This window comes from Canis lupus, chromosome 30, assembly GCF_003254725.2.
Source record: "Canis lupus dingo isolate Sandy chromosome 30, ASM325472v2, whole genome shotgun sequence".
Taxonomy (NCBI): Eukaryota; Metazoa; Chordata; class Mammalia; order Carnivora; family Canidae; genus Canis; species Canis lupus.
This window is the reverse complement of record NC_064272.1, coordinates 13,693,362-13,765,450: the sequence shown is the minus strand read 5'-3', so window position 1 is coordinate 13,765,450 and position 72,089 is coordinate 13,693,362.

Below are 72,089 nucleotides of genomic sequence, written 5' to 3'. Positions count from 1 at the left end.
TATATCTAGTCACTGACCTCAGACATATTAATGAACCTTTACTTATTAGATACTCAGTTAGTAGATCTTTGTTAACACCAGAAAAACCTTACTAAAAGCTGAAAACAACTCAATTAAAAGACATTTATATAATTAAAAAAATAGAAGTAGGATAAAAAAGTAAAAATAAAATCTTCATTAATGTATAGTAAGTTTAAACAATTTAACATATTATATATTAATAAATGAATTTAATCTGTAATAGGATTTACTGTGTTTGTAAGAAACAGTAAAGGTATTTTAGCTTTTTTATCATAAATTGAGCTCTATTTTTAACTGTTAATTTTATTTCAATAATGAGCCACATTGTTATTTAAGTTGTAAATCAAATTTATTTATGCTTGGATAGATCTCATCTGGTGCACTGACAACAGCATTAATATGATCACTCCTGAATATGCAGGTACCCCTTTTTTAAAGACAGATTATTTTTACATATGTGCTATAGTGTATATACACAAACACATAATATTTATAATTATAAGATTAAGTAATAGGCCTGTATTGCCTGAATAAACTAACAATGATTTTTTTAAATCAAGCCATAAATAATAAAAGCATAGCATAGAAAGTTCTTAAAATCAAATATTATATGACTGATATTTAAAGAAATTCTGACTGGAATATAGAGTGCACAGCCTAATGTATGACAAAAATGCCAAATAATGTTGCTTAAAATGCAAACACAAATTTAGTTTGTATGAATAGCCACATAGCATCTAGATTAATGGCAAAATTACACAGTGACTTTCTAATCAACTCTTTAATGAAATGAAGGGAAAAATGAGTAAAAATTTGCCACCAGTAAAAGGACAGAGTGGTAGAAAACCTTGAGCCATAAATATTTTTAAATGAAACTGAAAATTCTGTTATGAAATGGCTTAACATAACTCCTAACCTCACCATCAATCCACAAAAGTAGTAGTAAAAAAGTTAAAACTAAACCTAAGAATTGTTCACCAATTTCCTGCAACATAAGAAGCTGTTCTGTCCAGAAGATGCATAAGTGGTCCTGAGAGGAGTAATGACCCTTAAGAGTGAAAGCTCCCAGCATTCCAATGGAATGGGTCTAACTTCTTACCATTTTCAAATATGACATCCACAAGAACTGGGATGCATCCTTGGCTAGTGAAGTTAGACATTCAATGGATATCAAAAAGAAGGATCTAAATTCAGTTCCACCATCCATAACTGAACTGCCTCTCATCTTCTTCCCCTCCCCATTTCCCTTAATAGTCCCTCTCAGATCACAGACTAAATAGAAGGCAATACCTAGTCTGCTGGTTTTGTTCAGAGGGGAGAATGGAAGGAATAAATGACAAATTAAATAAACTGGAAAAAATGGCAAAAAAGAAGTGACCCACACAATATCAGAAATAAATAGAACATTTGGGTCTCAGACTTTGCTGCATTTTGGAATAACTCTCATGCCTAGGCCATATGCCATACTGATCAAATTAGAACCTCAAGCATTAGCATTCTTTAAAGCTCCCCAGTTTACTTCAGTGTGCAGTGAAGTTTGAGCAGAGCCTCTCAAACATTAATGTACATAATGATCACCTGGGGATCTTGTTAAAATGCAGTTTCTGTTTCAGTAGATCCTGGGTGGAATCTTTGATTCTGCATTTCTAATAAGCCTCTAGACAATACCAATGTCTCTGGTGTGAAGACCATACTGTGGGTAACAAGAATCTAAACAGAGCTGATGATGTAAAGTTAAGAAAAAATTAAAGGAGAAAGGCATGGAAGTCATGCAAATATTAAAAAAAAAAGAAAAAAAGAATAAAAGCAAAGAAAGATAAGGAAAATCAAAGGCAGTTAAAAAAAATCTAGTTGGAAAAAGATACAAAGAAAAAGTAGCAAATTCTGAAAAGTTGTTATGTACTCCAGGACTTAATAAGAATTTGACAGGAGTAAAATCAACTCAAAATTAAGATGCTAGGACAAAAGATTTAAAAAATAGAAAGGGAGAATACCAAGCTAAGTAGAAAACATGGAGAACCAAATTGCTATCAGATTATTGGAAAACTGAGAAAAAATAAGATTATAGTTGTGAAATAACCAGAGTGAACCACAAAAAAAAAAAAAAAGTCAAAAGGTTAAAACAAATATTGAGAAAATGATGGATCTAAGGAATATAGATAATTCAATATGGATAATTGGTATTTTATAATTATAGAATAAAATAAGTAGATTTATTCAGTATTCAATATTCAGAAACATATGGGAAACATTCTCTTAAATAAGGAGGGGGGAATGAATCTGTAGCTTGAATGGATACAGCACATATCTTTCTATAAAATAGTCAAATTTAAAACATAACTTCAGTAAGTTATTTAATTTTAGGAATTAAGAAAAAAAAGTTTGCAGGAAAAAAATGAAGTTACTTCCAAGTACAAAGAGAAAAAAGCAGAGCCCAGACTATTCCATAACATCCTTTGATGTCAAATGACAATGGAAGAGTGTCTACAAAGTTCTAAGGTAAACAAAAGGTCACACCAAGAATATTTTAAGTGGCTAATATTACTCAAGTATAAATGCAACAGGATATTTTTTTGACATGGAAAAATTCAGAGAATACACATGAATTCTCTTGAAAAAAAAAAAAAAACAAATGATTTAGTGATGATATGGAGCCAACCAAGGCATAAAGCAAAATGAGGACGTCAGAAATGGAGAAAGCCATATTAAAATTACTGGAGCTGGTTCTGCTTCTGACATGATACAGAGAAGTGCTTTGTGGACCTGCTTCCCAGTGAAACTGGTGAAAATTATTTTAAAACAATAGTTAAAGTCTCTGGAAATGGTCTTAAGAGCATGCAAAAAATGAGGAAGTTTTTATTAAAGAAAATCTACTAAAACATGATTAGGATAGCAAGAGTCTGGGTATTTAAACCATGACCTGTTCCCTTTCTTTTCTCTTCCAGTGCAACATGACAGAAACTCTAGTCTAGACTTGGGTATAGCCAAGAACACAAGCTCCCAGCTAGTGGGTTATCTTTCTGGGAGTTGGGAACATCTAGAAAGAAGCAAACCATTGCTCCCCCTACCTGCAGATCAAGAGCTGTGGCTTAAGAGATTTTGCCCAGGAGAGAAACAGCCCTGAAACATATCCTAATCTCATCCTAAAACACCAAAGCAAAACAAAGAACAAACAAACAAAAAACCTAACTTCATATGCAACAGAGTATGAAGTTTAAGTTTCAGGTGGCTCTGGAAAAAAAATAATAATGTTATGATGAAAGGTAATTGGAAGGAAATTAGATTCATTGGAGAGAGAAGCTAAACAGGCTGGATGGTTTGCCAGAAAGAATGGGGCAAAAAGACAGCTGAGAGGAACCCCTTAGGGGTCAGTCCGCATATGGACTTCAGAAATTAACCAATCAAAGGAGCACAAATTTGATTGTGTTCATTTGTAGAACAATTTATCCCATATGGCATTAATGAAAACATTAGAAAAAACAGCCAGCACCTGGTGAAGCTTCACAACTGGATATATTCAGGGACTGGGACAATGATGCGAAGCCTTACCAAAACCACTGTTACCTCAGGGTGACCGTGATCATACCCATGGCTGCGCTCCCTGAAGAGTAATACCGGGGGGATATAGACTCCACTAAAATACTCCAACAAGTCACTAAATGAATAAACAAGCAAGTGACAATAGCAACAGTTACTAATTAATAGTTAATTGGTTAATTTTTTTAAAGAATTAAGAAAAATGAGCAGAGACTCAGAGAAATATGGAACTGAATTAAGAACATAAAAATACATGTAACCAGAATGCCAGAAGGAGAGAGAGAAAAGAGCAAAGTATTCCAAGAAATAATGGTTGAAAATTTTGCAAATGTAATAATAGTTAACCAGTTAATAGTTCCCCCATAGTAGGAGACCAGTACCCAGAGTGGCTGCAATATATTATCTAAAATGTCCAGCCTCCAACAAAAAATTAGAGGACATACAAAGCAATAAGAAAGTTTGATGCAGGGGCACCTGGGTGGTTCAGTGGTTGAGCATCTGCCTTTGGCTCAGGTCACGATCCCAGGATCCTGGGATCAAGTCCTGTATCAGGCTCCCCGCAGGGAGCCTGCTTCTCCCCCTGCCTATGTGTCTGCCCTTCTCTCTATGTGTCTCTCATGAATAAATAAATAAAATATTTTTTAAAAATGAAAGTATGATGCACAGATCAAATAAAACAGACACTAGAATCAACCTGTAAGAGTAATCAGATGCCATATTTAACATATAAGGTTTAAAAAGCCATAATAAATATGTTCAAAGAACTAAAAGAAACTATGATTAAAGTAAAAGAAGGTATATGAAGAAGATAAGTTCACACCAAGTAGAAAATATCAATAAAGAAACAGAAGTCATTTTTTTGAAAATACTATAAACTACAATAACTGAAATGAAAATGTCACTGCAGCAGTTTCACAGTGGATTTGAAATGGCAGAAGAGCTGGTAAACTTGAGGATAGGACCGTAGAGATTATATAATCCAAAGAAGTGAAAGAGAAAAAAGAAAAGGAATTAAGAAAAATGAACAGAGACTCAGAAAAATGTGGGACTCAATTAAGAACATAAATATACATGTAATAGGAATGCCAGAAGGAGAGGAGAAAGAAAAAAAAAGCAGACAAGATATCCAAAGAAATAATGACTGAAATTTCCCCCCAAATTTTTAGAAACCACTAATCTATACAACTAGGAAGGTCAATAAATTCCAAGTAGGATAAATGAAGGAGATCCACAAATGGACCCATCATAGTAAAAATGTTGAAATACAAAACAAGGGGAGGGTGAGTCTTGAAAACAGCAAGAGAAAAAGGACTCACAAACTGCATAAAAACCCCCAAAGATTAACAACTAATTTTTCATCAGAACAATGGAGTCCAGAAGGCCATGGCATAACATATTCTAAATTCTCAAAGAAAATATTGTCAGGGATCCCTGGGTGGCGCAGCGGTTTGGCGCCTGCCTTTGGCCCAGGGCGCGATCCTGGAGACCCGGGATCGAGTCCCACATCAGGCTCCCGGTGCATGGAGCCTGCTTCTCCCTCTGCCTGTGTCTCTGTCTCTCTCTCTCTCTCTCTGTGACTATCATAAATAAATAAAAAATTAAAAAAAAAAAGAAAATATCGTCAGCCAAAAATCTTATATAGGGAAAATATTTATTTTACAAAAAGAAAAATGAAATAAATGCATTCTCAGATTAAAAAATAACAACTGAAAAAAATTTCTTGCTAGCCAACAACATACAAAATATAGTTGTTCCTGTAACTTGAAAAAACTTTCTTTAGGCTGAAATCAAGATCCCAGACAGTACTTGAATCCAAATGAAAACGCAAAGAGACTGGTAAGAGTGATTATATAATTACAGAAGATAGTATAAGTACATATTTTTCTCATTTCTTCTCAATTTAGAAAGCAGCTGTATAAAACAATATGAATATAATGTATCACTGGGTCCATAACATATAGAAATATATTTGCCAATAATAGACAAAAAATATGGTAATAAAACTGTATTGGACCAAGGAAATAACTCCAGATGGTAACTTCATTCTTCAGGAATAAATAAGGAGAACCGGAATGCTAAATAAGGTTAATACGACAAAAGCTAAAAATATATACCTGTTCTCTATTCTTTAAGCTTATTTAAAAGACATAAAATTATATGGAAATAATTATAGCAATGACTTCTTGGGTTTATAACATTTAGAGAATATATATACATATACATATATATATACATATATATATGTGTATATATATATATATAAAATATGCCACAAACGGTGAGAAAAGGAATAGATCCATATAGGAGCAACATTTCTATAGCTCTCTAGTATTAAGGTAGTGTAAATCTAAAGCTGTTTCTGAAAAGCTAAGATGTATATAATAAAGCACTAAAATAATCACTAAGGAATTAACGAAAAAAAGACCCCTGGAAAAGATCATTATTAAAATGCTACAATAGAAAATACTCACTTAATGCAAAGGGCAATAAAAAAGGAGGAAGAGAAGCATGAAAAAAGATATGACATATAGAATATAAAAGAAAACTGGCAGATATAAATCCAACTATATCAATAATAACATTAAATGTGAATGGATTAAACAATCTGTACAAAAGGCAGAAATTGTCACACAGGATTTAGGGAAAACACAAATAAGTCCCAACTATAAGCTGTCTACAGAAGAGATAATTTAGATTCAAAATACAGATTAAAAATAGGAGGATGGGGGACGCCTGGGTGGCTTAGGGATGTCTGGGTGGTTCAGCAGGTTGGCGTCTGCCTTCCACCCAGGGTGTGATCCTGGAGACCCGGGATCAAGACCAACGTCAGGCTCCCTGCATGGAGCTTGCCTCTCCTCTCTGCCTCTCTCTCTGCCTGTGTCTCTCCCTCTCTCTCTGTATCTCTCATGAATAAATAAATAAAATCATTAAAAAAATAGGAGGATGGAAAATTATAATATCATGCAAACAGCAACCATAAGAAAGAGGGAATGGCTACAATTATATTATAAAAAGCACATTTAAAAAAAGGCTAAGAAAAACAAAGGACATTTTATAGTAATAAAAGGGTCAAAAAATTAGAAAGGTGTAGGAATTACAAACATTCATGCACCTAAGAGCAAAGCACCAAACTATCTGAAGCAAAACTGACAGAAATGAAAGGAGAAATAGACAATTCAATATAATAATTAGAGATTCAATATCACAGTCTCAATAACAACAAATAGGTATAAGATCAATAAACAGAGGACCTGAATAACACAATAAACCAAGTAGGCCTATCAAACATCTATAGAACACTCCACTTAAAAAAAGCAGAATATCTTTCTCAAGTGCACATGAAACATTCTCCAGGATAAGATCATGTGCTAGCCCATAAAACAAACCTTAATATATTTAAAAGGATAGACATATCTTTGAGATAAGTGAAAGCAAAGACACAACATACCAAACTTACTGGATGCCGCCAAAGCATGGCCTACAGAGAAATTTTTATCTGTAATTGCATATATTAAAAAGGAAGGGACACCTGGGTGGCTCAGTGGTTGAGTGTTTGCCTTTGGCTCAGGGTGTGATCCTGGAATCCAGAATCAAGTCCCACATTGAGCTTTCTTTGTGGGGCCTGCTTCTCCCTCTTCCTATGTCTGTTCCTGTGTCTCTTTGTCTCTCATGAATAAATAAAATCTTTAAAGAAGAAGAAGAAGAAGAAAGATCTCAAATTAATAACATAGCCTTTTACCTTCAGAGATTGGGGAAAAAAAAACAGAAAACTAAACCTAAAGCAAACACACACACACACACAAAATAATAAAGATTTGATCAGAAACTTATCATATAGAGATTAGATCAATACATAAAATCAATGAAATCAATAGCCCTCTGAAAGATCAACGAAAGTGTCAAATTTAAGACATTAACTGAAAAATCACCCCATCCCCACTGCCAATTGATATCCATGTTAATCTCTAGAACTTAAATACTTTACATGGTAGAAAGTGTGGTTACATTGAAGACCTAGAGAAAAGCTTATGCTGGATTATCCAAGATGTGGCTAAAATGCCATCACAGGTGTCCTTAGAAGAGGCAGGAAGAGATCTGGCACAGCCACAAAGAGAGGAGAACAGAGAGGAGAAGGTAATATGACTAAGGAGGCAACAAGGAATGCCAGGATTGCTGCAGTCACCAGAATCTAGGAGAGAGGCATGGAATGGATTCTTCCCTAGAGAATCTAGGGAGAGTCTGGCCCTATGTACATCTTGATTTCAGACTCTTGACTTCTGCAACTGTGAGAGAATGAATTTCTATTGTTTTAGGCCACCCAATTTGACAATATAGAAGAAATGGACAATTTTCTCAAAAACCACAAACCACCAATATGCAACCAAGATGAAACAGATAACCTGAAAAATACTATAGCCATTTGAAAAAATAGAATTCATAATTAAAATCTCTACAAAAGGAAATCTCCATACTCAGTTTCAATGAACACTTTTAGAAGACATTTAGTGGAGATTTAACACCAATTCTACACAATCTCTTCCATAAAATAGAAGAGTAAATATTTTCCAACTCATTTTATGAGGCTAATATTACTCTGATATTAAAACAAACCAAAGACAGTACATAGGAAGAAAACTACAGACCAATATAACGCAAGAACCTAGATACAATATCCTCAACAAAATTTGGCAAACCAAATTCAACAATGTTTAAAAATAATCATATGCCATTATCAAGTGGAATATATTCTAGATATGCAAACCTAGTTCAATAGAAAATTAATTACTGTGATCCACTCTATCAAAAGGATAAGAACAAAAAATCAAATGATCACATCAATTAACATTGAAAAAAAATTGACAAGATCCAACACCCATTTATGATATAAGTTGGCAATAGTGAGAATTGCCTCCACTTGTTTAAAAAATATGTAAAAACAACCTATTGCTCACATTACAGTTAATGATGAAGAACAGAATGCTTTCCTCTAAGATCATGAAAAAAAGAATTTCTGCTCTTGCCATTATTATTTAACATAATACTTTTTTAACACAATAATAAAGTCCTAGACAGCACAATAAAGCAAAATCAATCAACAAAATCCATGCAGATTGGAAAGAAATAAAGCTGTTCTGATTTGCAGATGACATGATTATGTGCCTAGAAAATGCAAAGGAATGTATAAGAGAATCTAGATTTATTAAGTGCTTCCAGCAATATCACAGGATACAAAATCAATACACAAATATCACTAACGTTTCTATATACTAACATTGTCCATGTGGAAACATAATTTCTGTAAGAATTATAATCGCTCCTAAGAAAATGCAATACTTAAGTAATATACTTAAAACTGTTGTAGGAAAGACAACATGCATGCTGAAAATTGCAAAATGATGATGAAAGAAATCAAAGGTAACCTAAATAAATGCAAAGACATATTATATTCATGGAATGGAAGACACACCTGATACTAAGGACATCCATTCTTCTCAAGTTGATCCACAGATTTAATGCAATTCCTATCAAAATTCCAGCAAGACTTTTTTTCTTGAGAGACAAGGTGATTTTAAAATTTGTGTGATAAGACATATGCCCTAAAAATGCTAAAACTATCCTGACAAAGAAAAATAAGTTCAGTACTCTGGCATTAAGGTTTCTTATACAGCATTAATGAAGCTATCTGGAATTCATAGAGGAACAGAAACATCCATGAAACAGAATACAGAACTCAAAAACAAACCTAAACAAAAATGCTCAACTGATTTTGGAAAATGAATAAAAGCAATTCTATGAAGCAATTCCATTTCAACAAACAGTTGCTGGAGCAAGTAGATATCTACAGGCAATAAAAATGAACCTCAATTTAAATCTCACACCTTATACAAAAATTAACTCAAAATGGATCACAATTAAATGTAAAACACAAAATTATAAAACTTTTAGAAATAACCACAGAAGACTATTTTTTAAATTTAGGGGTAGACTTGATGCCTCAGGATATCCTATAAAAGAAATACTGGAAAAATTAAAAACTTAAATTAACAAATTTTAAACTTTAGCTCTGTGAAAGATCTTGTGAAAAAAGATGGAGAGATAAGCCATGGACTGGGAAAAATATTTACATGTCACATAAACAAAAAAGACTAACATCTAGAATATATAAAGAAATCCCAAACTCAGTAGTAATTTTTTAATCCAATTAGAAAATGGATAAAATATATTAACAGATATTTCTGAAGAGGATATACATTAAAGGAGGATATACAAATGGCAAACAAACACATGATAAGAGATTCATCATCCTTAACCATTAGGGAATGCAAATTTAAACCAAATGAGGTATAACTACACACTTATTAGAATTGCTCTAATAAAAAATAGATTAAAAAAGTAGACATATTTAATACATAATTTGTAGGTAAAGCCAAGTGTATATATGCATTTGATCACCAAATGTAAAAACTAGCTGTTTCTGAGTAGAAGACATTTGGTTGAGGTATGGCTATTTTCTTTGTATTTATCTGCATTGTTTGAACTTTTATAATGTAATCTTTAAAAGATCATGAAGTCATTAATTTGGAAATAAAAATAAAGTGTAAAATAAGCAATAATTCTACCCTAATAACAAAGACATATTTGAGTCCCTAATACATAATCTAGGAAGTAAATTGGAAATGGTTGCACATCCAGAAGAGAATAAGCAGGATGACATGTTTAAAGAAATCTGAACTAAAGTAATTTGAAGGGAAGAACCATAGTCATCTTTAGTTGAAGGCTGTCATATAGAAGGGAAAGTAGATATTATGTATTATGTTCTAGAAACCAGAGCTATGAGTAGAGCTTCCATGGCAACAGATTTCCTGATAATCAATCTGCTCACAAAGTACAGAATGAGATCAAGCAGAGGCAGGATAAACTTTATGTCAGAAATGTAGAAAGAAGATCTGCAGTTCAGAGGGAAACTAGAACTGTGGATCACTAATCTAACTGAATTCTACCTTAAGAAAAGAAAGGCTCTGGCTACTTTCAATTGCTATTAATCTTGGATATAGAGTATCTGGCACTCTCTAACCTATCCCTTTGTACTGTCTCCCTCTGGTAGGTGCTGTCTGGAAGGCAGGTCTCAGGTAGCTTTGATTTGATGCTTCAAGATGTAAATCAGTACAACAGTCCCTCCTTGCCCGTGGCCTTTTCGTGGTTTGTTAGTGGTCTGAAAGCAGATGACCCTCCTTGAGACAGATCATCAGATGGTCAACCATAACCTAGCACTACATCGCAATGTCTATGTCCTTCGCCGGACCTCATTTCATCATGTAGGCATTTTATCATCCCATATCATCACAAGAAGGGTGAGCACAGTACAATAAGATATTTTGAGAGAGAGAGAGAGAGACCCCATTCACATTTTTATTATTATTGTGTATTGTTATAATTGTTCCATTTTATTTTTGTTGTTATTCTCTTAGTGTGCCTAGTTTATAAATTAAAGTGTATCATAGGTATATGTGTATAAAAAACATAGTATACATATGGTTCAGTATTATTATGGTTTTAGGTATCCCCTGGGGGTTCTGGAACATATCCCCTGCAGACGAGGGGGGACTACTGTATATAAATGTGAATCAAGGTACCTAAACCTTTTAATGCATTAATTATTTCAAATATATTTTGATGTTATAAACCAGAGAAAGGATTCTCTCCAAGTCATCCCTCCACCTTTTTGAAAATGTAACTGGAAAATTTCTAAGGCAAAAATATGCATCTATTCACACTACAGTTCCCACAACTGTGTCAAATAGCACTTGGCATATGACAGAAGAGAGCCACATTCGGTGACCTTCATTCCTTCTGGTCCTCAGATCTCACTCTGGGGCAGCGTGTCTCACTTTCTAGGGCAGACCTTTAGGGCACTTTGGAAACCGTTTACTCCTCTTATTCTTAAAGATAACATTCAGTCAAACGGAGCTAGTAACAGCAATTGCTATTTAAAGGAACTGTCACTCATTTTACACAAATTCCAAAGTATTTGAAAAATTATGTGAAGAAAGTTTTTAAACAAATAAACACAATGGGACCATTCCTCCACAGCAGCATTTAAAAGTGTTTTCTTTCAGCATTTGTGGTTTTAATTAGTGCTCTATTTATAGACATCCCAGGAAATTAGGCATTCCATGGTTATCCACTGTATGTCATGACTTACACACACTTTCATTGATATATAAATCTTCCTGTGTTTTCCTTTAGTTACAAAAACAGACAATTCCCACCTCACAGGTTTACGGTGAACATAAGAAAACCTGCCAGTAAAAGGTCTGACAGAGTGGTTAGTTTTATTGTCTAGGAATTATCCTAGACTACAAGCTCCTCTAGGGCAGGGTCTGTGACCTACTCATTCCTAATGGATATGAATTTGCTTCACAACTCCTTCGGGCATGTATATGATCTTATTTTATGTTTAAAATTCAAATTAAATATTGTTCCATATCCTAACTACATATCTGCCCTGCTTGCTAGGCAAGGACCTTTGACTACTTGTTTCTCAAGATTATCAGCTTTTCTATGTCACTTCTTCCGATGCCCTTTCTTTGATTTTTCCAGTTCTGGAGGTAGAGATTCAGCCACCTCTTGACTCCTGGTCCAAGCCTATCTCTTTAGCTACCTTGATTATAAGACTTTGGGACCTTTCCTAAAACACAGGATGGTGTAGAGTCCAGAATTACACCCTCTCACCTTCTTGAAGTGTGTGTGTGTGTGTGTGTGTGTGTGTGTCCGTGCCTGTGTGTGTCAGGGTGGAGAGTTTATAATGAACCCATGGGGAAAAGACAACAACAACAACTTTGTTTCAGGTTATCTCACCATCCAGTCTTGTGTCCCCAGTGCCTAACACAGTCCTAACAATAGGCCTGGCATACCCTGGGCACTCATGAATATTTAATAAGTATACGATTGAACTGTGGGCAACACAGGTGAACTCTCTTGACGCATGCCAACTATAAGATACTAGAACACAGATAGCCCAGTGTTTATTGAAGTTGCAGAACTGTCACTAAGCACACATGTCAGAAACCTATTCAATTCCTTGGATATGCTACTGAGAGTCCGAAGCCTTACAGATAAGGTTAACTAAACTTCTTTAAGCAAGGTGATAAGACACGCAGCATTTAGAGACTTCTGTTATTTCATAATCAACCTTGTAAATATACATGTCTTAGGGAGCCAGACAAATGCTGATTGTCATTTCTAACAGTCTATATTGTAAATCAGTAGAATAGTATAATAAAACTTCAGGTATTGGGAGCTGTTTTCTAAATAACTCTTTAAATCTCCCAATACTGTTAACATTTTAACCATTTTGAATGAGTATCTTTATAGAATTCATTATATATATCCCTGCTCTCTTGAGTAAATCATAGCAAACATAATTTAACCTTTCCATGATAATTTAATGTAATCATTGCAAGCATTCATTATGCCAGACCATATAAACAGTAGTGCCTTCTGGGCACTTTGGAGTAAATTGTGCTCGTTGCATGGCAGGAAATGACCCTGACTGCTGGATTTTCCCAAACCCACAAGATCTGTCTTTCATTACTTTTAAGTGTTTTTTGCTAAACAGTTTTCTCACTCATTGCTCGATAAAAGGACATGATGCTCTGTTGGATAATAGCTGTTGTCTTTCCTTTATAATTTTTATCTTTGTTATTGCTTCTAAGTTGCTAAGGCTTAGAAGATGGGAAACCAACATTCATTTTTCATTTAGCAATAAATTAGAACAAATAGGCTCTGGTTTTCGGTGGGCTTATATTTTGTCACCTATTTTTGCTGAAAAGGATGTCCAGTTTGGGTTCCTTCAGGGTCATGGCTATGTCGAGGCCATGAGGTTGTAGATAGTTGACTTGTAAGTATTTACATGTATCTGTATTTGTATTTTTTTGAACAATGTCACAGCTTTGAATCATCTGTTTCTCATACCAGTCCAGTATTATTTCATATATTTTATAGGTGAGAATTTCAAGGTTTAAAATGTCCACATCCCTGTAGTCAATATAAAGGGATTAAAATTTCATCCCTTGCCTCCTGACCTCAAAGCCCGACACAGTTCCCAGCATGCTACACTCTGCAAATGTTCTGGTATTTGAAAAGTGAATTGACCCTACAGGGTCTGGTAATCTCACAAATGATGAAATGATGACAGAATTTTTAGATTCACACTATTTCTTCTCATTTTTTAAAATCAAGTATCAACTATTAATCCAGCTACACATGGGTACACATAGAAGTATGGGAACTAGAAGAAATTAAGCAATGTCAAATGAGACCAAAAAGTAAGCAAATATTAGACGGATAAATAGGTAGATAAGAGACATAAATAAAAATAGATGTATGTTTATAGTGATTACTACGTTTCCACCATTAAAGTGAATACTAAATAAAATTCCCAAGTAACTCATGTGAACTAAGAAACACTACACATTTTTATGGGTTTGGTTGACATTTAATGGATGGCATTTTATTTTTATTTTTATTTTTAAAAATATTTTATTTATGTATTCATGAAAGACACAGAGAGAGGCAGAGACACAGGCAGAGGGAGAAGCAGGCCCCCTGGGGGAGCCCGATGGTGGGACTCGATCCCAGGTCCTCAGGATCACACCCTGAGCCAAAGGCAGACACTCAACCACTGAGTCACCCAGGCATCCCTTTATTTTTATTTTTACTCTTACTATCTAGAAGGTACAATATATGGAAAATAACATATTTCTATTCCAGCATTTTTTTCTTTCCTTTTCAATATTTTTGGAATACTTTCTCCCTTTTAAAAACCTTAATCAGTCTTCAGGGTTCAGCTGAACATACAACTTCCATAAAATTTCCATGATTTCCACAAAACTCTTTTCTCCCTTTTCTCTTCATTCCTCCAAAACCTCCTACCGTGATCTCTCATTAAGTTTCAGGTCTATATATCTCTTGACCTAGTTTGATGGTAATTCTCAGATCAAAGATTATATCTTACATTTCTAGTACAGTTTTTCTATAGTTTTTCTTTTGAAGTTAGCAAAGCCAGCAAATATCTAATTATATAATAGGTGACCAAGTAACAAATGAATAAATGTCAATAAATTGGTAACATTGAAATTAGCCAAGTTCAATATATTTGTACACTTTATAGAAGAGATATAGATATCAATTTGCCTCTGTGCTGAAATGAAGAATTTCATTTATCCCTCTCCACACACCCAGATCTATTTTCCACTTCTCTGGTATGTGCCTCATGAGGAAGACCCCTGTGGATTACTATGGTAGACAAAATAATGCCCATCACCCCCTTACCACAAGATGTCCATGACCTAATCCTCAGAACCTGTGAATATATTACTTTATGGCAAAAGAGACTTTGCAGATGTGATTAAGGTTAAACATACTGAGATGAGGAGATTATTCTGGTGGGTCTAATGTAATCATACACAATCTTAAATGTAGGGAACCTTTCCTAGTCCTTGTAAGAGAAAGAAATGTGGTAACAGGTGCAGGGTCAGACAGTTGTGACATAAGGACACAACTCTGTTGAGTCACTAGTTTTGAAGACAGCAAGTACCATGTACCAAGGAATGCAGATGAAGTCTAGAAGATGGAAAAGGCAGGGAAATTGATTCTTCCCTGGAGTCTTCAGAAAGGAACACCGTCTGGGGACACCTTGGTTTTAGCCCAGTGAAAGCCATGTTAAATCTGTGACCTACAAAACTATAGGATATTTTTTTTAAAAGATTTGCTTTTTTTTTAATTTTTTTATTTATTTACGATAGTCACAGAGAGAGAGAGAGAGAGAGGCAGAGACACAGGCAGAGGGAGAAGCAGGCTCCATGCACCAGGGAGCCCGACGTGGGATTCGATCCCGGGTCTTCAGGATCGTGCCCTGGGCCAAAGGCAGGCGCCAAACCGCTGCGCCACCCAGGGATCCCCTATAGGATATTTAAATTATAAGGTTTATGCTAGCAAGTTTGTGGTGATTTGTTACAGCAGTAATAATGGGGAAGAAATATAACTATGTGTCTACTTCTAGCTGGACCTTTGTTGGATTCAGTCAGTGAGAGGGCTGGTAGGACTTTATATGGTTACAAAGAGAAAAGAGCAGCGAGTCAATTTCCTCCCTGCTCCCTCCCTATTTCAGCCCTATATGTCAGTCCAAACTGACATTCATCTCATTGACCCTATGTCCTTTCTGACTGTAGCTGCCACTGGCTAGATCTACAATGCATCCAGCTCCCACTGGTCTCTGGCAATACTATTTTCTTGCTTCATTCCTCACCTTTAGAGATAGTAATGGTTTCCCAAAGTTAGTTAGTTTCTGGAGGTGTCTCTCTCTACCATGTTTATTCACTTAACTCTGCCCACATCTCCATTAGTGGTCCCCCACTACACAATTTTTCTTTGAACAGTCCAGGAAGAATCTGTCCCTGCTAGGGGCAGTCTTGTTTCCTTAAAAGTATTATGAAAGGTTGCTAAAAGGTCATGTGGACTTGAGAGAGGAACACATATTAGAGAGACAAGGGTAAGGGTCATGAGAAACTATCTGACCTCTGAAAGAAACTTTGAATTTCTTGACATTTCCATTCCCATGAGTCATGGTTGTGATTTTTTGCCTTATTTTGTGATGTCCCCATAGCCTCACGATCCCAACTCTCACCCCTCCACTACAGCCATATATATACAAATATTTTTTCTTGATGGGTATTTACTCTCTGTGTTTGCAATTTCTTGTGTTTGAAATCCTTTTTCACCTTTTGGTATTTAATGTTCAGAACAGAAACATCTCTGAAAACAAGATCAAATTCTCAGAATAAGCACCACAAAGATCACCAATTTATGCCCAACTACAACCCATATTCAGCATGCACAAAACTGCATGTTTATAAGACAAAGGCTTTGAGTAATAAGATGGAGATATAACAGTGGAGCACCTCTCTTATCCGTTCAGATATCCAGATGTTCTGAGCTGTGGACAGAAGCTGACATTCCCAAACAACCATATTCTGGCCCCATCCAGATGTTCTGGCCTTACTTCTCAGGTAAGATCTACTTCTCTGTGTTCATATACCATAATACAAAAGAATGGGTGGTCCTGAGAGAATATCTACTCCACTACCTTCATTCCATAAAGAAGGAAAGGAAAGCCCTGAGAGAGTTTGGGTCATGGAGTCAGGCTTCCTAGGAGTTTGAAACATGGCTCCATCACTTAACCGTGCAAACTTAGGCAAGTTACTTAACTTGTCTGTGCTTAAGTTTTCACACCTGTATTATGAGGGTAATAGTATTATTTACCACAGGGTTGCTATGAGGATTAAATGAGACAATATCTATAAAGGGCTTTATAATACATACTTATAACCAGTAAATGTGTTACGAATATCAAAAGGAAAATTAAAGTCATGTATTTTTATGCATAATTAGTCTTTACCAACTCCACAGCAAAGACATTTTCTTTACAGACCATAAAACTGAGACTCACAGAGTTTAAAGACTTGACTAAAGTCATAAAGTTCCTGTCAGTAGAAAAAATTCAAATCCAGATCTCCCTGAGCCTAAAACCTGTGCTTCTTACTCACACGCTCCCATGCTGTTACCTCTTTCTTCTAAGCAGTGTTTGTCAGCCCATCCCAATGTTCAGTGGATATCCTGAGGTTCATTTTCCTCAGGTTACTGTTGGCTCAAATATCCTATTTAAACTAGCACAGCCCACATACTCTTTAGCACTTCTTTTGCCTTATTTTTCTTTATACCACTTATCACTATCTGACATCATGTTACATAATCATTGCTTATTTTCCATCATCCTCATTCAGATTGTAAACTCCATACAAGGAAAGACTTTGGTCAATTTTGTCTATTTCTCTATCCATGTATACATAGCATGTAAAATAATGTAAAATACATTATGGAACATGATTGGTGTTCAAAAATATTTTGATGAAATATGAATGAATAAATGAATGGATGGATGAATGAATGAGATTCTCCCAAATACCATATAATAAGTACACTCAACAAGAGCACTCTACATAGTTACTGGTTTCCTCTCTAGGCTCACAGTCAAAATCATTTGCCAGGGCATAAAACCCACATCTCAGAGATACCCCCTTTCCTTGTTTCTGCTATTTAAAGTCATTGTCCATATGAAGCCATTGTACACAGAGCAGTGGAAACACCTTCTGTCATTTTAATTATGCTCCATTACTACTTAAAAACTTACTGTGTTTGACATTTTCTAGGATGCCTTAACTCTAACCTGCTAACCATGGCATTTCTGGCTCTTTATTAGCTTCCCCATTTTGTTCTAAAACTAACTCTTCTCATTTCCTGCTATGTTACAAATTCTAATTATTATTGCCTGTTTTATTTTGAACATAACTATACTGACTTGAATTTGCCTAATGAAAACTTCCATTTCTTCCCATCACAAAGCTATTCAAGTTCTAATCAATTCTTTCTAAAGAATTGGGTCTCCATAAGATCATTACAAACCATTTGTTTATTTATGTATGATACCATAAAAATGAAAATTAAATTGTCCTTGTTCTACCTTCCATGTTCTTAATATTTTAGCACAAACAGTGCTGGTGTAAGAAGTCAGGACAGAGAACATACACAAATAACCAGTTCATAAGTTGAGGCCATGAGAAGTAAGGGGATCTTTTTTAAAATTTTAATTCCAATATAGTTGATGTATAGTGTTATAATAGATTCAGGTATACAATACAGTGATTCAGTAATTTTATATATTACTCAGTGCTCATAAAGATAAATGTATTCTTCAGTAGATAGGAATGCAAATTAGTGCAGCCACTCTGGAAGACAATACAGAGGTTCCCAGCAATTGCACTATTAGGTATTTATCCAAAGAATACAAACATAGTGATTCGTAGGAGCACACACACCCCAATGTTTATAGCAGCAATGTCCATAATAGCCGAAATATGGAAAGACCCAGATCTCCACTGACAGATGAATGCATAAAGAAGATGTGGTATGTATATATGTGAATATTACTCAGCCATTAAAAGGAATACATTGTCATTTGCAATGACATGGATGGAACTAGAGGGTATTATACTAAGCAAAATAAGCCAGTCAGAGAAAGACATATATCATATGATTTCACTCGTATGTGGAATTTAAGAAACAAAACAGAGGGGAAAAACACAGGGGAAAGGAAGGAAAAATAAGATGAATACAGAGAGGGAGACAAACCAGAAGAGACTCTTAAATACAGGAAACAAACTGAGGGTTGAGGTAGGGGAGGCAGGTGAGGAGATGGGATAACTGGGTGATGGGCATTTAGAAGGGCACTTGATGGAATGAGCACTGGGTGTTATATGTAACTGATTAATCACTAAATTCTACCTCTGAAACTAATAATACACTATATGTTAACTAAATTGAATTTAAATAAAACAAAGCAAACAAACAAATAAATATAAAATTTTTTAAAAAAAGATAAATGTGTTCTTAATGATTTTCACTTCTTTTACCACCCATTGCCCTATCTACCTCTCCTCTGGTAACCATCAGTTGGTTCCCCATAGTTAAGAGCCTGCTTTTTATTTGTCTTTTTTTTTCTCCTTTGTTCCTTTGTTTCTTAAATTCTACATGAGTGAAATCATATGCTGTTTGTCTTTCTCTGACTTATTTCACTTAACATTATACTCTTAGATCCATCCACATCATTGCAAATGTCAAGATTTCATTCTTTTTTATGGCTGAATAGTATTCTATTGTGTGTGTGTATTCCATTGTGTGTGTGTGTATGTATATATATATATATATACATACACACACACATATATGCATATACATATATACATATGTATATATATACACACACAATGGAATACACACACATATACCTGTATATTTATATATACACACACACATACACACACACACACACACACACATATATATATCCCCCTTTGAATCATTGTTTTCATATTCTTTGGGTAAATACCCAGTAGTGCAATTATTGGATCAAATCATAGTTTTATTAATTTTCTGAGGAACCTCCATACTATTTTCCACAGTGGCTGCACCCGTTTGCAGTCCCATGAACAGTGCATGAGGATTCCCCTTTCTCCACATCCTCACCAACAATTGTTATTTCTTGTGCTTTTGATTTTAGCCATCCTGACAAGTGTAAGGGGATATCTCACTGTGGTTTTAATTTGTATTTCCCCAGATGATGAACATATTTTCTTTTTCTTCTTTTTCTTTTTTTTTTTTTGAGCATTTTTTTCATGTACCTGTGAGCCACTTGTATGTCTTCTTCAAAGAAATGTCTGTTCATGTCTTCTATGCATTTTTAAATTGGATTATTTGGTTTTTGATGATGATTGTGTAAATTCTTTATATATTTTGGATACTAGCCCTTTATTGGATATGGCATTTGCAAATATCTTCTCCCATTCAGTAAGTTGTCTTTTAGTTTTGTTGGCTATTCCTTTGTTGTACAGAAGCTTTTTATTTTGATGTAGTCCCAAAAGCTTATTCTTATTTTTGTTTACCTTGCCCCAGGAGACTCATCTTGAAAAATGTTGCTATGGCTAATATCAGAGAAATTACTGCCTGTGCTCTCTTCTTGGATTTTTATGGTTTCAGATATCACATTTAGAAGCTTAATCCCTTTAGAGTTTGTTTTTGTGTATGGTGTTAGAAGTGGTCCAGTTTCATTCTTTTACATGTAGCTGTACAGTTTTCTCAACACCTTTGGTTGAAGAGACTGTGTTTTTTTCATTGCATATTCTTGCCTCCTTTGTCAAATGTTAATTGACCATATCCTCGCGGATTTGTTGTTTTTGGGCTTTTTACTGTGTTCCAATATGTCTGTTTTTGTGCCAGTACCATACTGTTTTGATTACTACAGCATTGTAGTGTACCTTGAAATCTTTATTTTTTTTAAAGATTTTATTTATATATTCATGAGAGACACAGAGAGACAGAGACACAGGCAAAGGGAGAAGCAAGCTCTGCAGGGAGCCCGATGTAGGACTCAATCCTGGAATCCCAGGATCACACCCTGAGCCAAAGTTAGATGCTCAACCACTGAACCGCCCAGGCATCCCTGAAATCTGAAATAAAATATCTCCAGCTTTGTTCTTCTTTTTGGTGGTTGCTCTGGCTATTCAGGGTCTTTTGTGCTTCCACACAAATTTTAGGATTGTTTGTTCTAGTTCTATGAAAAAATGCTATTTTTGAATTTTGAAAGGGACTGCATTAAATCTGTAGATTTATTTGAGTAGTATGGACATTTTAATATTTGATCTTCCAATCCATGAGCATGGAATAGCTTTCCATTCATTTGTGTTGTCTTCAATTTCTTTCATCCATGTTTTATAGTTGCCAGAGAGAGGTAAGGGGATTTTGAAAGCAGTCAGACCATTCTGTCCACTAGCCTAGGTATACATTAGTGAGATATCCTAGTCTGGATTTTACTGTTTGTTAATTCTTCTACTTTGTACTTTCTCCCACATTTTGCATGAATATTGCATTTCTCCCCAAAACCTTATGTTTACTGCAGCATTATTTACAATAGCCAAGATATGGAAGCTACCCAAGTGTCCACTGATAAATGAAGGGATAAAGATGTAGTATAACCATAAAAAAAGGATGACATTGTGCCATTTGGACAGCATGGATGGACCTAGATGGTATGCAAAATGAGGTTAAGTCATCCAGAGAAAGACAAATACCATATGATTTCACCTGTATGTGAAATCTAAAAAAAAAAAAGAGAGAAATAAACAACAAAAAGCAGAAACAGACATATAAATACAGAGACAAATTGATGGTTACCAGATTTACCAGAGAGAGGAGGGAAGAAGGATGGGGAAAATGGATTAAGAGAAGTGGAAGATACAGGCTTCCAGTTTTAGGATGAATAAATCATGAGGATACAATATACAGCATAGGGAATATAGTTAATGGTATTGTAATAGTATTATATGGGGAGAGATGGTAGCTATACCTGTGGTGAGCACAGCATAATGTACAAAGTTGTCGCATTACTATGCTGTACATCTGGAACTAATGTAACATTGTGTGTCAAGTACATTTCAATAAAAATTTTAAAACCAAATAAAATTAAATCAATAGAATAGCATTTCCCCCTAAATGGCTTCCTAAATCCCAAACTACACTCAGGCTTAGGGATTCCCATTTCTCTGGTTTAGTTATGCTCAACAGGTTTAGTTATAGACTATAGGTAAAAAGAATAGTTTAACTTTGGTTTTCTAAAAAAAAAATTATATAGCAGACATGTACATACACTATGCATTAAATATTTGCTGAGATAATGCACTAAAAGGTAATAAAGTATTTTATTAGCAATGGTTACTGCTACTTGTCCACATTTCCCAAATTTTCTATAATAATCAAGGATTGCTTTCATAATCAGAAACAATATTATTTTTAAAAATGTACTGGGGCATCTGGGTGGCTCCATTGGTTAAGTGTCTGCCTTTGGCTTGCTTGGGTCCTGGGATCTGGGATCAAGCCTTACACTGTTCAGGGAGGAGTCTGCTTTTCTCTCTCTCTCTCTCTGTGTGTCCCTCCCCTACTCCACTGCCACCTCATGCTATGTGCTCCCTCTCTCTCTTAAATAAATAAAATCTTAACAAAGAACTTATTTCCAATCCAGCACATAGTTGACCATAAGGATACCAATAACTTTTTCTCTGAAAGTTTTTTTCACCTTCAGATCCCTGAGCAAATTGCCATTAGTTTGTAATTTAACTCAATATCTGTTTTTTGCAGATTTAACAAAACTTCAATTCTGACCCTCAAGTTTGCATATATATGCATATACCCTATGGCTCCTTCTTCATCACATACCAACCAAAGTCATTAGCATGAAACCTTGCTTGATTAAGCTTGACCAAAGTTTATAAAGCATTATGCAGAACATGAAGGAACAACTGGGAGAAAATTCTGATTAAGCAGCTCAGCTTTGTGAACCTTAAAAACTTCATAAAGCAACTACAGAAAGCAAAGCCAGAAAATCAGACAAGAATGGGTTGACACCTCAACATACCTAAGTCCATGTTCTCTATAATAACAATTATGTTAAGTACTCAAAATGTGATAGCCTGGAGTCAGGCTGTTGTGACAACAATATTGTGGCAACACTGGGCCACAGGTCCTATTTTATGCCAATTTTAAGGGTAGGTTTAGGATTCCAGAATGATTAAGTGACTTGTGCAAAGTCAAAACAGTGGTAAACAGCAAAACTGGAATTCACAAACCTCATCTCTGACTCCTGACACTAGTTCTTTTCTTTATACCCAGCTGATCCATACTGAGGAATCTTGCCCTGCCAGGAAACATAGAGCACCAGAGCCAGGAACACAAAGAAGAAAGCTAATGTGATGCAGAATTTTCTATCCACTTATGGGGTTCAGGACATGCCAAAATATGGTACTTTGGCATGTTGAATATCTTAAGCTGAAGGAGTTTGAGAAAATGACAGAAGCAGAAAGGTCACTCTGACCTCCCCACCTCACCCTTCTGCCCTGAAGGCCAGAGATAAATCTGCCCTGTGAAAGTACCCTCCTATGCCACAAGGAAAAGAGACACACAGAGCGAGGGAATGCGGATTTCTCAACTATATTAAATAGCCTTTATCTTCTAACTTACTTCTTCCCCACTTACTAATAGTTCAAACCCTTTTGTATGGTCAATTCTTCCCAATCCTATTGTTTCTTTGTTTAAAAGGTATAAAAGCTTCTTGCTCTTATGAATGCTCCCATGTAAATGTAAAAATTTAGGAAAATTCATATGATTTTCTTCTGTTTGTCAGTTTAATTTTCAGGCCCAGCCTAGGACCTGAGAACGGTCAAGGAAAACTTTTTCTCCCCTGTGCCAATTACCCTCTACATCCACCCAAGTAGATTCAAGCAGAACTAGAAAGCCTGATGAGCCAGCCACACATTTGGTAAGCTGTGCTTTGGGTCACAGTTGATTGTAGAGATTTCTCTTTTCAGCATTTTCACCTCTCCTCCCTCCCCCCACCCCCACCCCCAAACCTGCTGGTTCCATAACCTAAATCAATCCCAGCTCTGGGTCATGTCTACAGTATTTCCTCTCAATGCACTTGGCCTTAGAATACATCTGGAACCAGAATGCAGTGAAAACTGCTAGGAGAGAGAGAGGGCACAAGAATCCTACTGCAGTTCTGAGCAAATAAAATAAAGTTTTAGGATTAAAAATAATAACTACAACATAGAGGGGCACTTTTTACTCTGTAGGTGGTGACCACTTACACTTAGTCTAGCTTTGCCAGGTCGGCAGCTGTCTCCCTCCTTCTCTTGCTTTCAATCATTTCCTTTGTGAAATCTGGAAGAGGGACTCTGATTTCCGAGGCCCTTTATATATTTAACATTCTGTGGTTCTAATAGGCATATAAGAGCTAAATAGGAATGGATTATTGAATAGTAAGATGGAAAATACACTTCAACAGAACCATTTAGCACTAGGAATGTCTTTTAAATATACATTTTGGGCTACACATTGTTTTATATAAGTCTGGATAACAGTGCCATTTGCATTCTAATCCTGGCTCTGTCCCTGCCGTGCAAGGAGATAGATGAATCTCTCATTCTTGTGGTGTTTTAATTTCCTCCGTGGTTAAGCAAGAACGATACATCCAATCTACCTTTCAGAATTTCTGAATGGATTATAGCAAAATCCTTCATAATGTTTTGGCTTAAAAGATTTCTCTCTGAAACATATTTATGTTTTCATATTCTATTTTCCCCAAACAGTCATCAATAGGATTCACAAAGGAAATATATCCATATAATTGGATTAATTTCCCTAAATCCTTGGATGATCCCAAAATGTTTGGCCATGACTAATCAATGAATTTGAATTTCTGGCAAAAAGCAATTATTATGTACGTTTCAAATATCTGCCCTTTTTCTCCATAGTCAGGGAAATTTGCTTTAACTAACTGTTAGAACATAAATATTAATATTCAACAGCATTAAAATACTGTTTTGTTGGAGTAAAATTCCTCTTGTGACATTAGAAATCAAGATGCAAAAATTCCATGTTAGTGCCAAAGCATAAAATATACCAAATCTATAATATCATATTGAGACTGAATGCTGCAGTTGGAAATGATTCTTAAAAAGGAAAAAAAACTAGTGGAAAGGTTTGAGTTTATAGATGAGGAAAAGAGGGAGGCCAAATATCCTGAGCAGCTGAGGTATTATGCTAAGTGCTTTACCATACCAGTGCATTCAATCCTCCTCTGTTCCATCACAGCCCCCATGTTACCTAAGAATAATATGGAAATAACTTACCCAAATTCAGGGGTATGGCTATTCTCAAACCCCAGATTCTCTATTGGAGGCCCTAGTTCAGAGATCGAACCAAAAACCTTTAGCAGCAAAATACCAACAAGCCAACCAGCAAATTTTCCCCTCTAGGCGATCGTGGTTAAAAGCTTGTACAGAGACAACTGGGAAATGGTAAGACTACCTGTGTGCCCTGCTTTGGGGATGACACATCACCCCACAGGTAGGAGAACATCAGGCTTATTCCAACAACATATATAACTGAGATCAGAACTTTTAATAATCTTGTTATAAAAATAACTTCAATTTATTGAACACCTATGACATGTCAGGGATTTCAAAAAATGTTATTTCAAAGCCTCATGTAAACTTTAAAGGTAAAAATTATAACCTCATTTGACAGATGAAGCTTAGGTCCAATAACAGCAGTAATAATAACAGAAAGTATTTGTATAGGATACACAGTGGGTCAGGTGTTACATTCTTTCTCATATATTTTTATATCTTACATATATAATACCTTATCTTCATAATAAGTCTATGAGACAAGCACTAGGATCTTACCTGCTTGCTATATGGGAAAATACTATACAGAAAGGCTAAGTAACTTCCGCAAATCCAAGCAGTCTGGCTCCAGCAACCAGGCTTTTATCCACTGTTCCATACTCAATATCATACAGGGAGTAAGTGGCCATAGAAGGACTGGAACTTCAGACCTGAACGCCAAAGCCAGCATTTTTCCTAAGTCTCCATGTTTCTCAGCCCTGGCTTCTCATTAAAATAATATGGGCAGCATTTCAGGAGGCAGGATTTCCACTGAAGGTATATGGTCATTTTATTGTGCACATAAACTGAAGGTACTTTTGTCTGAGTTGCCTTCTCTTTCCTAAGTGAGGAAAGAGTAGATGAGTACCTTCCCTGTTGTTTGGAATGAAAGCTCTCATCACTTCTTAACTGATTCATCAGGTGACTAGTGGGTAGTTGTTGAGATAGGGCCTGGCCCCAGCCTAAGCATGGCAACTAGTAAACCAGGATCAGAAAACGTGCATGGGTTCTGCAGAAATGCTTTTACATCTGAAGACGAAATTCTGATCTATATCACCTCCCTTAACTTTTCACATTGACAAACATGTACTGAGTTCCAACTATGGGAAAAATGCTATGAAATACTATGGTAGGAACTTTAGGGGAACTCAGATTCCTTGTCCTTAAGAAAAGCACAATCTGGGATGCCTGTGTGGTTCAGTGGTTGAGCATCTGCTTTGACTCAGGGCCTGATCCCAAAGATCCGGGATCGAGTCCCATATTGGGCTCCTGCAGAAAGCCTGATTCTCCTTCTGCCTATGTCTCTGCCTCTCTCTCTCTCTCTCTCTTTCAATCTCTGTCTCTCATGAATAAATAAATAAAATCTAAAAAAAAAAAGAAAAAGAAAGAAAAGCACGATCTAGTGGGAGGAATATAAATAAGAAGCCCTTTTGGCTCTGTACTCAAGTTCAAGTTTCTGCTATGTGTGGGAAAATTAGAACAGGTTCAGGTGCACTCTAGGGGTCAAATCAAGGCACATAAAGGTGAGATATGGTGCCTTACAATGTGCTTCATTTTCATAAATGAGTTTAGACAACTCTCTGTGCTTTTAATGTACCCTGGAGAATTAGGCAGATCATTATTACTGTTGTATGAGTTTACAGCATCTTCTCTTCAGTGGTCTGTGTCCCTGAGAGCAAAATAAACTCCACGTTTTCTTTCTGCAACCTCTCATGAATATTAATGCTGTCTTTATTTATTGTTTGGCAAAATATGACAAAAATAAAAATGCACTACAGCAAAAAAGAACACTCACACACCAAAAATACCTAGCTACTGTCAGAATACTTGTGTCATCATCATTATCAATAAATTGCACACTTGACAAACATAGTCTACACATTACATCGTCCCACAGTTCTTCCTAACCACTGACCTTTCTTAAAGGGTGCTGCTGGTTCTTTGGTTGCTACTTATACAACAACTTCCATTAATTTTAAAGTTGTACAGTTTTGTCATGTTTAAGCCAGGAACATGGAGTTTAGTAACACTCAGCTAAGGAGATTTATAATAGACTTTCAGAGCCTCAGAATCTTCCTTTAAAGAGCTTCATACCTAGAAGCTCAAATCTATAAAACAAACAATAGTAGAACTGTTCTGGTTGAAAGGGGGATAGTGATGGAATCCTACCTGTTCAGACCATCCTCACATCCTTAAACAACCTGAAATAATTCCACAGAGCCCTCTGAGTTCTGCACGTCACACCTGGACAGCCACTAATCCAGTCCACTTTATAGATGCAAGACCAGAGTACCAAGCCAATTACAGTCAGTAAGGCCACAGAATTAGCTAGCAGCAGAGCTGGACTAACATTCCTATATCTTTTGTCCTACACAACTACTTGCCTCCCTATATATTTCAATTTGAAGACAGGACAGGTGGGACAATTATTAGGAACATTATCATGACAGTTTGTTTTCCAATGCTGGTAAGTTAGAACTCCTCTGAGGTTTGTCAGGTACTCCTGGGATAACTATTGTATATTGCACCAATAAGTATAGAGGACAGCTTCAAGATGTCTATGCCATATTCTTACACTTGGAAAAGAACATACAAAAATATTAGTAATTTTGTGGCCTGGCAGGCAAAAGGATGTTAGGCTACACTGAAAACTTGAACAGGATTCTAGATAGCTTGCTTAGATCCACCGCTAGTTCAACTTTCTTCCTAAGAATGGTGTTGAATTATATAACCTAGATATTGCCACAGAACCACTCTGATAAAACCCTGTTTAAGGGCACAGAAATTTATTCAGGCTGGTAGTATTTTGTTGTGTATGTATTCACTTAATTCAACAAAAGACAAACATTATCTAGCAAAATAGATCCAATGTTATTGTCACTTATTTGTACCTTGGGTTCTGACAAATTCCTTCAGTGACTATATGATAAATTGAGCTTTACAGAGTATTAGAAAGAAAATATAGAGTATTATTAAGAAAATAACTCCTTTATACAATATGGTAGACGTAAAAAATAAACTGATAATATACATGACTATTGTTGAAAGACTATAAATTTATGATTTGGTTATTAATTGCATTATTGCTAATATTGGTCACACTGAATGTTGTGAATCATAATATTAAGTACTTAAAATACTACATATTCAATATTAGATTAATACAGGTATACAGGGCTAGAGAGAACCCCATGTGAATCCTCCCTCTTCTGGCAGAACTAAACATACCCAATGTGCGCAATCCATTTCTCAAGCTATCCAGGAAAGGGAGGATCTCATTTTTCTTCAAGAATCAATTCTCAGGGGATCCTTGGGTGGGTCAGTGGTTTGGCGCCTGCCTTTGGCCCAGGGCGTGGTCCTAGAGTCCTGGGATCGAGTCCCGCGTTGGGCTCCCGACGTGGAGCCTGCTTCTCCCTCTGCCTGTATCTCTGCCTCTCTCTCTCTCTCTCTCTCTCTGTCATGAATAAATAAATAAATATTTTTTAAAAAAAGAATCAATTCTCAGATGTTATGAAATGAAAAATTAAGGAACTCCAAAAGTTTGCCCCTCCATAAAAGCAATAAAAACTATGGCAAAACTATCAGAATCAACCTTTTCAGAACTCTAGAATCTAACTGAAAGCTTGCAGCAATCCAGATAAGATTTGGTAAAACAAAAAAAACTGGCTAATTCTACGTAAGAAGTGCAAACTTAGGTCTTAATTTATACTATTCATATCCTTCAATACCCAGCTCAACAGCAGCTTTGAAAATAATAGCACACATTCCAGGTACGAATACCTGAGGAAGCAGAATGCAACACTTTAGCAAAGACTTCTTCTTCTTTTTTTCTTTCTTTTTTTTTTTTTTTAGATTTATTTATTAAAGAAACAGAGAGAGAGAGAGAGGCAGAGACATAGGCAGAGGGAAAAGCAGGGTCCCTGCAAGGAGCCCGATGCAGGACTTGATCCCAGGACCCCAGGATCACGACCTGAGCCAAAGGCAGATACTCAACCACTGAGCCACCCAATTGCCCCAAAAGACTTCTTCTTTGTCTGTCTCGTGGATCCCTGAAGGCCTGTCTTTACCTCATCTAATTAGGAACTTGCCTAGTATGAAAGCTGTTACCCCTGGGGACTTTGTCAAAAACACAGGTAGATGTTCCAGCCTCTAGCTTTTACGTCTTGCATACACAGAGGTTGGAGGTCAACCAGAGGTGGGAGCTTCAGGCCTTCTAAGCTCTTTCTGAGCTTGTACAGAGCCCTGGGCCTGAACATGACCTTCAAGAATCCCAGAAATACATCAGAGTTTTTCAAAGCTCTTACTCTCCAAAGTATCTCAATTCCCAGCCTTTTCTACCAAGCGTTTTGGTTAGTAAATAACACTTATATTAGCACCAAAGGAAAAAGGAACATTTACGTATAAATTGAAGAAAATATGTGTAAGATTTATATGAGGAAAGTGAAAAAATGCTAATATCAGGAATCAAAGATTTAAATAAATGGAGATATATTTCATGTTCTTGCATAGGAAAATTTAATATTATTAAGATGTCAGTTCTTCCCCACTTGATCTACAGATGTAAGGCAGTCCCAATCAAAATTCCAGTGAGTTATTTTGTGAATATTGACAAAAAGATTCTAGAATTTACATGGAAAGGCAACTCAGAATAGTACACAGTACTGAAAAAAACAAAGTTGAAGACTGATACTACTTGACTTCAAGACTTATTATAAAGTTATAGAGATCAAAATAGTGGCATTAGTGAAAGAAAAGACCAAAAAAAATTGGGAGTAAAATAGACAGCCCAGAAATAGACCCACACAAAATAGTCAACTGATCTTTGACAAAGAAGTGAGGGCAACTCAATGGAGAAAAGACAGTCTTTTCAACATTGGTGCTTAGAACACTTTGATATACATATGAGAGAATGGATATAGATATAAATCTTACACCTTTCACAAAAATTAACTCAAAATAAATCATAAACCTTATCGTAAAACACCAAAGTATAATTCTAAGGTAAGATGGAGAGTATCTAGGTGATATTGAGTTTGGCAATAACTTTTCAGATACCATACCAAAAATATGATTTGTGAAAGACAAAAAGTTGATGTTAGACTTCATTAACATAAAAAACTTCTACTCTGTGAAAGACACCATTAAGAGAATGAAAACTCAAGCCATACAGTGGGAGATATTTACAGAACACACATCTGATAAAAGACCTGCATCCAAAATATACAAAGAACTCTTAAAATTCAATAATAAGAAAACAAACAACCCCATTTAAAAATGGGCTAGAGATCTGAACAAATATCTCACCAAAGAATATATACAGACTAGACAGCAAATAATCATATGAAAATATGCTCAGCATCATATGCCAACAGGGAGCTGCAAATTAAAACAACAATGAGATACTACCACGCATCTATCAGAATGGATAAAAAAATCACAAACCCTTAGAAATCAAATACTGGTAAGGATGTGGAGAAATGGAAACTCTCATTCATTGATGGTAGGAATGCAAAATGGTTCAGCTGCTTTGGAAGACAATCTGGCAGTATTATACAGAACAGTTTCACTGATGTTATGCATTTGTCAAAACACAAAGAACTGCACAACACAATGAGCAAATTATAATGCAAACTATTATGGACTTTAGTTAATAATAATGAATCAATATTAGTTTATCAGTTCTAATAAATGTGCTGTACGAACCAGGAACACTTTCTTGTTTTCTGGCACAAGACATTCCAGGACCGTCTTGTACTTGCTTTCTCCCAGCATTAGAATTGTTCATTTCTCTAAGATCCAACTAAACGCTATTGAGTGGAGACTCACTTTAGATTTGTAGATCTTTATATTCAATTTTATATTTTATATTTACATCAATAAATAAATTGAAAATAAAGGACTGGGGAAGATAATCCATGCAAACAATAACCAAAATGAGCTGAGGTAGTTATACAAAATAGACTTCAAGACAAAAACTTACATGCCAAAGAGAATCCATATCTAACGATACAAGAATCAATTCTTCAAGAAAAATTATGAACATATATGCACTTATCATAAGCCCCCAAATACATAAAGTGACAACTGCTAGAAATGAAAGATGGAACAAAAAGTTCAACAATAGTGAGAGACTTTAATACCAAACTTGCAGTTACAAAAAAACTAGACAGATGATCAGATAGGAAACAGAAGATTTGACAACACTGTGAAACAACTAGACTTAGACATCTACAGACCATTCCACTCAACAAGAGAACAATGTACATTCTTCTCAAGCATACATGACACATCCTCCAGGATAGAGCATATGTTAGACTACAAAATAAGTCTCAGTAAACTCAAAGAGAATAAAATCATATAAAGTATATTCTCTGGCCACAATGAAATAAAATTAGAAGTCAGTAAGAGAAGGAAATATGGAAAATTCACAAATTTATAGGAAAAAAAAACACTTCTAAATAACTAATGGGTCATAGAAGAGGTCACAAGGGAAATTAGAAAATACTTTAAGATAAATAAAAATGAAAATACAACATACATATGTAGTGCTCAGAGGGAAATTTATAGCTGTAAATTCCTACAAAATATAATAAAGTTCTCAAATCAATAACTAAACTTTGCATCCTAAGAAACTAGAAGAATAAAAGCAAGCCAAACCCAAAGCAAGTAGAGGGAAGGAAATAATAAAACCTAGAGCACAGAAAGAAAACAGAAAAATAATAGAGGAAATTGAATAACCCAAAACTTGGTTCTTTGAATAGATCAACAAAATTGGAAAACCTTTAGCTTTACAGACAAAGTAAAAATGAGAGAACATTCAAATTATTAAAATCAGGAATAAAAGTGGGGATGTTACTACTGAAATAAAAATATGTTACTGTACAGAAGTAAAAAATATATATGTAAAGTATACTACGAGCAACTGTATACCAAAAAAACTAGATAACCCAGATGAAATGGACAGAGCATAAAAAAATACACAAACTACCCAAAATTGATTCAAGAAGAAATAAAAAATCTGAACAAAATAGATGAACACAGGGGAAAGGAAAGAAAAAGAAAATAAGACAAAAACAGAGAGGGAGGCAAACCATAAGAGACTCATAACTATAGAGAACAAACTGAGGGTTTCTGGAGTGGGGATAGGTAACTAGGTGATGGGCATTAAAGAGGCACTTGATGAAATGAGCACTGGGTGTTATATGCAATTGATGAATCACTGAGTTCTACCTCTGTTATAAATTGAATTTAAATAAAATTATTTTTTGAAAAAGCAAAGAGATGGAGTTAGTAATCAAAAAATTTCAAAAAAAGAAAAATCCTAGGATTTTCTTTTCAGACGGCTTCACTGGTGAATTCTACCAAGCATTTTTAAAGAATTAATGCCAATCTTTCTTTTTTTTTTTTTTTTTTAAGATTTTATTTACTTATTCATGACAGGCACAGAGACAGAGAGAGGCAGAGACACAGGCAGAGGGAGAAGCAGGCTCCATGCTGGGAACCCAATGTGGGACTCGATTCCCCATCTCTAGTATCACACCCTGGGCTGAAGGCAGCGCTAAACCGCTGAGCCACCCAGGCTGCCCAATGCCAATCTTTCTTTTACTCTTCCATAAAATAGAAAAGAAAGAAATACTGCCAAACTCCTTCTATCAAAAGCAGTGTTAACCTGATACCAATGTCAGACATCACAGGAAATAAAAGCCTACATATGAATATAAATGCAAATATGTTAGCAAACTGAATCCAGCAGCTTTAATGGGATTACACACCATGAATAACTGGGATTTATTCCAGGAATAAAAGTTTGGTTCAACATATGAAAATCAATGAATGTAATAAACTTTATTAATAAATGATCTTAAAATGATCATTTCCATAGATATAACAAAAGCATCTGGCAACATTCAACATCTTTTCATAATAAAAAAAAATGTTCCATAAACAAGAAATAAAGAGAAATTCCTTACTGATAAAGGGCATCTACAAAAACACATCATGCTTAATTACAAAAGAATGAACTTTTCCCCAAAGACCAAAAATAAGTCAAGGATGCCTGCTCTAGCCACTTCTATTCAACATTGTTAACTATACTGGAATTAAAATAAAAAAATTAATAAAAAACAAAACAAAACATTGTATTGGAAGTTCTAGACAGGACAATTAAGCTAGCAAAATAAATAAAATAAAAAGCATCCAAATTGGAAAGGAAGAAGTAAAACTATTTCTATTTGCAGATAACATACTATTTTATGCCTTAAGTCCTAAAGAAAACACATACACACACACTATAAGCAGGAGCTTGTAAAAGAATTCAGCAAAGTTGCAGGATATAGGATCAATGAGCAAAAATCCACAGATTTATTTTTTTATATTCCAGCTAGTTAACATTAAGTGTTATAATTAGTTTCAGGTGTACAACATAATGATTTAATACTCCACTGATATCTTTGCACTTGCAATAGACAATCTGAAAATGATATAAAGATAATTTCTGTTTATAATAGCATTTAAAATTATTAAATACATAGGAACAAATGTAATCAAGGAAGTACAAATCCGTACAGCAAAAACTACAAAACACTGGAAATTAAAGAAAACCTATACAAATGGAAAGATATCCTATGTCCACAGATTTGAAGATGCAGTACCATTAAGATGGTGTTACTCCCCAAGTTTATCTACAGATTCAATGCAAAAACTAACAAAATTTTAATTGCCATTTTCGCAGAAATGGGCAAGCTAAATCCTAAAATTCATACGGAAATTCAAAAGACCCCAAATAGCCAAAGTAATCTTGAAAACAAAGTTGGAAGACTCACACTTCCTGATTTCAAAAATTACTACAAAGATACAGTAACCAAAAGAGTGTGGTACCAGCATAAAAATAAAGAGATAAATGGAATAAAATTAAGAGTCCAGAAAAAAACTCATGTCTACATTCTACTGATTTTCAACAAGGATGCCAAGCCTATTCTATTGGAAAAAAATAGTTGTTTCAACAAATGGTGCTGGGATAATTGAAGATCCACATGGAAAAGTATAAATTTGGATCACTACCTCTTTTCATATATATATATAAATTAACTCGAAATGAATTAAAGACTTAAAGGTAAAAGTTAAAAGTGTAAAACTCTTAGAAGGAAACACAGGGGTAAATCTTCATGAGCTTGATTCAGGCAGTGGTTTTTTAAAAAATGACACTAGAAGCACATGTAACAACAACAAAATAAAAATAAATTGGACATTATCATAATTAAAATTGTTTGTGTGTCAAAGAACACTATGAATAAGTGAAAGGATAATCCACAGAATGGGAGAAAATGTTTGCACATCTGATATATAAATATATATATGTATATATATACACACACACATATATAGTATACATATATAAAGAGAAAGAGAGAATTCAAAATATACAACTTAACAAAAAAAACACAACCTAATTTAAAACCTTGCAAAATATTTGACTAGTCATTTCTCCAAACAAGATACACAAATGACAAACACATGAAAAGATGCTCAACACCATTATTTATTAGAGAAATGCTAACCAAAGTCATAATGAGATACCACCCCATAATCACTAGGTTGGCTATAATAGTAAAAAGCAAAAACAAAAACCCCATAAAATAACAAGTGTTGGGGTACCTGGGTTGCTCAGTGGTTGAGCATCTGCCTTCAGCTCAGGTTGTGATCCCGAGTCCTGGGACTGAATCCCTCTGCCTTCATCTCTGCCTCTCTCTGTGTGTCTCTCATGAATAAACAAATAAAACCTTAAAAATATATATTTATAAAAAAATAACAAGGGTTAGAATGAGGAAAAATTCCCTCATACATCGCTGATGGGAATATAAAATGTGGTAGCCACTGTGGAAAACAATTTGGCAGTTCCTCAAAAATTTCAACGTAGACTTACCATCTAATCCAGCAATTCCATCCCTAGGTACATACTCAAGAGAAGTATCCACAAAATCCTCACCACAAATTATATCAACTAATAAACGGATAAGCAATATGTGGTATATTCTTATAGTTAAACATTATACAACCACAAAGAAGACTGAAGTACTAACATATGTTAAAACATGGTTGAACTATACTAACTAAATGAGAGTAGTCAGAGAGAAAAAGTCACACATTGTATGTTCCATTTAAATGAAACATCCAGAAAAGGCAAATCTAAAGAGACACTAAGTAGCTTGGTGGTTTCCAGGAACTAGAGGAAGGAAGACATTGGAATTGACTGCTATTAAGATGTTTCTTTTTGAAGTGATAGAAATGTTCTGGAATTAGTACTCACAAAATTCATAAAATTATGAATTTACTAAAAACCACTGAAACGTATATATATATTTTTTTGATTTTTATTTATTTACGATAGTCACAGAGAGAGAGAGAGAGAGAGAGAGAGATGCAGAGACACAGGCAGAGGGAGAAGCAGGCTCCATGCACCGGGAGCCCGACGTGGGATTCGATCCCGGGTCTCCAGGATGGCGCCCTGGGACAAAGGCAGGCGCCAAACCGCTGCGCCACCCAGGGATCCCTGAAACGTATATTTTTAAATGGTGAATTTTATGTAAGAAAAAAAATCAATTGCCAAAGAAAGGTTCTAATTTCTGTCTAGCCTATGGGTTATGCTAGCACAATTTTTTTTTTTTTTTGAAAACAACAAATGCAGGCTAAGAATTAGGAAATACTTCTTGTTCTAACTGACATCTCCTGAAGGGATAAACTGCTGGGGCACAGTTTCATGTAATAAGAAATAGAAGAATTGTCCTGTGTAGAAAACAAAAGTAATTATGAATTAAATATATAGAAACTCAGTGAATGGCCAATTCTGGAAAGTATAAGCGACAAATTTCATTTCCTCAATTATGTGTGTGAATTTAAAAGCATCCCTGCTTAGGAAAAGTGGGAGTAATGGTGATGAAAAGTGGATTTTAGTGGGTGTTGTTTGTTGGGTGGTAACTTGCTAGAATAGCAAGCACTAGCTGAGATCTGAAAGATCAAGGTAGAGCCAAATGAGAAGAGAGAAGTGTGTAGAAGCTACAGAACTAGGAAAGGGGACAAAAAAGATTGGTTAAGAGCAGCCAGTTTGGGTGAGTGAGGATTTTTCAGTATTAGTAAAGAAGATGCTAGTCCAGGGTCATTTGTGTGAGTGAGAGAAAGGATTTACTTGAAGGATTTCTGTGCCTAAACTGAAAATGTCAACCAAATAGAGAGGAAAGGAAAAGGGGGAGAAGAGGGAAGAGGAAGAAGATGGAAGTGAGGAAGAGAAGGAGAAAGGAGAGGAGGAAAGGAAAGATGACCAGAACTTTCTTGTCAATGTACCAACATGGTAAAATTGAAGAAACAAGGCTTACTCTGTGAGGAAGAAGACAATGTGGGAGGAGAAAAAAGACAGTAAAACAGAGGAAATGCCTAGTAAAAATCAGACTAGTGACTTTGATTTATTTGCATCAACTACATGTAAGCAGTGTGAAAATTACCCACATATCCATTATCTGCATTTTATAGATAAGAATATAGGAAACCATTTGTCGTCCTAGTGGCTCCTTACAAATGAGTCAGAATTACCCAGAGGGCTTGTTAAAACCCAAGCTGCTGATCCTTCCTAGATCTTCTCAGGCCTGGGACTGAGAAGGAACCCAAGACTGTGCAATTCTGACAAGGTCCCCGTGTGGCTGACAGCTGCTGGTTCAGAGACCACACCCTGAGAATCACTAATGTAGAACAGCAGGGTGCAAAGAAAGAAGAAATCCTGGTGGCCTGTGACTCTAGTGTCTGTAAAAGGATGGATGAGAGTAGAGAAGGCCGACCATGAGCCAGTCATTTACAGAACACATGCCTACCTTGTGCTAGGTACTAGAGATGCAAGATGGAAGCAGAACAGGCAAATGGTTACTCTCATGTAATACTAATGCCTATGCACTTGTATCTCAATTTTTGATAGTGACGTTATTTTTGTTCGAATTTTACATGCTAATTGTTCTTATATGTAACCATGGAAATCCAGGATTAGTAAAATGTATTGTGAATTTCAATCCAAGATATACAATTTTGTATATATCAGATTCTGTTATGAGAAGAATGGTACAATAAGGATATGTTGCAATAAAGTCTATTAAATGAGGGCATGAGGATCAAACAGCAAAAGCCGGAGCAGATAAATCAAGAAACCCCAGTAGACCTATGCCCCAAGGGTTAAAAGCTAAAAAAATTGAGTCGGTTGCTTAATTTCCAAATAGTCTTTATGTGAAAGGAGAATTTCTTTAAGAGGCCTGAAGTGAAAACAGACCAGAATTAGCAAATAAAAATATAGGATACTCAGTTAAATGTGAATTTCAGATATACAATGAGGTTGGTTTATTGTTTTGTTTTGTTTTGTTTTTTATGTAAGTGTTGTGTATTATTTGGAACAAACTTATACTAAAACCTTTCTCATTATGTACCTGAAATTCACATGTCACTGAGTGGTCTGCATTTTATCTGGAAACTCTAATCTAAATGGACTTTGACCAAACATTCATTCAGTGAACATTTAATATGTCATTAGTCTTATGAAGAGGATAGAAGCACAGAAGATATCCTGTGCCACGCATGAGACAATAAATAATAAAATGATGTCCAAATGGCAAAGGCTTTTTGGGGGATCCCTGGGTGGCTCAGTGGTTTAGCGCCTGCCTTTGGCCCAGGGCATGATCCTGGAGTCCTGGGATCGAGTCCCACATCGGGCTCCCTGCATGGAGCCTGCTTCTCCCTCTGCCTGTGTCTCTGCCTCTCTCTCTCTCTCTCTCTGTGTGTGTGTGTGTGTGTGTCTCATGAATAAATAAAATCCTTTAAAAAAATGGCAAAGACTTTAAGTAAAATGGAGAGGGAGACCAATGTGACTGGAAGAGTCAAGGAAGGGGCACTCCATCAGCAAATACAACTTCATCTGCTACTGAAGGTAAGTAGAATTTGATAAGCCAAAAGCTGGTAACAAAGCTATGTAAAAGAGGTAAACAGCATGAATATGAAGTGTAGCATCTGGACCAAGGACAGCAGGCAAATGGGAAAGGAACGAGATCACTTGTGACAGATTGAGCCAATTCCCTCACCAGCTGTATGGCATATAAGACCTCTTAGAGCACAATTACTGACCCTCATCAATATTTCAATATATATCCATGACCATCAACTGTATCCCCATTTTGTTTCAACTTCACTAGAACCACATGGAGAGATTTGAATGCAAAGCACACCATAGGATATCCAGACAGTCTGAGCTTTTAAGACAAAGAAATAGAATCTGGTGGTTGGGATGCTTTTATAATTACAAAATAAGTGCATCTCTGGTCCAATGCAATCTCTGATTCCAGTTTGAAATGAAGGTCTGTGCTACAGCATCTTGGAGTCAGTAGATCTGGGTCCTGTCTCTTGAGTATTGCTCACAAGTGACAGTCTTTGGGCTTCAGTTTCCCAGCTGTAATGTGACAATCTGAGATTATATGATCTTTCAGGGCCCTTCCAATTTAACATTCAGTGATTAATTGAATAAATCATCCATTCATTAAACACTTACTGAGAGCCTGCCATATGTAAGGCAATTTGTTAGGAGCTGTGATGGATACAAAGGGAGTTATTTATTCATAGTTATTTATTCATCATTAGGCAAAACTCTGAAGCAAATAGTTTGCTCCCTTTCCCCATCTTTATGCTGAGAGACCTACTTGGGCACTCCATAGAGGGTCTGGCCTCTGGCCCACTGAACTCAGCTTGCCAGGATTTGTTCTGCTGCCTCTCCTTTATTTTACTCCCTCCTCTAAGTTTTCTCAAGGAAACTCCCCAACCATCTGCATTTCATTCACTGGGGGTTCCTGGCCTCAGCTCTCTGGAGTGAGAATTAATTCATCTGATGAACTCAAAGGTGTCAAAACCCTAAACAGGGAAAGAGGGGGGCTTACATCGAAGTACCTGAAAGTAAAGGGGGCCTTACTTTTTTTTTTTCTATAGACTCGTGGCTTCAATTGGAAGAAATTCATTCAGATTAAACAAAGCCAATAGAAAGAAAATAAACATTTCTCAGGGTTAACTAGTGCTAGGACAGAGCTAAGTGCTATCATGCATCACCTTATTTGATCTGCATAACCATCTCGTGACAACAGTTTATTATCTTATAGATAAAGCTGAGACAGGGAATAGGCAGTAAACTTGCCTTAGGGCAAAAACACCAGTGCCATGGGTGGTCTAGATTCCTCTGAATACCACATGGATGCTCTTTCCACAGGCATGGTTCCAGGTAGCCAATATGTTTCAAATAGCTGTGTGGCATATCAGCTAGTAACAGTTGAAGTAACAAACAGTGTTTAAAGAATAGATCAATTTCTTTATAATAATGTCAACTTCAATGGCTTCATTCCAACATGCTTTTGTTGCTGTTGTTCAAAGTAGATTTACAGCCCAAGGTGAGGCGTTACCTATAATTCCTGCCACAGCAATATTTGCTCACACGATGCCATACGTCATTCGTATTATAGCTGGAACAAATACTGGAAAGTACTAAATGGGAATCAGTTGAGTGTGGGGATTCTTTGGCAAGTGAGCTTCATTCTAGTCCTGTATATTTGTAAGGCTGGCCCGCATCTTTAAAGGAGGGGCTTGTGTGTGACACAGGTGGGAGAGGAAGCAGGTAAGCAGAAGGAGAAAGAAAAAGAAAGAGAGGGAGAGAACACAAAACACAGAGAGCTACAAACAGCTCTCTAATACCCATAAGGAGTTAATTTGGACACCGTGACTTTAAGGCAACTGAGCTTTTTAATGATTTATATAGCAAAAGGAGAAGCTTTTCGAAGTTGTATTATTATACATGTAGCTGTCTTTTTAATCTTTTTATGACCTAGGGTCTCCGTGATAATCATATAGTACTTTGTAAATACAGCAATGCCCTTGAGGATAATCATGTGTTCAAGGATGTATGTCTCTACCCTAATGAGCTCCTGATCACTTTGTTTTTTTGTGGTCGTGGGCATTTTAACAAATGAGTTCTATTTCCCTTGGCTGGCAGGAGGGAGCTTGGAAGAAAAACTTTTTCGGGCATAGGATACATACCGAACCATCAGACTTACCAGGTTAAAAATTCAAGGAGAGCATGGTTGAGCCAGAAAGGACAATTAGAAAAGTGAAACCAGAATATAAGCCTGAACAATGATTCCTGGTGCAAACCAAAGCAAAGATTTAAAAAAATGGGATGAAGGAATGAGCTTTGGAGAGTTAGAGAAAGGAGACTCCCAAGACGAAGTCTATGGATGATGAGCCAGACCCTGCTCATCCTGTTCGGGGTGTGACTTCTTTATAGGCAACAATGTTCCCTGATTGTCTCTGATACTGTTGTTTTTCCTGGGTTCTCTGACTTCTCCTCCCTTGCTATTTTATCAGTCTCTATTGCCACCTTCCAAGGCAGTGTCTATGTAGGAACCCCTCTTGGCCCTTTGAATCATTTGCTACAGGTATGGATTTGAAAAACAAAGACAGTTAATAGAACTGTAAGTTAAAAATGAATGAACAGGCTGTCTGTGAGGGCCTAAAGGTAGCACAGTACTCATGTTTGGGTCTATCCATGACATCTATTGTAGCTATTTAGATAACTTCTTGGTTTGTTTATGGATTTCATCTATGCTTTAGACAGGGAGATGGTCTAATATAGATAGATAATTGCATTCATTTCCTCAAGCTTCCATAATGAAGTGCCACAAACTAGATGGGTTAAACAACAGAAATTTATTTTCTCACAGTTCTGGAGCCTAGAATTCTGAGGTCAGGATGTTGGCAGGGTTGACTCCTTCCAGGGGCAGTGGGGGAAAATTTGTTCTACGTCTCCGCCCCCCAGCTTCTAGTGGTTTGCTGGCAGTCTTTGGAGTTCCTCAACTTGGAGATGTATCTCCTAGATCTCTGCCCTCATCTTGAACATGATATTCTTCATATCTGTGTCTGTGTCCAAATGTCCCCTTTTTATAAGAACACAGTCATATTATATTAAAGTCTGCCCTAATGACCTTGATTATATGGAAAGATCCTATTTTCAAATAACATCACATTTATAGATGTGTGGGTTAGGGCTTCAACATCTTTTGGGAGTAGGGAAAGGCACAACTCAACCTATAACAATAATGTGTTTGTGTGCATACATTCTATAAGGGAAAAGGAGCGCTGCTTAGGCTCCTATATAAATATGACCTCTGTGAGGTGTGCCTTTTCTTACTCAAGTGTCCAGTTATAAAAGCCAGACTCATCAAATCTGGGCAGACCACATGACTCGGGGACTTGGTCCTCTGCTCTGCTTGAGACTAGAAGATGCCAAGGGCTTTCTAGGCAGGTGTAATGGGAAGGAGAAGAGTGCACTCAGGACCTCAGAAATTAGACTAAAGATCTTCTGCCAATACATAACCAAGCAGAGTTCCCTCCAATATCCCTACATCTGTACTGAGCAGTAAGGGGCAGGGCGGGGAGAGAACCTATAAATAAGTTAAGAAATGTAAAAGTATTGGTTTGGAGTGAAAAGAAATAGGTCAAGATGATATTAAATAAGGATAAAAGAGCATTTTTGGTGAGTTGTAGTTGTTAGTAGATCCCAGAAGTACTTGTACATTTAACTGAATAATTACTGATGCGAAGAATTTCCTTGCATAGTCATTTATTCAACAAATACTCATTGAGCACTTACCATGTGACAAGAATTTGGGTGACTGGGAATAAAATGGTGAATAAATCACAATCTTTCTTTTAAAGTAACAGTAAATGAGTGGCTGCTAAGTTTTTAAGGTGAGACCTGAGATCAGATTCCATCTGCAGTCTGTCTGCACTTGTTTCCTTATGCATAAAATGGAGGCAATAATAATACCTAACTCACAGTGTTATTATTAGAATTAAGCTAGCTATTATATGGAAAGTACTTAGCACACTGCCTGGAAAACATTAAGTGCCAATGAATACAATTATCTGTATTACGATATATTCATAATTAATATTATTATTTTATCTATAGCATGGGGGAAAGAAGAGTTAATTCTGGTGGGACCAGCCTAAGAATGGAATCACCAAGGAGATGATATTCAACCTGGCCCTGGAAGTCTGGGTTAGGATGAAAGTTAAAGGGTGGAAATATAATAATAAACAGTACTCCATCCTTTCTACCATAAGCACCAAATTTGTTCAGAATTAAAATGCTTTTGCATTTTAGTCACAACTTTATAGCAAACTTTAAAGAAAAAGAGAATTTGTCATTTTTGCTCAGACTTGTAAATTATAGATATATAATTTTTATATTTATATATAAATATAATATATATATATTTTTATATTTATATATATAAATATATAGCACTTCAGAGGGTAATGAAGGGGGAATAGAGTAAGGGAATATAATTGGAGACATAAAAAGAATAATTCAAAAAGTATATATGCCATTTGTGCATCTAAGAATTATGTTTTGCAGGACAATATCCTCTGCTGAACTACCTATAGTTTTACTCACCAGTCAGAATTGAGGCTTCATAATAAGCTACTGACCATCAAAAAGAGCAAGCAGAGGTACACAATCACATAATTTATCAACAGGTAAGTGTACACAGAGGAAGGCAATCTTTAAGCCTCTACCTTCAAAGCTGAAGAGTAACTTAAAGCCCATCTGACAGAAAGTGACAACACACAAGTTTGATGTTGGAAAACTGGCCATGTAAAGCACAGTTCAAAAATCCTTAAAGAGCACTGCCACAGGTGACAAATAAGAATGAAAATCAAAAGGAGAAAATTTGGAGAGAACTTAAACTTCAGTAAGACCCTCAAACATCTCTGGAGAACTGACTATAAATAACTTTGGGGAAAAAATTACAGAAATAAAAGAGACAAGATGAAATGTAGAAAATATTATTCAAAGGGTGGTGTGGTAGGAAAATTAACTTTAAAAGATAAAACTAACTTACAAATTGTGATACTACATATCATTCTTAATACTTTAAGAAGATAATTTTAAAACAGAATTTTTCATATTTCAAAATAAGAAAAATTAGGATGGGGGAAATGAAAAAGGATGGTTAGCCAAGAGTGGAAACTGTGGAATATGTATATATGTATACATATATATACACATACACGATGATATATTACATATATGTAATCAAAAGAATGCAAATTTTTCTCTATCCCTTGAAGAAGAGAGTATTATTACTTGAGGCCAAAAAAAAAAAAAATCAAAGAAGATAGTCACAACCCTTGTAAAGATTTTGTAATTATCTACAAAGAAACAAAATATTTAGGGAGAATGGTCAGCATTTTAGTTTATCTCTCTAAAGGGTTAATGTGTTGACTCTGTCTCTGCCTCTGAGAAATATGCCGTCAATAAATAGCCCACACTATGCACCCGGTCCTTAGTGGACCTACTGATCAATAAACCATGAGTGGTCTCCCTTAGCATGGTTTTTCAGTCACTAAATCTGTTGACAAAACAAACCCTCCTTGCCCAGGCGGAAATTTGCATCTCATTTATTAATCCAATAAGCATAATCAAACTCCTGGTATTAGGATCTGAGAATACTAAAATACATAAAGGGAAACGTTGTTCTCAAAGAGCAAGTTAACGGAGAAGGTCATTCAGTTGTGGTATTACACTAGTGGTCATCTAGAGCTCTGCATGGTTAATCTGAAGGGGGAAAATGTGTGAGACTGACTACCCTGGCAGGACTAAATTCTGTTTTTTAGTGACAAAGGCAAAATAGCTAACATATTTGTTCCAGGTTAAAAGTGAGTATGAGGCTTTTTGGTGTTATCGGATGACTCTTGTTTTGGTGTGTTTGGTTGTAGCCAGTGTTGTAATCCATAAGTGTGTTCTCACCTTGGGAATGAAAATGGACTGTTTGGGAAACAAGGTTCCGGATATGGAGAGGGTTTCAAGCAGACACTCTCACGTGAAAGGGGATAAGTGGCAAGAGCATGGAACCAAAAGGAAAATAAGTGGCATCTGGCAAGAGCATGGAACCAAAAGGAAAATAAGTGGCATCTGAAAAGGAAACAGGTTGGGGTAAATTCAAGTGGCAGAGAAAGTATGAGAAGCCTGAGTCCTTTATCCAGTGGGACTTGAGGGGCAATGATCCCTTTCTGAGCAGACATCTCTGTGACTGATTGCTCCTATCTGGAAATCTCATATAATGGGTTATTCATTCCTGTAGGATATCTTTTCCTAAAGTGTGTTTTGTAAAAGACTAGTTCCATTAAATACTAATCCATGAACATGAAAAATGGGTTTCTTGGTTAAATAATTGGAAAACTCATGTTATATCTGTATTGATTCTGCAGGATATATAATTCACTCAGATGATTTAGGAGTTCTTAATTTCATGTGTATGTGCATGGGTGTGTGTGTGCATGTGTGTAATATATGTGTGATGAAACTCTTTGGAAGTCAGGTGAAGCCTATGAAACCCATTTCAGAAAATACATAAAATGAAATGCATAAAGATTATAAAAGGATACCAATTAAGTTAAAATTCAGTTAACAAATTTTTTTTAAAAGTTTTAGTTTTGGAATAAATATTAAATATGCTTCTATACTACATCATCTAAATAGTATGATCAAGCATCAGGTCTCAAAATGAACATAGTTTCAAACCACTGATAACAATGAACAATATTTCCAGATATCAAAACTGCAGTATGATGTGAAAAAAAACTGATACCTGCTGATGACAGTCAGGTACTGTGAATGCCTTTTACTTACATTCATAACTGAAGGAAGTGATAAATTTCTTTCAGATGGTGAAAATAAAGGGGTAAGTTTTTTACTAAGCCAGTTCATAGCGCAGTCTTTTTTTTCCCATTCAAGCTCACTGATCCTCTCTTTGCTATCTATAATGTCATTGAGGTCCTTGAACCCCAGGAGAAGAAAATCCCTAAAGATAGACTTTAATGTTGCAATTTCTTAAGGAAGTGCAGGCAGGGTTAATAAAACAATCAAGGGATGCAGAAACACCCAAGGGGAGAGCAACAACAAAGAAGCCTGTGGTTGAGTGGAGGGAAGAGGAATAGTGTTTCTAGAATGCAGGGAGGACTGAAGCCATGGGGAGGACCTGCCCTATAAGACCTACCATCATAGAAGAAGTCAGCCACTGCCACTTCACTGACACCAAAGCAGGGGGAAAAAAAAAGAAAAGCTGGGAAGAAAAATTCATTCTCCTCGTGCTGTTTTATCTTCTGCAGATCTTCTATTGGCCAAACTCCATAAAAGGTCAGCTGGCACAAAGCCTGGGTAAAACTTTTCCCAAGGGTTAGCCTCCAGGGGATCCACAGCAGGGCAAAGAAAGATGGATAATAGCTTGGTGTGGCAAGGAATATGAGAAGAACTACCACACTAGCTAGGGCAGATTTTTCTGATACTTCAATATGCACCGTGCTCACTCAATATATATAATTATTAATTTAACAAGGGGTGTTTATCAAAGCTATCTTATCTCAGGATCCAGTTTTCAAGGGTCATCATGGAGGATTAATATTCTGTAGAACACAAGTTTGCAGATGCCACTCTAGGATTTGCTGGAGATATGTGTATTTTATAACATCAAGTTATTTAGCTATCTAGCTAGGGTAGCATATTAGTTAGCAAACACCTGTGAGAAACCAAAAAGACCTGATTTGTGGAATAGCTACAATTATTTGGCAGCAGTGAGAACCAAGAATGAATACAATGGAAGGAAAATATATCCATACAGCCTCGATAACTTACCCTGGTTTTTGTTGTTGTTATGGTTGGTTGGTTGGTTGGTTGGTTGGTTTTTTGGATTGTTTCGGTTTTTGTTTTGTTTTGGGGGGATTTTTTGTTGCTTTTTACTAGAAGAGATAGTTGAGAAAGTATCCATTCCATCATAACATTATAGAAAGCCCATCCCCTCATACCTAGTTCAGGAACTCCAGACTGCTTGTGTGGCAAGCAGTTCGCACATCCCAAGTCGTCAGCATGGATCCTGGGCAGATCAGAGTGTTCTACAGCCTTTTCACTGAGGACATCAGCTTGTGGTAATCACTCTGATCACAATATATCTTTCAAACATCATGAATAAACCATTGTGTACCTGTCACTGAAGTTACCTAACTCTCACTGGCATAGCACCTTAGTCCAGGTTAGCTAAATGCTAAAAATTACTTTGTTGAGAGGTAGAGAAGAGCCATAAAGAAAGAGGTGTTAGTTGATTGCTTGCAAAAAGGGCCAATCTCCACTCTTTCCTGCATCCACACCATTTGCAATGTGGCTTTGCAGCTCCTTCCTTTAAGGAGTGGAGTCAGTTTCTCACTTCCTGTAAATGGGGTGCCCTTACAATTTGCTTTGGACAATAAAATATTGCAGGGAATACAGTATACCAGTTCTGAGCCCAGGCATTAAGACTTTATCTGCATCTGCTCGTTGTCTTGGAAGACTGCCCAGCAGCCATGTGAACGAACCAGAGCTAGCCTGCAAGAGGATGAGATACCATGTGGATCAGCATCAAGTCAGACCATTTGTCCTAGCCAAGGCCTCAGATGTGTGAGAGCCAAGTCAAAATCAGTAAAGCTGGTCTACAGCTGACCTGAGCTGACCACAAATTAATACAGAAGTCTAGCCAAGACTAAAGCAGTACCCAGTAGACTCCAAATTATATTGCTGACCCACTCAAACATCGGTAAAATAAAAGCTTGTTGTTTTCAGCCACTGCTTTTGGGGATGGTTTGTTATGCCCCAATAGCTAATTGATAAGTAAAGCACAGAATAGAACTCTATCTGGGCTCATTGTAGTTCACAATTTTTAAAAACAATTACCGAAAGGCATGTGGGTAGCATAAAAACATCAGGTTTCTTGTCCTTGAGAAATTAGTAGGAGATTCTGACAGGAAATACAATACAAGAGCAATAAAAAAACACATTCTTAAGGATCCTATGTCATGTTGTCTAAAACCTTGAATTTCTCGATGCTAGAGCAACAGTGCTTATGACCTGGCAGCTTCTAACCTCCTCGTGGAATCTTAGTGAATGTGTTTTGTGTATGGGCAGGAGTTTTAGGGTCATGGTCCACCTCTGGCAACTGACTGGTGAGCATCTTGACACAGTAGACTTATAGAAAAGCCATTCCAAAAGCTTTTAGTAAGTACATGGGCAACCGTACAAAGAATAATGACTCCTGCCAATAAAAAAGTATTTTTTTATAAGACAGTCCCTGAGAAATTGCTCTACCAAGGTCAGAAAAGCTTTCTTTAAACAGCAAGTTTAAAGCTGTACAGGAGGACTATGAAGGGTTAAGTGTTATAGTGCCAATGCTGACAAGAAAAAAAAAAAAAATCAAGAACAGCTATGGAAGTAAGAAGTAGGAAGCTTTGGAGTAGCACACTTCAATCAGTTAGCAACCACTAGAAAAAGCATAGGCTTTGGCACCAGATGGTCCTGGATTTAAACTTCAATTTTGTCCCTTACAACGTATAAAGCCTTGTCCATATTGCTTACTCTCTGAGTCTATTTCATGTTTTAGGAGATGGTAAGAGCGATGCTTGCCTCAGAGGGTTATTCTGCAGGTTAAATGAGATAGTAGCTATCAAAAAATTGACACAGTGGCTGGCATATAGCAAGTGCTCAATAAATTGACATTGCTAGTTCCTTATGCTGAAGGCACAGCATAATCTTCATGAATACTTTGGCTATCATAGTGTTTCAACTGAACAGAGTTTTTATCAAGAGCTCAATCATACTCTTCGGAGGCAGTAAAAAGCATGACTGTGAGTTGTAGATAATAAGCAAAACTGAGAAAGAATGCATCTTTGTTTGATGCTGTTAGTCACCGTCCAGGAACCCTCCAATTTTCAAAGGATTGCATTCCAAAACTAAATTTGAGTCATATTCTGGAAACAATTTTATAGATGGTGGTTAGATTCTCAAGCCACCTCAGAAGAGTATACTTAACCCAAAACATGGTTGACTAAAGTACCTGAACTCTGAGTCCCAGGAGCAGAGCCTCATGTGGTAGAACAGAAAGTTATCATGAAGAAGAGGAGAAGGGAAATGTGGAGGGGAAAAAAAAAAAAAAAAAAACTCAAAGTATCGGATAAGTGAAAATAGCTAACATTTATGGTGCATCCTTTAGGTTCCAGGCATTGAGCTATGTGCATAGCAGTTTTATTATTTAATCCGTATAGCATCTCCTTGACATAGGCATTTCCCCAATAAACATAAATAAACAGCAATTAAAACAACCTAGAAGTTCAAGAAGGTTAAGTAATTTATCCAAAGTCACATAACAAGCAACTAATGAAAGAACATTTTCAATGTGGTAAAGTCAGTGACTAATCAAGATGTGATCAGGAAACAAGACTTCAGCTAATGGATTTCAGGAGGAGTTACCTTCATATGTGGAATATCCTTTACAGGTATTGGCTAAAAAATAGTTTACAGAAGTGTGTGCCTATACATATGCACACTTATATACACATACAATTTGTCTATTTAAATATATGTAATTAAATGAAATCTAGACAAATGATACACAATTTTTCAAATAGTACAGGAAGATATAAAATGAAAGTTAAGGAACTCCCACCACCTAAAGTTCTATCTGTATTCTTCCAGTAAAGCATATGACTACTGCACATACACAAAGGAGAATTTATACTGCATGCTGTGTATATTACTTAATGATACACCTTAAAGCTCTCTCTACATCATCAATAGGTGAAACTCATTCTTTTCACAGATGCAGAATATTCTGTGCAAAATGTTAACTTATTAGTAATTGCTATTGATGGAGAATTTTGTGTTTTCCAATTGTTTGCTATTGCAAGGTATATCCCATTCAGATAACTTACTTGTGCAGCATATCATTAGGGTAACTCCTGAACTGTGAAGTTACTGGGTCAAAGGTCTTATAATTAAAATTTTTGATTAACAATGTCAAATTTCCTTTCAAAAATGTTGCACCAGTTTCTAGTTCCACTTACACTGTCTGAGATAACTTCTTTCTTCACAACCTCACCAATGCTAAATATTACTGGATTACCTTTTTGCCAAACCCAATACAAAAACTGTATCTTAGTTTGACTTTAAGTATGTGTGATATTCATGATTTGTATATGTTTACTAGTTATCTGTACTTAACTTTTCTGTGAATTGTTTTCACTTGGTAGCTATCTGTCTTTTTGCCCATTTTTTTTAACTCACATCTTTTTTCTTATTGATTTGTATAAGCTTTTTCAAAATTAACAAACTGCCTCTTTGTTTTTCATGCCTCTTGCGTATTTTTTTTCTTTCTACTAATCAGCCACCTCTTCGACTTCAACTTCATCTTCTTATGCAAATTTCTGATTATGATCTGACTTTCTGTTAAATTATCTTGCAAGAGAATATGTTCTGGTTATGCTATTAGGAATATTCTATGAAGTTTGGGCAGCCCGGGTGGCTCAGCGGTTTAGCGCCACCTTCAGTCCAGGGTGTAATCCTGGAGACCCAGGATTGAGTCCCAAATCTCGAGTCCCATGTCAGGCTCCCTGCATGGAGCCTGCTTCTCCCTCTGCCTCTTTCTCTCTCTGTGTCTCTCATGAGTAAATAAATAAAATATTTTTAAAAATTATTTTAAAAAAAGGAATATTCTGCGATGTGTAAGAGTTTTATTTCCTCTAGTGAAGTGACACATTGGCAATCTAGTTTTAAATATACTGCTCAGAATTATGTATGTCCGTGTACATAAGCTTGTTTTGAATCTTTGTTATTTTGAATTCTCAAAGATAGATCCAATTTTGGTGAGCAAAGAAAACATTTTCTTTCTTATTATTGTTTTTTTTTTTTGTAATTCCAGCATAGTTAATATACAGTGTTAAGTCTGTTTCAGGTAGGAAATCATTTTCTGATCCTACAAGACTGAGAGCAACACATGGGGTCATTGTTAATGCCACATTCATGCTAACTCTGCAAGGTAGCTCAGTGTGTCCCATATGGCTGCCAATCACTTTCTTCTGGAAATTGCCAACCTTGCCTTTACCTCTTCATTACAACTTTTTAGAGAGCACCTGGGCATCAACAGAAGAAAAATGTAGAGGTAGGGCTCTGGTCATTGTTGATCTTTGTAAACCAGGAAGAATTCTGGGGAGATGGATTGTTCGGGAGCATGAGGCAGCTTTTAACATTTAAAGAGAATTAGATGCTGCACTGGGAGGATTCAAGGGATTTGGAACACTGAACCTCCAAACTCTGTGCTCCTCCTGAGAGCCTTGTAAAGGTTCACATTTACTCATCTCAGTTCACAATTATTAATAATTAACATTGATTACATATTTTGCAGCTTCAAAACTATAGTCTGTCAAACAAATAATTAGTAAATACATAATTTGAAACCTTGCAGTCTTATTCAAGCTCATGAAAAACCTGCTGCATTTTTAAATAATTTTATTATAATTTTACATTAAAATCATAATAATAAATCAGCCTAGTACTATATCTAAAAGATAAAAAATGACCATTCAACAGGATCAGTTACCTCTGCAGGGTTGTAATTAGACATCAGGACTAATTTTAGTCCTGAGTGGAATGACAGAAGAACTTCCTGTGATTTTACAAATTATCTAATTATGTTTGGGGGAAATGCCAATTCTATGACCCTATAATTTAAAAAATAACACTTATAAGTGGATTATATAGTCTTTCCCCACAACTCTATAGGAACATTGATTCCCTACTCCTCTGTCATTACACTTTACATGCTTCTTAGGTGAGAACCACATTCTTCAAGCATTTGGCATATGAATACTCAGTTCCTATGTGGTCTATAATATTATCATGTTGTGTATAAGGAATGAGAGTTGTTGGAAAAAAAAGCAAAATACTCAAAACTCTGAGCTATAGCTAATTATTTTCAGTTTTTAAATTTTGAGATCCCAATTTATTATGTACATACATGTGTATCTATACCATTTACCAACTGACAAGTATTACCATTTATAAATACATGGTTCATATATAATGAAGTACAGCTATAAATTAATTAATATATAGAATTAATATATCTGAGTTGAAATTTACTTATGATTGCATATAAACAAAATTATTAAATAAGACAATATCTGTACAGAAAATATACAAATAGCATAACGTATGGCATTATTCATTCAAAACACGTATTATTTGAAAAGTATCAAACATTTTTAAAAGTCCTCCTTGTAGCAAAATGTGTTTGTGCTTATTTGTGCAATCCCCTTTAATACATCTGTGGACAAAGGAAAGCATCCTTGATTTTCAAGGGCAACTACAACCTGGTTCCAATAACTAGAGTTTAGAAAATGCTCATTTTTCCTTTAAACTCCTCAGAGAACAAAGATTCTCTAGCTACAGATCTTTAATAGCTTCTGTCTAGATTCAGGTAGATTACACAATATAAAGTATAAACAGCAGATGTTAATTTGAATTTAAATGCAATTGAATTGTCCATCAAAAGGAACATCGCTCCAATTTATAATTAGCCTCCAAATAAATGAAAACCTATTCCTGTCTAAAATGAAGCTTAGGTCTGTTTATAGAACAGTCATGAGATCATGTGCTTCCACTGCTTACAGACAGAACCCACTCTTCCCTAATGGACTTTTAAATCCATGTAACTGTCAGCAAAGAAAGAACAAACTAAGTGGGCATATGATACTACATTAGCCAAACTTCCCCCTTCCTCCAGCAATCAGGGGGTCTGATATGGTCTTTGTGCCCATCTGCATTTTCTAGAATGAACTCAGACTCTAACCAGAGAAGACTGGGAAATATAAATCTTCCCATGCAGTTTACCTTAATATCAAAACGAAGTAGAAGTGATCACAGTTTTCCTCACGATGAAATGTCATTATAAATGGTCATTTATTTGTATCTGGGTTGGAAGATTAGAGAGTCCTATGAGAATTTCTAACATGTCATCTTTTCTATAACAGTTTTGTTCTGCCCATAAGTAAAATAGAGGAACCAGACAAGAACAGATGCCAAATTCCCTCATTATGTATATTCTAAACACAAGTGTCTTCAGAATCTACAAAAACCTGAACACATTCAAGAACTCAGTTAAATAATCATTCTGCATGCTGCTAGCAATATTATATTACTTCCTGACCTTCAGACATGTCTTCATGTGACCTTTTCCTCCTTTTCCATTAAATGTTTTAAACGTCTCTGCTTGTGAAGCCTTCCAGACTCTGTGCTTTTCAACTTTGTCCTAATCCCCCTAATACCTCTCCCACTGCATCACCTTTCCCTTCTCTCTGTCAACAAGAGATTCCTTGACCCTATTTTGCCTTAAAAACACATTCATTTAAGTCAGACTTTTTACATTTAAAATAGTCTAATTACTAAATAGCTACCATCTTTTTTTTTTAATAACAAGATTTAGGCAGGGAGAGAGAAATGATTAGTCCCCATAACCAGACATCAGTATAATGTACAGCTTGACATCATATTGCTTATGGTGCTTTTAACAGTTTTCTCCATGGTGACACACATGGATGACATTCTGATCAATGACCCAATCTCATAAGTGAACCCAGGTATGGGTGCAACCATCAGTGTGCCAGACACAACTCTACACCACCTTTCTTTCCCACTCAAGGAGCAAAATAGAATGTAAATGAATAAGACCTACTTCCTTATACCAGTGATCAGGATTGTTTTAATTTCTTAAAACAAAAAGGGAAACACCTTGCAAATGTTGACACTGTATTAATAGAAACAAATTATTTACCACGTACCACAGAAATGATCACAGCTTATCAGTGTGTTGTGTCTCTGTGGTTAAGATTACTTGCTACAGACTGTTATTTTCTCATATACTTTCTCTAAACCTTGTCATTCACCAAACAATGTTAAGCATACCACAAGAAACCCTTTATTGATTTTGTAGCTAGGTTTAAAAATAAGTGATTTCAGAAAAATCCAATCAGATATATGAGTTTTTGAATTAAAAAATTAGGAACAGATAAGCACAGAAAAATATCAAATGTGGGTAGAGTTAAACCTAATCACAGTAGAAAAAGAGAACCAAAAACAGATTACAAACACTTGGAGTTAATAGATCAATCTACCCATTCCTCAAAACAACTGGCATCAGATAAACTCTCAAAAAGCCAATCTGCCAAGTTGTCGACTAGCATTTGTGATACTCTAGAACTGTGCTGTTCAATAAGGTAGACAGTAGTCAGCTGTGACTATTCAAATATAAATGAAAATGAACTAAAATATACCAAATTAAAAATTCAGTTCTGCAGTCACACTAGTCCTACTCATAGCCTATAGTTTCAGATGCTGTCCAACTGAACTTTAAGAAAAGAAAAATGGAGGTTCCTGGGTAGCTCAGTTGGTTAAGTGTCTGTCTTCAGCTCAGGTCATGACCTCAGGGTCCTTGGATTGAGCCCCACATTGGGCTCCCTGTTCAACAGAGAGCCTGCTTCTCCCTCTCCCTCTGCCACTCCCCCTGCTTGTGTTCTCTCAGTGTCTCTATACATATCAAATAAATAATAAAATCTTTAAAAAAGGAAAAGAAAAATGTTCTGTATTCATGCTGTCCAATATGTGTAGTCCCCTACCAGTGGCTACTGAGCATTTGAAATGTGTTTAGTACAAATGAAGAACTGAAATTTTAATATAAATTAAATTAAATTTAAATAGTTATATGTGGCTAGTGTTCTATACATATAGAACATTTCCATCACTGAAGAAAGTTCTATTATACAGTGCTACTCTAGAACCATAGGATCTCTTATGCTGGGATGCTAAGAAAGGGAATGGGAGAGTGTAAAAAACAAGAGTGATGCTACAGCAGAAAAATAATATTTTTTCACTACCTACTATCTGCCAAGCACTTTGTTAATATGCTTTCCATTTGTCACTTCACTTAATATTCACAGCCCCAAAATTGCTATTGACCTAACAGCAGAAGCTTGGAAAATATTTGAGTCCATATCTATGTGATAGCTCATGCCATCCTCTTTCTACTACTCCTTGACACAGTATAGTTATGGCTATTATTCACACGTTCAAGATAAAGGAGTTTAAGAATGAAGTCCCATGTCACGAAGCACGTAAAAAGAGGAAATGCTACTTTATATATCCAGCAAACATGCAAAATGTGTTATTTTGAAAGATGGTATAGACTAAAAAGGAAACAGAATTATGGAAAATGAATGACTGAGTTTCATTATTAAGGGAAGATAGAAATGAGTGAATTGCCAAAACTAAAACTGTAGTAGCAGTGATCATCATAACAATAGCTACCATTTATTGAATGCTTACTGTGCTCAATACTTCATGTTCATAATCAGCCACCTTCTGAAGTGCAGGTGAGAATGTCACTGTCAGAAATAAAATAGCAGTCTGGGAAGCAGAAAGGTCTGACTGATTAACCTCTTTCTTATCGTCTTAAGTGAAATTTCCCAAAGCCTTTTCCCAGGTACACACAACAAAGTGATGAAAGAAAAGATAATGTCCAATGACAGTCAGTGAAGAAATGCATTGCCATTGTTGAAAGTCCTCATTTAAATTTTAATTTGCCTGTTTCTTAATTATCCTTTCATATGTCCTAATTTTTTTCCCTAAGTTTGTACGTAGTATTCATAATCATTTTCAAGGCTGACATTAAGGTTTTCTAGGTTGGTAGGCTTGGGTGAATGTATTAATTTTATGCATTTTTTTACAGACCTGTAAGGTTATTGTTGATATTAGAAAGGATCTCCGTCCATCTTGGCCTTTTTAGCATTATCTCCTTTCTAGTTGTTTTTACCAGCAGTCATGAGGCAGAACTGTTATGGATGAAAGTACATTTAAGGAAATAATAGACTCTTGACTGCTGCAATATCCATCTCATACTGGCTGGAAATAACTTCAGGAAAGCTAATTATTAAATAATCAATACCAATAGTCTCTTAATTAAAGATAGCGTATGTGTTAACACTGAACACAATCCTTGGCACACAAAACTCACAATTATTTCCTTTTCTCCCTTTCCTCATCTTATCCCCATGATTGGGACAGATTATAATAAAAATTGTGATTATAAGTAAATTTGGCTAGGCATTTTCCTCTTTGATTCAAGATCACAGCAGAAAACCAATTTCTGATCCAAATCTTCTATAGATATGGTATAAGGAGAATAATTACCAATTCTGACTTTCAAATCTCCTATAATTACTATTAATGCTAATGGATACTTAGTCTATATATATCTCAAAAGATGGTCAAATTAGGATCACACATTTAAAGAATATATATGTATCTTAATAAGAAAACATATTCTTGGAAATGTACTACTTTGTCTTATCAATGGGCTAAAACAAAGTAAGGAAAATATACTCTTATTTTGCCTACAAAACAACTTTAAAAATTGGCCCCACTGATTAATTTGTGATAGATTTTGTGGCAGAATAATTGTGTAGCCACTAAAAAGAATGAAGAAAATCTATAATTATTAGAATGAAAAAAGATCCAAGAAATATAGTTATGTGAAAACAGTCAAGTGTACAAGTATAAGCATGCTATGATTTCTTTTTAGGCAACCTGAAAATTTGAATGACTGTCAAATTGATAGACAAGGAATACAGAGTGATGGATGAATGCTGGTAGATTATTATTATCATCACCATTAAGCATCACACACAAAAATCTCTTAATAGTAGTTACCTCCATGGAGGGTGGTATGACATTTTATTTTATACTTAAGTATAATTTAAATTTTCTAATCATGTACATGTATTACTTTTAGAAACTATCACCAGGAGTTACATGGGCATTGACATTGTAATCCTCTTGCTTTCCTACTTCTATTAAACACACACACACACACACACACACACACACAGACACATATACAGTATATGTCATTTTATAAATAACCTTTCATACTATTGATGAAAGTTTAACTGGTCTATCATTTTCTTTGCAAAATTCGCATTGCCAAATGGCTGGGTTTTCAGGAGCAGCCTTCTAAAATAATAGAGTGATATTGGTTTGGGTACCTAACAATTGGGTCAAAGAAATATCACTGGTCATGAGTGCCTATCCTAAAAGAAAAAAAAAAAAAATCACAGCCTGTATCTTCAAAAAAAAAAAAAAAAGTCACATAATATCCTCCATTTATTTATGATGACTTTCCAAAATTCGACCTTCTTTTGTGTGTTCCCCTGCCTGCAGATTGAAACAGAAATATGCAGAAAAAATAAATTATGGCTTGGAAGAATTATTATTTTGTAACCATTCAAAGTTCCACTAACATCTGGACACAGTAAAAGCAAGCAATATCTCCCTTTTTTTTTTTTTTAAGAAAATGTACAGAGGGCAGCCCGGGTGGCTCAGCGGTTTAGCGCTGCCTTTGCCCAGGGCCTGATCCTGGAGACCTGGGATTGAGTCCCACATCTGGCTCCCTACATGGAGCCTCCTTCTCCCTCTGCCTGTGTCTCTGCCTCTCTCTCCACCTGTGTCTTTCATGAATAAATAAAATCTTAAAAAAAAAGAAAACGTTATAGAAATGTTTAAGAAGCTAACTATATTCAAAAATATTAAAGTTTGAAATGTAAAGGTAGGTCATGATGGAAAAGATCTAGTACTTTCTCAGAAAGAGGACATCTGTCACAAGCAGACTTGTTACCTCATTTTCCTTACCCCAGTCCCCTTTTTCAAACAAAGGAGTGTAGTACATTTTCTTTCTTCCAGGACAAAAAAAACTAACATTCACAACTGGAACAAAACCTGCCAGCCATTCCACTTTAAGGGCCTGATGGACCCTTGTCAATTACTCCTTTGGCCCAATGAATCAAGTATGAGTAATAATTTCAATTTTTTTTTCCTTTTTATACTAAAAGACTAAGGATTGGAAGCCTCTTAGAAACTTAAGTGTCAGTTAAGCCCTGGGCCATCTGGTGGCTCAGTGGGTTAAGCATCTGCCTTCCACTGAGGTTAGGATCCCAAGGTCCTGGGATGGAGCCGGGAATGGCCTCTGGCTCCCTGCTCAGCAGGGAGTCTGCTTCTCCCTCTCCCTCTGCCATGCTCAACTCCCACCTTGCTCATGCTTTCTTTTGCTTGCTCTCAAATAAATAAATAAAATACTTTAAAAAAAAAAAAAAAAGAAAGTTAACCCTTGTTTGTTTGGCATATGAACGTTGGTGGGGACCTGAATAGGTAAATATGAACCAAGAAATAATATGGGCTTAAGATTTCTTCCTCACATTCAACATTTGTATAAATTCTTAAATGAAATATTCAGAAAATGTATACCTTTCCTGAGATTTTTGAACTGAAAGAACGGAATGTGTTATAGTGTAGTGGGGGATAAATATGTAGTTTTCAAATTTGCTATTTTTGATGAATGTGTCTTCAGGTAAGTAACTTTTCCCTATAGAACCTTAGATAGAGGTGGCTCAGTGGTTGAGCATCTGCGTTTGGCTCAGGTCATGATCCTGGAGTCCTGGTATAGAGTCCTGCATCGGGCTCCCCACAGGGAGCCTGCTTCTCCCTCTGCCTATTTCTCTCTCTCTGTGTCTCTCATGAATAAATAAATAAAATCTTAAAAAAAAAAGAACCTTAGATAGAAAACTAGGTTGCTATATGGTTAATACTTATTTAAAAGCCCAAACTGGTAATACTCTTCTTGCATTTGCAAAAGTACAGATAACTTCTGAAAAACACGGGTTTGAACTGTGTATGGGTCTACTTATATTCTAATTTTTTTCAATAAATACAATATAGTACAGTACAGTAAATGTATTTTCTCTTCCCTATGATTTGCTTGATAATATTTTCTCTTCTCTTGCTTACTTTACTATAAGAATACAGTACATAATAATATACAAAATGTGTGTTAATTGACTGTTTATGTTATTAGTAAAGCTTCCAGTCAATAGTAGCCTATTAGTAAAGTTTCAAGGAGTCAAAAGTTATACACAAATTTTTATGGCCCAGGAGATCAGTGACCCTAAAACCCACTTGTCCAAGAGTCAACTATATATCCATGGAACACTCACCCATGGGTTCATGATCAAAACATTTTGGAAACATTTTGTACTATATCTTCCTAATGGTAATTCACAGTGTACATTTACATATTCCAGACTCCTGAGTAGTCAAACAAATAAGCCAGTTTAAATTTTGTTTACATATTTTTTAAAGATTTTATTTATTTATGCGAGACAGAGAGATGCAGAGACATAGGCAGAGGGAGAAGCAGGCTCCCTGTGTGGAGCCTGATGCAGGACTCGATCCCAGAACCCTGGGATCACAACCTGAGCTGAAGGCAGATGCTCAATCACTGAGCCAACCAGGTGTCCTTGTTTTACATATTATTTCTCAATCTTTTTTATCATGGAAATATTTTCCTCCTGTACTTATTCATATTTCATTTAACTAATATTCCATATAGATGATACTTTGGATAACACTAGATAACCCTACCTGTTTAGAATAACAGAATGGTTGTGAGCAAGCAACCACAGAAGACAGTGAGTATCTCAACGAGAAAAAGGATAAAAAGGAAAGATCCACATGCTAGGTCAATGCCCGATTAGGATTCTCAAATTGGGCCAACTAGACTACATATTAATGGATATTCTTGCCTTATTGTGACTCAGGTTTGGACAAGAGGCAGAGTGAGACAAACCACTGGGGGAAATAGGGATGCACTTTAGTCATCCTGGAGGTCAACTCAATCTCATTTGCAAATGACAATAATAATCCCAGAAATACTGCATAATATATTCAAGACTATTCTGGTGGTCAGGAGCAGCCCTGGTATGAGAACTCATTTTGTTTTTTTGTTTTTTTTTTTAATATTTTATTTATTTATTCATGAGAATACACAGAGAGGAGAGAGAGAGAGGCAGAGACACAGGCAGAGGGAGAAGCAGGCTTCACGCAGGGAGCCCGACGTAGGACTCGATCCAGGGTCTCCAGGATCACACCTGGGCTGCAGGCGGCGCTAAACCGCTGAGCCACCTGGGCTGTCCGAGAACCCATTTTGAATGTGATGCCAAAATACTTCCTAAGAGCCCACATCAACTTCTGTCCAGTGATGAGTTGAAAGATGATTAATTAGCTTAAATATAATTGAACACTAGTATTATTTGGGGGCCCATATAAATCTATGATGAGAAAAGAACTGAAGACACTTACATATTTTTCAGTATTTGGGATGCCTGGGTGGCTCAGAGGTTTAGCCCCTGCCTTCGGCCCAGGGTGTGATACTGGAGTCCCGGGACTGAATCCCACATCAGGCTCCCTACATGGAGCCTGCTTCTCCCTCTCTCTGTGTCTCTTATGAATAAATAAATAAAATCTTTAATTTTTTTTCAATATTTCTTCCATGCTGTATAATTTCTATGGATCCTATGATCTTTGAACTGAAGAAACAGAAAGCAATGGAATGCATAACAGTACAGTATAGTGATGAGTGTAGTGGCTAGATATCACTCATCTACTGAGCACAGAAAACACAAAACCTATAAGCCTCTATAGAACCACAAGGTAAAAATAACCTGGTCTATGATATATAATGGGTTTAAGGGGTCTCGTGTACCAGTAGTTTTGTTTTATTTACCCTGGGGGCTTAAATAGAGGCCAACTCCTACCCCTCATCTGCATTTTTCTAAGACTCTATGCATAAACTTCCTTATGATAATGATAATTATAATAATAATGAGGAGGACTAGTAATAGTAATAACAATTACTGGATGTTTTCTATATCTCCTATACTGTTCTGAATGTTTTAAATATGTTTACTCATTTAATCCCTATAATAATGCCCTGTAGTAGGTTAAAATTATTTTTCTCATTTGCAAAATGTGGAAACTAAAAGACCAGCTAGCATTCTAAACTTGCCCCAAATCTCATAGTTCTAAGTAGCAGAGATGGGATTTAAACCCAGGTAATCTGATTCCACAGGTGACAGTCTTTAATCATCATCTTTAATCATTTAATTATATATTGCTCATCTATGTCTGCTGGTGGTTATTTACTTCACTCATTTCCACAATCACTACCTCTTGTGATTCCTCTGTCATTGATTTCTAGCCTGATGAAGTATCAGGATCACCTAGAGACAGCAGAATTCTCTCTTCAAGATACTCTGATCCATACTAGACTGAATAATTTCAAAAAGCACAAGTTAATCTGGAGGCAGATTCAAAGACCCATGTTTGGAAGCCATTGATTTAGAACCCTTCTCTCTTGACCTTATATATCAAAGACACTATCCAGGTTCACAGAAGCCAATAGAGGAGGAAGGACACAAAGCATAGCCAGATATATTGGTGAAATCAGCCTGTTAATCAGCCTGAAATCAGCCTGAAGTCTTTGCATCTTCTTCTCACACTATTAAATCCTTGAGGACAAGAACATAGCATTGCTCAGATTTGACCTTCTATGAGTGAGACTATGAGACTAGTGCTTGATTCATAGTAGATGCTCAGTTAATACTTAATGCCTAGGTTTCTGGGTGAATCCTTTTTTTTTTTTTTTTTTTTTTTTTTGGTTTCCGGGTGAATCTTATTGAAAAAAACGACAGTAAAATAATGGTTTTCCAAAGCACTAAGTTTTCTGACTAGTTATCACCTATTGGTCTGATTATAAAAGAATCATTACTTTTCCCACAACATTGTAAATGGGACGTAGTAAGAGGGCTTATTTACTATATTGACACAAAGGAAGAAATGGGAGCAAAGGAGGAAACCATGGTTAAATCATGCCTGGTTAGACAAACTACACATCAATGTAGAGATCTATATTCATTTCACCACATTCATTAAATCAAATGAGTACAGCTTTTTAAAAATTCTTTCAAGGTTGGCTTCATAGGACCCTCAAACGAATTTGCCCACTCATCCCCCCTTCACTGCTGCCTAATTGGCCCACCACAGGCTAATATTCAAACAATCTTCAGCAACGAAATATCTTTTTTGAAGTCTTTTCCTAGAGCCCCCTTTAAGGATAGCAGTAGGTTTTCCCTTGAAGCTATTTTTTCTCTTATTTGTTGTTGGTTTTTGGGTTTTTTTTTTTTTTTCAAGCATTTTGGAGAGGGTTTTTTGCTGTTTGTGTCTGAAGCAAATCAGGAACAATAATTTGTCCTTTGTGGATTTTTGGAAGCTACCCCAGTGGGAGCAGCTTGCTGTGACCAGGATTTCTGCCTGCGATGGTGGGGGGGGGGGGCACAGGAAGGCTGCTGAGGCAGAGAAGAATGCTATAGCTAGGTGAACACATTAATGCTATAGAGCTGAGAAGCATAACTTCTGATCTCAGGAAGATGCAACCAATGAGTATATGCAGACAAGACTACCTGAGAGTTATACATTTATCTCTGTAAATTTGTATACAAAGTAGCAATTACTGGCTGAGGTGAAAACACCTGTTTTCCTTAGACACAGGAATGTCATACAGATATGATACTACAGGTAGAGAAAAGTCTTCATGGGCTCTGAAGTTGAAAGGAAGCTGACAGCTCATTTTAGGATGATAGGGAAAGCATTCTAGATGAGGGGTGGCTGGAAAAGATCTCAGCTCACTCAGAACATGTACATTTTGATCCTGGCTCTGCCATTAACTGGCATTGTAGCCCTGTCTAAATCACTTCATCTCTCTGCCAGAGTTCCCTCACCTGTAAAATCAGCAGCTCCAACTGCTGGCCAAGAGTTTCTTTATAGTGTAATGTGCTGCTTCCAAATTAACAAAGATACACACGCACATTTGTATCTTTTGACTTTTTACCACCAGGTAAAAAGCTTTTGACTTTTTATCTTAAATTGACTTTCTGGGAAAACATACTATAAGAGAAAATTAATGTGTTTTAGGGATTTATGTTTTAAAACAACCTTCAAAATATATAGCCAGAGACACATTTAACCCAGTCATCTATTCCAAAATTTCAGGACAGTGATGTTAAGAACAACTGATGGGGATCCCTGGGTGGCGCAGCGGTTTGGCGCCTGCCTTTGGCCCAGGGCGCGATCCTGGAGACCCGGGATCGAATCCCACATCGGGCTCCCGGTGCATGGAGCCTGCTTCTCCCTCTGCCTGTGTCTCTGCGCCTCTCTCTCTCTCTCTCTCTGTGACTATCATAAATAAATTAAAAAAAAAAATTAAAAAAAAAAAAAGGAACAACTGATGATGAATCTCAGGCCCTATAAAGACACTGAATTATCAGATAAAAAGGCAACACAAGATATATTTATGACAAAAGAAAATGGGATAATTTTTAGAAATATATTGAAAGGTAATATAAATGTTTTTTAAATGCAAAATCACTTATCTATCATCCTGACACAACTACTCTTATTTATCCATATCATCTATACATACATACTATATTTATATTATGACAATGATACACATAGTATTTTACATTTCACTATTTTCACAAAATTGTCTCATAAACATAACTTGGTGTTTCTACATAATTATCATTTAAATGGCTTCATAGTATTAAACTCTGTTAATGTACCATAATCTATTAAATCATTATTTTACTAGACTTTTATTTTGTCCCCAACTCTTTGCTATTAATATTGATTATAATAATTTTTTTATATTCAGCATGCTTTGTTCCTGTTCAAATGTTTCCATAAAAGAAGAATTTCTCAGGCGATGCATATGAATATATTTGTGGCTTTTGCTACAGATGGTCATGTTACTAAAGGGATTATCAACTGGTAATACCACTAGCAAGGAATGAACACATCATATTTACCAAAACTTCATCATCTCTGATGATGATCATTTTTATTATGTAAATATTTTATGCGTTTCAAAACTGGCAGAGTGACAATGATATATGTATGACAGAGAGTCCTCAATAAATATTTTGACTCTTCTCATAAAAACTCTGGACTTATGTTGGAGATTCATGTATTCATTCATTCATTCATTCATCCTAATTGATTTATTCACTCATCCATTCAAAAATCTTTTACTGGGCACAACTATGTAATGTTAATATGCTAGACACTGGCTATTCAAAGTTATATCCTCCCTTGATGGGGGGTACCTGAGTGGCACATTCAGTTAAGTATTAGACTCTTGGTTTTGGCTTAGGGTCGTGAGATCAAGCTCTGTGTGAGGCTTTGCACTCAGTGTTCAATCTGCTTAAGTTTCTCTCTTCCTCTCCCCCTGTCCCTCCCCTGCCATGTGCACACTCTCTCTTTCTCGGTATCTCTCTCAAATAAATAAATAAATCTTTAAAGTTATACCTTCCCTTGACAGTTGGGTTTCTCAAAAAGAGAAATCTATGTGAGGACATATGTGGTCACTTCTTTAATCACCGCATGTTCCAGGATGTGAAGACAAAAATATAGGTCAGCTAAGTATTAATTTTGATGTTCTCCTTCTCCCTCTTACATGGCTTTCTCTTCTTCTCTGTTCCTGCTACACTATCCAAAACATAGTAAGTGCTTAATAAATTGTGATTTTTAAAAAAGATGTATTTATTTGTTCATGAGAGACACACAGAGAGAAAGGCAGAGACACAGGCAGAGGGAGAAGCAGGCTCCTTGCAGGGAGCCCGATGTGGGACTCAATCCCAGGACCTGGGATCACGGCCTGAGCTGAAGGCAGATGCTCAACCTCTGAGCCCACCCAGGCATCCCTAAATTGTGATTTTTACGACTCTTTCTCCCTCATCCCCAAAGATGTATGTATGCATGTGTGTGTGTATATATACATATATGTTTATGTTATTCCAACAAATTTAACTATTCTCCAACATGAATCCTCCCTCAAAACAAGAGCCATCATTGAGTGCTTAAAATATGTCATGCACTATAGTAAATGATACACATATTTTATTTTATTTTTACAGAATATGCTTTATAGCCTCATACATTCAAGAAATTATGTAGTTTGACCAAGTTCTTCCATCCTCCAAACCAGCTACTCCAGCCACCAAACTTCTGGTGAGCTTAAATAATATCTATATTATTAAACCAACCCTTCTGATGTGACTCTTAATGGAAAATTAAAAAAAAAAAAAAAAAAGACCAAAAAAGAAGACCAGGGATACAGGAAAGATTATTAATGTGTCTTTTCTATTTACTCCATTTTCCCCCCCTTTGGCTTGAAAGCATTATTATTCTTTCTTAGATAAATTAGTGCCTATGAATTTCATAAATAAGCTTGTACAACAGACCTATTCAGACATATGGTAGAGATTTCTGTAATACATGCCATTCATCCTTAATGGTTTTTATTTTGAAATTCTCTTTGTAAAGTGCAGCGTTAGTTCATTTTGCTTCATGAAACACTTGTGTAAGTATTGTTCTCTACAAACAAAGCAGCATAATGTAGAAACAAATTATTTAGAAGTAAATTAAAAGGACTGAGCATTCTAAAATGCAAATCACACAAGCTTTCTACTAAACAGATAAGCCAAGGCAGAAGATGATTTTTCTTGTTTCAACAGAGACTACCTTGAGTACAGCTTCCATATTGCCTCCTATATCCTCCCTCTCTTCTCCCTCTCCCTTGAAACACACCCAGAGAAACCATGCAGCTCTAGTGAAAGAAGATACCATTAAGTCATCATATTGTTCTGGCAATATTTTTCAAAACAATCAAGAATTAGAATGCTGCCCCAAACTCTCCTGGTTTCTATGCACTACAAAATAATTCTTGATTGTACAAATGTGTAAGATGTATCCCCATAATGTCTTTAGGGCAGTTAAAAAAAAACAAAAACCTGCCATGCTTTTTAAATTTAGCCTGAAAATGTCAGCACAAGTAGAACAGTAAAATGAATGCATTGTATTCTAATACCAGGTTGAAACTTTTGATGACTCAACTCTAGAACTTTTGATTTGGTGGAAATAGTATATAATGAGTTTTTCTTCATTTTAACCACTCACTAGAATAAAATAGTTAACAATAGTTAACATTGACTGAGATGAGAAAAACTATAAATTAAAAGTAGGACTTTGGATTTCCTTCAGGCATGTTTTATGCTTTTTAGTAAACATTTTATTTCTAACAGATAGCTGAATTTTATAAAACATAATATCCCAACCAGAGAAGGATTGCCAATTCTACCATGAATATGTATCACTTAATGTTGGTTGGTTGGCTTTTGTTTCCCACCCTTCTTTATTCTTAAGACACTTTGCAGAGATGCAGTTGGTCTTCCCAACAAATTGATAAAGTAAGTACATCAGATATTCACATGGTGAGGAAGCAGAAGAACTGGATTAAAGCTTGGGTCCTCTGCGAGCATGTGGGTGGCACAATTGTATGAGCAACCAACTCAGGGTCATGGCTTTAGGGTCTTGAGATCAAGCCCCATGTCAGTGCGGAATCTCCTTGTCTTTCTCTTTCCCTCCCCCTTTGTTCTTTCTGCTCACTCACTCCCATTCTCTAAAATAAATTAATACATCTTAAAAAAAAAAAAAAAAAAACTTAGGTCCTCTGATTCATCTCACTGATTTTTACCTTATCCTCTGGCAACTTAAGCACAGAGATAATCTTCCACATGCTCCTTCCTTGAGCAATCTTGCTTTCAAGTTTACTGAACACTTTGCTCTGCTTCAGAAGGCCAGGAAACATGATGAAGAGTGTAGTCTCTGAGGTTGGCTTCAGTCCCACCCTCAACAAGCTAAAGGTTGAGCACACTATTTGAAACTCTCAATGACCCAGTTTTCTTATCTGTCAAATAGTATCAATTATATGAACCTTCATAATGAGCATGAAATGAGATTAATATATGGAACTACCTAACCTAACAGAGTGCAAGGCATATAGCATTAATTTAATAAATGTCAACTACTTTTATTAGATATCTCAGCTTACACATTCGAGAAAATACTCTAGAATAAATTTTCTGTGTTACTTCTGTGAAGGCATGAGAGATATCTCATTTAGCTTATGAAATTCTTTTGGAAAAAATATTTGAGGAATGTTTTACCAGGGCAGAGTTCAGTGTGGGAAAATACATTTTTAATTCCTTTGCAATGAGGTTTTTACCTTGAAATGACATAATTTTCTTGAAGGAACTGCTAAAATGTCACACATGCACACTTAGATATTTACATGTTCATTCTAAAACATTTTACAAATAAAACAGGAATGCTGGCATTCTCTGTCCTTTTGGGTAAGGCACATATACATGCACTCATCCTCAGGTAGAGCTGTCAGTGGCTTAAGCTTTGCCTTGTTTACTTTAAAACCTAATCTGCACCAAGATTGCCCAGCAAACACCTTGCTGGAAAGATACTTTTAATTCACTGGAATAGTGGAGTTCTTCAGGTGGGGTGATTCATGGCTGGTAATGAGAGCAGCTGAAACAACCTGTTTTCATAGATTTCTTCCTCACTTTATTATAAACCTCATTAGTCAATAGGCCCATTGAACTATCCTAACAGCTTTAGTACCTCAAATATTTTTGTGGGAGGGTTAGGAATAGACAGAAACAAATAAACAAACAATTGGACTTGCAGATGGAAACTTTCAATGGCCTTAAAAGACCAAGTACCTACCATAGGTGCTTAGGTACACAGGCAAAACCAACAAAGGGAAAATGCCTAAGAGGTTAGAGTTCTTCTTTTCCACCTCTCCCTTTTACCTGTTTAAAGTCTTCAGAATGAGGCTTCTAGAGAAAGTTCCTTTCCAGGAAGGGACTTCACACTACACCCAACAAAATCTCGTTACTTGGAAGCCAAAACATATTGACATATATAGCTGCCCTCTCTCCTGTCACCATATATTGTTGTTATCGTTTGCTACCAAAATGTCATAAAAATATTGGTGCCAATGAAGTGGAATTAAAAATCTGGGTCTAGATTTAGAAAAAAAGTTTGAATATTGGCTCTCTTGTGTATTAATTTACGAATTCTTTTCACCCTCCCCCAAATGACAGAAAAAAAATTACCTCATCAAAGTGTGAGGAAGAATGCAGGTCCCTGTGTTGTGTACCTACAGTGTTAAAAGTTCCCCTTGGAATTATGCAACAGGAATTTCAGAGATGAAAACGATGGGATCCAAAGCACTGCTGTTTTCAATTATTTCACTGTCTTAAATCACTATCTGAAGGGAACAACATGATCTTAGCCACAATGGGATCCACATTTTTAAAAAGGGAGAACAGCATAGAGGTTAAGAGACAAAACCAAAGAAATGGGTTGATTACTAGGTTTGGAAATAGACCCACTCAGATGTATGCAGTTAGAGGAAGGAAACATAGAAAAGACAATGGGCTGATGGTACCACCTCTGGATTAGACTTGGAAAAGTCTAGTGTAAGCGAGACACTTAAAGAAGGAGGCAATGCAAAGCAATGTGTGCCTCCCTATAGATTTCTGAACACATATGAGAAGCAAGAGGAATGAACCAAAGGAATCAGAGGTCAGCTTGGGCCATAGTTCCAAAATTATTGCTGCCATAGAGGAATCAGCAAGCATATGTAGGAGGTAGGAGGAGATTTATTCACCTTATTCTGAGATGTGAAAAGAACTTATAGTTTCTTTATTTGTCTCATATGATTCTTCTTTAAACTGCACATTTGGACTTCCTAATTCACAATATTTTATTTTTTTTCTAGCTTAAGTACTGGGTCTATTCAAAGTTAAGTCACTAGTAGGACTATTTATTTCATCATGTTCTGGAGGATATAGTCTTTTTATCATACATGTTCTGTCTTTTCACATTTCTTCCTCTTCTCCCATTCTTTCCTGAGATAATTTGTAGATTGACCATGGGTTTACAACAGTGAATAGAAGGAGCTTCAATCCATGCCAGTTAACTTCAAATGCTCTCAGGTCCCAGAAATAGAGAAGTAGGACTAGTCTGCTCTCTATGTAGATAGCCTGAAGTAAATTCAAAATATTTAGCAATGAGTATACCATAGCATGAACCAATCAAAACAGATGCCCAGTTGATAAAAATATCAGAAGAGATACTGACTATAAACACATGATATAAGCATGCCATTGCAGACCTGCTAAATATAAGCCCTGTGCGTGACTACTGAAATTTGAATGTCCCACCTAGGCTTTTGGAAGAACCTGCAAGTACCCCTCATTGGTGTCCACTGCATAAGCTTTTCTCCTGTCAAGGGTCAGGATCTTAAAAACCCGCCACCTCATTCCCTAAGTCCATAACTGTTTTTCTTGACATAATTATAAAGGGCCAAAGGAGCAGGTTTTCCATTTTCTCAGTCTCATCTTGAGTTTGCTCTACCCCGTGAAATGCACTAAACCTCTCTGATCTATTCTACCATTCTTGTTTCTTGACTTGTTGAGAGTTAACGGATTTGATTTACTAACAGCTAATGGATTTAGAAAATCCCTTTTCCTCAACAATACCTGATTTTCAAGAATATTATTGTGCTAAAGCAGTCAAGAAGTTAAGCTTTGAAATGCAAAGTTGATCACTGAACCTCCTATTTAATGTGGTAACCAATTCTGTCCTTTTGCAGGGCAATGGCCTCTTGACTTAGCAAGGCAAAGATTTAAATATATACAAAAATTGTTCCTTTACAAGTATGAATTAAATATTGACAGTAAAAATTATAATCAATTTTAAAAATTAGGAAAATATAGGAAATATTAATTGTTAGAACACTGTAATTTATATCTTAAGCAGTATATTAATTAAAGGTAGCATGGGAAATCCAGATCCATATATCAAGAGATCAAATCAAGACATTTTTGATAAATTGCCCAAAGCAGCCAAAGAAATAGAAATTGGTAGTCTGGGAAAAGCCCTTCAGTGAGTCATGGATCGTCAAGCAGGATTTTAGGCTATGCTGGGATTTTTTTTTCCCACTAATTTTTGTTGTTATTGTTAGAGTTAAATCAGAGGCCATGAAAAAGACCACTGTGGATTTATCTCAATTAATTTCCCAATCCCACTCCCTACTTGCATTCCCTAACCTAAGTCTTCATCACAAAAAGATACTATTGCAAGCCTCAACCTCTGAGGTAAATATAACAAAGCAAAGGAAGACAGAATAGCAGTCTATAGGACACCTGCAATCTAATTTAAATGTAGAATTTGAGGAGCCATCCTATTCATCCTTCTGATTTTCTACCCTATTCCAAAAATTTAAGAGAGAGAATTTACTGCCTGCTAAAACTTAAAAGTGTCAGCACATGGAGAACCAGTTAAGTTTGACTCTCTAAGTATCTAGAAGATGACTTCCCACACAAAATACAAGTGTAAATCATCATGGTCTACCATGACAGAAGTTTCTGTGATGAAGAGTAAAATCTCACAGGTTTGGGGGAAGAACAATTGTTCTCAAAAACACCAAAGCGATATTAAAGAATTCACTGCAGAAGGTATGAATCACTGCCTACATCCAACCATCAGAGGTATGTAAATCCAAACACAGAAAGGTGGAGGTTCAGATTCTCCATCTGAATGCATAGATGAACAAACATTTTCTGAATCTTTAAGTGATTTTTTTCCTGAGCAGTGCTAAGATCTACTGGTATATGCTATCCTATTCAAGATACCGTTTTCTAGCGTTTAGAATCTGGCATTTTTCCCAGTTACTAAAATTCTAATGAAAAGAAGCAGTCACACAAACCCAACCTGACAAGCTTAAGATCTTTTGTTGGTTGTCTTCTATAATTGATATTACTTGTATATTTAGAATAAACGGACGCTGTACCTCTGTGTCAGTCACTCATTCTAACATGTTTCACATTCTCTTGAATTATGTGCAACTTTAGAAATTTCCAATCATCTTACCTTTAAACACCTCAGCTTACAATATAAAAGGACGTAAAGCTTATTTAAATGAAGACATTTTACATGGCTTTGCCTGCACTCTTTCAAAATACTCAGTCAATTAACATAAGCTACCTTCCAGAGGATTTGCTTTAAGTCAGGTGGAAAGGAATATTATTTCAGAACTAAAGAAAGAAAAAAGAACATGGAATGAACAGCAAACCAAACATCTGAAAAAGCATTAAGACTGTTCAATTTCCCATACTTTAAAGACGGTGGTGGGGTCTTTTTTTCCCCTTTAAAACGTTCTGCCAAAGATTGCGTTTTGGGCACAACAAAAAGACCTCAAGGAGGTCTCCGAAGGGATATAATGTCCAAAATGTTTCAGTCCCTTCTATCAGATGCTCAGGAAGTCTCTCTGCAGCCTCCAAAATATTGCAGGCTCAATTACCCTCGGGGTGCAGTGAGCGGGCAGCACCATTAATCATTCCCTGGGCACTAAATGCCCTGGGAACAATCCTGAGTCCTGTAGCATTAAGGATGTCCAGGGACTGAGCTGGTCTCTGACAGCTGGGCCATGCTGCCACCTGGAGGTCAGCAAAAAACACAGCTCCTCAGATGCCAGGCTTTTTCCTCCAGTTTAGAGGGGCTACAAGGTGTGGGCTGTGTTGAATATTCTCTCCTTTCTGAGCATTTAACCCTGTACTTACTCCTCCTCCAAAATGTGGGGACTTTCCTCTTCATCGTTCAGTGGCTTGTGGAGCAAGTGAGGCCTACAGCAGTGGGTGAGGGCCAGCAGTCCGACAGTCCTTGCCCTTCATGCCTTCCTTCATCCATACTCTCACTGACCTTGGAGCCCCACCTTTGGATGCACCTTTTCTCTTGTTCACCCACCCATTAACAGCAACACTGGGTATCTCATGTTCTGTTCTAGAGACATCATACCCATGCTCTGAGTAAAGCGCTCCTCTGGGTGAAGAGGGAGAAAAAAAATAGAGGGTCGCGGCCCAGGGTTCACGCTGGGTGAGCACCAGCCATTGTGGGACAAGCAGAAGGGATCCCTAAATCTGTCAGGGATGTTAGGAAAGTACCTGACAGGAGGGACTCTTCAGAGGCATCATGGAAGGAACAAGGGTGTGCTTTAGAAATTTGATGAGCCAATGGTCAAATCATATCTACAACTACAAATCATGCAACCTTTCCAATTTTTATTTTCCTGACCTGAAAAGTTTTTCATAATAACACCTATTATATAATGGTATTATAAATGGTATTTCAGAGGAGGTAGAAATTATATGTGTCAAAAAGCTGGGATGGTGTATTAGCTCAACACCATATACTTGTTTTTAATTATAACAGCTCTAGCAAAGCAGGCTGCACTTCTCTGGGCAGAGAAGGGGGCAGGGAAGGGACAGTACACACCATGTCAGACAGTGGGAGAAGAGTGGCTCTAGGGTTCTCCATGTGGCATGTGATCACTAGAAACACTTCTTTTCAGTTTCACCTTTCTTTTCGGCTTTCTCTATGTCTGTCTCTCCTCCTTTACCTTGTTCTTTGTTGCTGTTGTTGTTTTTCCACATTGTCCCCACTCAACATTGAAAGGAAAGTAAGAATGCTGCTTGTTGGGGGGCTTGGGGGGCTCAATCAGTTACGCATCTGCCTTTAGCTCAGGTCCTGAGATTGAGCCCCACATCTGGCTCCCTGCTCAGCAGGGAGTCTGCTTCTCCGTTTACCTTGGCCACTCCCCCCTGCTGCTTGTGTTAACTCTCTCTCTCTCCCTCTCTCTCTCTCTCTCAAATAAAATTAAAAAAAAAAAAAAAAAAGAAGAGGAAGAAGAATGCTGTTTGTTTCCAGCATATTAAACAAGTCTTTAAGGTTTCAGCTAATTCATGATAAAAATATTTGTTTGGAGAAGTAGGCACCTGGAAAAGCTTTTTTTCATCAGATTTCCTTTAAGAACTCAGTAGAGAACCTGGTAAGTGGTACTGATATTCTGATAAAACGCTAGGACTACTTTGTCCCTACAGAATGCACTAGTAAGTTTGAGTGAGCTGTAGTGACACCTCCTGGTAAGAGAAAGGGAACATCGCTTGATAGAAAACTCCATGCCTTTACAATATTAGGATCAAAAGCAATACATGAAAACATTTTTTTTTCACATGCAGGGTTTTCCGGTCTAAAAAAAAAAAAGTTTGCAAAGATGGATACACATTCATATATACACATACTCAGGTTTCACTAGCTTCCATTTAAAAGCCAGCTAAATCCAAAGAAGAAAAATATTGTTTTTATTTCAGGACACCAAATAACTAATTTGACTTCTTAAAAAATCTTTCATCCACTTTTTTTGGCATTGTATATAAGAACCACATTCAACATTCTCTAAAGCTAAGAAGTAAGATGCTATGGAAGTTTCTGTATGTATTATTTTTAACGTAGGTTTT